Source organism: Zosterops lateralis (assembly GCF_965231275.1).
Source record: "Zosterops lateralis genome assembly, chromosome: 22".
NCBI lineage: Eukaryota > Metazoa > Chordata > Aves > Passeriformes > Zosteropidae > Zosterops > Zosterops lateralis.
The window spans coordinates 3,299,695-3,362,692 of NC_139782.1; the positions used below are offsets into that span (position 1 = coordinate 3,299,695).

Genomic DNA, 62,998 nt, shown 5'->3' on the forward strand with positions numbered 1-62,998 from the left:
GTTTTATTTATATGTTTATTGGATGTTATTTAAACCAAGCAGACAATTTAGGCATAATATATCAACTACTACCACTATGCCTAATTTTCTTTACTAAAAGCAGAAATAAAAAACTTATATCCTATACCCTTACCACAGTGTTATTGATCATACAGCACACAGCTTGCAAAAAGCCAATTTTATAATACACATTTATAACAAAGGGAAGAGGAAGAGAACATTAACTCCTTAACATCCAGTACTCAGCCTCTGGCTGAAGATGGGAGCAGAAAGCTCCTGTCTCTTCTGGGTAACCCCTTAAACATCAGAATTCTTGGCTGGGTAAAGTAGTGGCTTTTTTTTTTTTTTTCAACTTTGCTTGAGATCTCTGAAAATCTGCTTGTGTTGTCTTGATACCTTGGGAAGGCTGACCTGAAACAGAGACTGGACAGAGCTGGAGAATAAAGTAGATATTTATTGAAAGGCCTCCAGGATACAACTTGGGCAGGACAAGAGCCTGACCAGGGTTACACCCAAGGTGGACCCAAAATGGTCACACAATGACTGAATGGTCACTAGATCTTACATTTTTATCAGTTTTGGTCCATTTGCATGTTGGGGTTTAATTGTCCAGTTACAGATTCAGGTTGTGAGGTTCCATACTTCTTGTTTCTCTCTTTGGTCCATCATTGTTTGTGCTTTTGGGCCTGAAAGTTGTCCTTGGTCTTCAGCAGAAGGATTTGTTTTGTCTCCCTACTCTGTGAGGAGCTGAGTGACACTGACTGTGAGCTCAGAACTACACCCCTGGGCAGAACAGAATGTGAAAATATGAAAGCTCAGACTTTAAGCATCAGACTGTCATTCTACCAAGTGTGGCAACTGCTGATTTCTAACACCACAAGACAGACGTTTTGCCCAGTGCCCACAGGCTGTTAGCAGATCTTGACTGATTTTTCAGGTTTTAAAAATATATTAACTTTTTTTTTCTTTTTTTTCTTTTTTTTTTTTTTTTTTTTTTTTTTTGCTGTTTCATAGATGTTTTTGTAGTTTCTTCAGCTTTCCTGTTAAAATTGTCAGAGATTTTGAATTCCCAAACAGACCTTTATTTAAAGAAGCATTAGGTAACATCCTTTAAAAGGGGTTTTCACCTGTACTCACACGGCTGAGACTGTGCTCTTCTCAAAACTTTCTCCTGTAAAATCACACACTCAGCAAACCTTTCAGTCATTTCAGTGGTTGTGCCAGTGAAATCAGGGGAAAAAAAGAAACATCTTGGTGCTTAGTTTGACCAAAGCAACTTGAATGACAGAAACATGAATGATTTTTTACAGTGATGTGTCCTTTACTGTTGTGATTGATTTTAAAGATTGTCCAGAAGCCAATTTTTATTGATCAAAGAGAGAAAAAAATATTAGTCTGGTCATTCCATAAATTCTTGCAATAAGCATAAACTACCAGCTTAAAAACTGCAGGATTGCTTGGCCTCTGGATTAGATGGATTGGGCCTGAAGAGGATATATCTTGGTGGATAAAGCTTTAATTCTCATTGCAGTTCAAGGTATTTCTGCACAGAATGGGGAGGGAAAGGAAGAGGAAAAGGGACTCACTAAACCAGCACAATCCAAAGCCATTGTATTGGTAATGGTATCATGTCTCTGGTTGTGTTTTTAAACACTTTTCTCCACAGGAACTCAAATTGTACATGAGATCTGGCCCTCAGGTCAAGAGGTGATGTTAAACTAAAGATTTAGGATCTTTAAACACACTGAAGGTATTTGGGTGCCTCCAGTTTGTAGCATTTTCCAGGCAGGAGGGGAAAGCTCAGCATATTCAGGTCCCTTCCCTCAGGATGTCTCTGGCTGCACACTCAGAATGTGTCATTACTTTAGAAAGTGTTTGCTTAAGTCTTTTGGTTGTTTTAAAAATCGATTTTTTAAATTGTCTGAGACACTGATGCTTTGGGGGGACTTCCCTGTGACTGAATCAGCAAATTAAAATGATCAAATTAATGTCACGGTTTTGAGACTCAGTGGGGATGTCTCATCCAGTAATGAGTAACACTTTTTGTTTCATTTAAACCTCTCCAGGAAAATTCTAATTTCCTAGAGTGACTCTGAAAAAGAGACAATAAAGATTGTGTGAGCTAATGATTGCATCTCCTGGAACAGCTGCATAGCACATTGAGGTGTCCTTTGTTATTTACAGACCTTATTATTTATTATTATTATTATCTTATTTATTTACTGACTGAAACACCATCACAGTTTGGTCCCTGGAAGTCCCAAGCTGCTCTGCATTGTTTTGGAAAGAGCACAGCTGTGGTTTGAGGTCCTGAGATGGCACAGAGAAGAATCCATCCCATTGCCCCATCCCTGGCAGTGCCCAAGGCCAGGTTGGATGGGGTTTGGAGCATCCTGGGACAGTGGAAGGTGTCCCTGCCCATGGCAGGAGGTTGGAAGGGATGAGCTTTTAGGTCCCTCCCAGCCCAAATCCTTCCATGATTCTGTGATGAGGAAACCTCCTAAAACTACAGCTGCAGTCACTTCCCAGAGCAGAACTGCATGTCAGACACTCCCCCTGCACTACTGCAGAAATGAGCAGTAATTACAGGTAATTATTGGTAATTTGGGGGGAGGGGGGAATGGGGGTGTGCCTGCAAAGCACACAGAGTGTCAAATTTGCTTAAAACTTTTACTGAATACTGTAGCATATATTAGGCCATCTGAAATATAATTAATATAATGATTGAAATATAATTAATTGTTGGCTTCCACTTCCATTGGCTGTTAAATATAAGCAGTTATATTTTACCATTAACATAACTTCTGAAGGACTGAAGGACTTTATTAGTAAAATCTAGTGTTTTTATCACTGTTTTTGGAAGTGTTGGAGGGCATGGGCGGTAGAGGAATAACATGGAGAATAATAGCTGGTCATATTCCATGGACAATCAGCCTGAAATGTAACGCCAGGGCCCCGAGCAGAAATTATTCATACCCAGCTCCCACACAGGTGTATCATTACTGCCTCTCTCAGAGCCAGGAAATCTGTTGTGTCGCCTCTGGTCCACTTTGGTTGTTATAGAAATGCCTTCAACTACATTGTCCACTTCTTCTGCTCCTGGGGTTAAATTTATTCAAAAGGCTCTGGCCAGGAGAGAGGGCTGAGCCCGTGTCAACATGTCTTTAGAAATGCATTAACAAGTTGCTCCACATGCATAATTAATAGGGATGAAGGAACCCTAGACTGTCACAAAGTCTGGTCTCCATCCCAGTCCATCTCTTTTGCTTCTTGATACTTCCTTTCTTTTTTTTGTGTTGTTTCTAGAACATTGGTATAATTCACTGTGTATCACTCTTGGGACATAATATAAGCTATACAAGCATTAATACCATAATAAAACAATTTTTCTTCTCGGTGCATCTTTTATACAATGAGCTCCAAGTGTTTTGACAGAGCTTGATTAAAAATTAAGCCTCTGTCCAGCTGTGTCAGGCAGGTAAATAGGATCATATCCATTTTCCAGATGGTTAAACACACAATAGAGAGGTTAACTGCTGTGTCCGAGGCTGCTCACTGTGTTACCTGCACTGCTGGCAGTGAGAGCCCAGACCTAAATAGATCATCAGTTCTTGATTGGGCAGCTGATGCTCAAATCAGAGAAATGCTCTTTTTAGTTTCACTAAAAATAATTTTCTTCTAGTGACTCTTTCAACAAATAGGAGACACAAAAACTTTGGTCAGCTGAAAAATTCAATTTCATGTAGGAAGAAATCATATTGAACTCTTTTGGTAAACTTTATGTAAAGCCAAGGTCAGAGAGAAATGTGACACTTGGAAACCACAAGTTGTTTTCTGGGGTGACTCAGTTGGAAATAATTTGTTTCAGTGGTGAACTGGCTGGTACCTGGCAGTGCTTTGAACCACAGTGCTGAACTAAGAGTGAGCAGGGACAAGTTCTTCTCCAAGGTGGCAGCACTCATGAACTACATTTGACATGGTTCATATTCAATCCACCGTGAGACAGAAGTTCCTTTTATTTCTGAAGACAAGCAGCAGCTCAGCAGACAGAACTTCTGCCTTTGGAGCACTTTTCCAACATCTCCAGCACCCAAATCCCTGCTGGGGAGCTGGGAAGGGCAGAGGCAGCTGCAGGCAGGAAACAAAAGCTCCTACAGATGTTCGAGCCTGAATTCTTGTTCCTTCCTGCTTCTGGACCTTCAGGAAGTGTTGGAGGATGAATCGCCCTGGGCCAAATCCATACAGGCCCAGGAGTGCCCAGAAATGTGAGGGTTGCATTAGAACCTTCAGAGAAACTAAAATACACAAATCCACACAGACATGAGGTAGAAATGCAAGTTTAGTTTTAAATAAATAGAGGATTTTAAGTGCCTGTATAAGCTTGTAAGAGAAACCCTAAAGCTTAAAGTTCAAGTAGCATTGCCTTTTGCAAAGTTGGTTAAATTCTATTCATAACAAAAATAATGTACCCTTGATAGATAGAACAGATAGAGCTGTACATGTAGAATTGGTGTAAGAATTTGTGTTTGCCTTTGTACATCAAGTTTGGCTTAGGATGGGTCCAACTCTATTGTAAGAAAATTCATGTAAGTACCTAATTGGCTAAAAATAGATTAAAAAATGTACTACTGTGAGAACACAGACACACAGGACTCACAAAAACACTGATGGTGCTATTGCTGCTACTGTTGATAAGATGCTCACTGGACACAGACTATTGAGGCCTCTACTGCTGCTGAGGTTGCTGCCTTTTCTTGGGACTCAGAGACTTTATGTTACAAGGATTCTGCAAACTGCTGCAGACTCTGATAACTTTACCTTTGTGGGATTGATTTAACAATGCAATAAAGGACTTTGCTTTTACAGCTACCCAGCTTCTAGTCTTCAATGAGAACATGAGGAAATCTCGACAAGAAGCACATTGCAGGCAAGGCAGGCTGAGTGCAGAGTCTGTGCAGTGCTGAGAGCCCAGAGGGAGAAATCCCTCCCTGCAGGGCTCCAGCTGGGAGCATCCCCCTGTGGGAGTGAGCCCTGTGAGCATCCCCCATGGGAGTGTGCCGGGGGCTTGGGGAGAGGGCAGCAAGGCACAGAAAACAAGTGTAGGGCTGTGGGAAGTGGGATTTGGTGGAGTGATTAAGTCTACAGTCCAGCTGGCAGACACAGCAGCTGTTGCTATTACAGTCCTGATAGCATTTCATTTATTTTAAAATCCGATCTTAAGGCTTTAATATCCGATCCATTTTAAATCGCTTCGTTTGAAGGTGGCAGCAGGGGGGATCATCTAGTAAAGAACATGGAATAAAACAGACAAGTCTTAGACGTCACTTTATGAGACAAAGCTTCTTAAACTTTTCCATTTAAGATTGGATGTCCCTAATTTTCTAGTGCTGCAAGAGAAGGCAGACCAAAATCCTGGAGACTTGACAAAGGCTCCTTTTTGCCAACAGAAGGCAGGTGGAGAGCAATTTCATAACCCAAAAATGATTCCTATTAATGAAATGAGTGCCCTCACTGACACTTCCCCTTTCTGAGCCATCCTGTTAAATAGAAAAATGGACAGTTGCCACAAAAGTTTAAGAATGAAGTCTCAGGGATTTAAGATGATGGATACACAGAACAGTCAGGGAGAGAATTTCATCAGGAGCTGCAAAGGAAGGCTTGGGGAGGTTGGATAAGTGCTGGGTTTCCCCTGTTGCCTGTAGATGTGGGCCAGAGTCTTCACCCCATTCACATCCCTCAGGAGATTCCTGTGTCATCCCTCTATGATTCAGGGAAGCAAAACTGCTGAATTTTGGTGCCTGTGCTCAGCACACACAGCTCTGGAGCCAGCAGCGTGAGGGACTTCACTCACTGAGCTGGGTTACAATCCTGCTGCAGCCTGGTGGGAGGAGATGACTCACTGTTTGTTCTGTAAGGCTACAAGGAGACACCTTGAAGCAGAAAATGGCTTTGGAGTGCCAGCTTGCTTCCCAGAGCAGATGGCTGGGCTAGGCTGAGGTTAAAGATGTTCATTATAAATCCATCATCAAACTAGGCCAGCGATGGGCAGTGATTTCCAGGCAGTGACACCTTCTGTGCCACAAAAGGCTGCAGGCGAGTTTTGGGGGGTGGATCAGGACCTTTCACAGAGCAGAGAGCCCTGGATCCAGAGCACAGCTGGAAAAGATCTCTGGCTTCTGCAATCTCCAAATAATGCTGCCAACACTCTAAATAAAGTGAGGATTCATCCCCCAGTGCAGACCCCACAATCCCAGGTAACTCCCATGCACTCAGATCACCAGGACAAAGGGCCCACAGGGAGTTATTTTCCTTCTTTTTGTATGAGAATGCAGAGAATAAACCCCCCCCACTCCCAGGATTGCAGAGTTCCCACTGCAGTTCCCTCATCAGGTAAACCAGGGTACAACAGCAGTGAAGGGGATGGAGCTGCACCACTCTTTACCAGATGGGACCCAAAATGATTTACCAGTGAAATCAGGATTGAGGCCAAGTGCAATTTCTCTTTTCACAGCACACTCAGGTCAAGCAGGAAGCAGTTGCCCACTTTGATGCACTCACAGTCTCACAACCCCCCTGGTGCTCTGTGGTGGATAATCTGCATCCCATACCCCAGACCTGAAGGAATCAGCCTGCCTGGGATATTTTCCTCAAAAACAATAATCAGTTTCTCAGCCTAATGGCTTCTGTTCCCTCTAGGAATATCATAAATTAAATATCAGGTCTGTAGTCACTTCCCTGCCATACAGTGTAATATTAATGAATTTATGGTTCAAACACTTTCTGCTTTCATTTAAAAGCCTGCATTGTGGGCTTTATTTTAATTTGATTGTTTAAAAAAAAGCCATTCTGGACTGAAAAATCCCTAAAGCATCTTTTTCTTCCTTTTTTTTTTTTTTTTAAGATAATTTTTTTATGGGAACAATTTGCACTTACAACATGATACTACTCTCAGAAACAAAACTTAGAATTAGATTTTGAGGCTTTCCTACCTCAAGTTGGAAAAAAATACATGATAATATATTTCTATTATGCTTTCCTGTCAACTTTTACCAAACTCATGAGATCAGTAAATATAATGACATTTAGGAATTGCCATAGGAAGAAATCAGTGAAACTACTCACAGAATATTCCATTTTCTTATGAAGATGACACTAGTTGGGTTTGGTTTGGGTTTTTTGTTTGCTTGTTTATTCTGGTGCTTGTTTTGTTTTTAAATAATACAATCATAAGACAACTGAATTATTTTGGACAGGCAGCTTTTGCAGGTTATTGGTCAAGACACTGCAAGTCTAAACTCACAACCTGTGTTATTTTATAGCCAATATTCCACACTTTCCTGCCAGTCTGTAGATTTTATCATCACCATGTGAAAATTAGGTAAGTACTCAACAAACAACCGCAAAATAATGTTATTCTATGAAAATACAAATCAATCTAATTATGCCTCCTTTTCCTTTTTTGATGATATTTACATCCATCTCTCTCATCCTTCTGGTTGTCCCTGTGTTTTTAAATCTATCAAATGCTGTGCTTTTATGGAATCTTTTGGAGCTCAGGGAAATGTTTTCCCATTTTCATGTGTCCAGTTCATAGAGATGAAAAGGGCATCTCAATGCATTGGCCAAACTGACCAAGTGACCTCGAGGTCATATTTTGGTAATTTCCTCCCTTGATCCAAATTCACCTTTGAAACCAGGTTTTCAAAAGCTAAAGAGTGATGACAATTGGTGAGAGGCATCACCAGGAGAGGAAAAAAGGAGTCCAAACCTAATCTCTGACATTCCAGTGATGATAATTCAGCTTGGAGAAATGACCTCACACTGAAGCAAAACCTGCCAGGATCATTGGTCTGGATGGACTTTCTTGACTTTCTCATTTCTGAGCTGATAAGAGATTTTTGTACCGCACAGTACACAGTGACATCTCACATTTCACATTCAGATGGAAGCTTTTGAACAGGCAAATGGTGCTTTGGTTGGGAGCACTAAACTTTGAAACTTCACCTGGGATGGATTTCTGCTGGAAACAGACAACACTATGTACCTGGATATGAACTGGCCAACCTTCAGAGCTCATCACTGCTTCCAAGAAACTGCTGCAAAAGCAGCTTGAGATGAAAACAAAGCAGCTTTGAAGCAGACTTGGCTCTGCTGAACACCCCTGACCCAAGCTGGTTCACTCCTTCCTCACTGCCCACCTCCCTGCAAGCCTTTCACACCCCACAAAACCAGCAGCAGGAGCCTGCTCCCAAGTATTTACTGGTAGGGGTTTTGACAAGCCCCAAAAAACCACACTGTGTGCTGCTAACCCAGAGTTACACAATTTCACATGGCTGCAGAGAGCTGTGGGTGGGGTGTGAGAGCTGCTGGGAACTGGAGAGACACAGCAGAATTCAAGTCCTGCTTTGTGACAGAGGGGCTGCTGTTGCTGTCTCTCTCTCTGTCAGCTCAAAATTCAGCAGGTTTTTTTCCCTACTAACTCTTTACAATAGTAGTTGGGTGGTTGGGTAGATAGTCCCACCTGTGGTTTTCCTGGTTTGGTTATTTCTGTGCTGATTTGTGTTGCTGAACTGCTCAGAGGAAGCACCAAACTGGGATGTTATTTTAGATACAAATGTGATATGAAGATAGAGAAACCAACACATAAAGGGGGAAGATGATGTCAATGTGATGTTATTTTATATATAATGTTATGTTATTTTATATATAATGTTATATATGTATAATGTTATTTTATATATAATTGTGATATGAAGATAGAGAAACCAACACATAAAGGGGAAGATGATGTCAATGTGATGTTATTTTATATATAATGTTATATAATGTTACATATATATAATGTTATTTTATATAGAATTGCGATATGAAGATAGAGAAACCAGCACATAAAGGGGAAGATGGTGTCAATGTGAGAGTGTGAATCTGATCACAAAACCAGGGGGTTTTGTGACAAAGCTTCACATATTACTAATAATGTGTTTGTGGTTTTCTATAGTTTCCTACACTTCTATGACAAGGCTGTATTGCTCCAAAGGTGACAGGGAGGATGTGAAATAATAAAAGGTTCTGGTGGCTTGTGTGTGGCAGATCTTACTCCCCAAGAAATTTAATTTCCTGATGTATATTTCTGGTTTCTCCTTGGAAAGACTACGCAAGGATTGAGCGTTCCACCATCTACTTCACCATGATGAATGTGAGTCACAAGGAATTTCTCTACAGTCAAGTATCTCAGTACCACAGGAGGTCAGTGAAACAGGTTAAACCACGGATGATCAAAGCTTGTCCTCTCAGAGGAATGGTTGGATTTGGACACTATCAAAGCCCTGCTCCTTTATTTTGGGGGATGTGAGCTGAACTTAGACATGGAAATAAAGTTATTTACTTTACTGAGATTTACTTTACAGTGATTTACTTTCATTGATTTACTATATTTACAATATTCCAGCCCAGGAAATAAAGTGCTTTACTCATGGAGCAGGTTGGCAGCAAATGCTGGGCCAGAGTCAGGTCCTGCCCTGGGTCTGCAGTTACCATGGGGGGACCTGGGGGTGAAGGACAGGACCCAGCTCAGGTGTCCCCCACCTGCAGCCCCTTTTGGGGCTTTGAGTTACAGGAAACACCAGTATCGTCACACACCTCCTCTGCCCACACAGGTGAGTGCACACAGTTCTTCCCACAGCTGAAAGACAAGCCCAGTGTTTGTCATTTCTGTGTGTGCCAGGCTGAAATTGAGCTGTCAGTGTGCAATGGGTCACTCTGTGCTCCCTGGCTAAGGCAGGCAAATACTGTGGTTCTGGTGCCTCGGGAAAGCTGACTCTGGACAGAACTGGAGAATAAAGCAGATATCAGGCCCTTAGGGTAGAGCTTGGGCAGGACAGAGCCTGGCCAGGGCTACACCCAAGATGGACTAAAAATGGGCACAAAAAATGAAAAACTGGTCACGAGGTCTCACACTTTTTAAAGTTTTGGTCCATTTGCATATTGGGGTTTAATTGTCCAGTTCCAGCTTCAGGTTGTGACGTCCCATCCTTCTTGTTCCTCCCTCCAGCCACCCTTGTTTGTGCTTTTGGGCCTGAAAGTTGTCCTTGGTGTGCAGCAGGAAAAGGATTTGTTTTGTCTCCCTGCTCTGTGAAGGGAACTCACCAGCACTGACTGTGAGCTCAGAGCTGCACCCCTGGGCAGCACAGAATGTGAAATACATGAAAGCTCAAACTTAAGGCATCAGTTCTCTGTAGGAGCTTCCAGAGCCACCCCTTTGATGTATCCCAGTGCATTTTTATGCTGCTGTAAAAGCTGACCTATTAATGTTCATGTCTGAGCAAGAGACACAGCAGGAGCTGCCTCAGAAAGATGGTGGCTCACTGGGGAGGAAATACTGGGTTTGGACAGTTGCTTGAGGTGATCTTTATTTTAATATTTCGTGGATCAGGGCTTTTTAAGGGTGCACACTTCTAAAAGTCAGCCTGTCTCAATGACATCATGCAGATTTGCTTTTTTTTTTTTTTTTTTTTTTTTTTTTTTTTTTTTGCACAGGTTTTGGATCCTCACACATACCAAGCTCTAGCATTTCATCAAGGAGACATATCTGCAGGCAATGTGGCAGCTGCTTCCTGGCTCCTGGAGCCTGCAACGCTTTATTTGGGTCATGCAGAGTATCTTTCCTTCCCCTTGAAGCAGGTAAAATGTCTGCTGGGTTCTGACAGTAAGAGAGAGCACCACAAGAGTGAAGCTATTTTAGAAGGGAAATTGTAAATGAAGAACTTTGCACAGTACATTTCTAATCACCTACAGGCAGTGGAGTGAAGGGAAGCTAAATTCAGCTCTCACTTGGCACCACTGTAACTCCTCTGATCCCAATGTGGGTCACTGCAGCCTGAGCAGGGAGTGCAGGCTCACCACACCCCAGCCAGGGAAATATCCCCACACAGGAACACTCCCCATGGCCAAAAACCTGGGGAGGGGATCAGCTCTTGTTACACCTCTGTGGAGCTACAGCTGCAATAGTAATGCAGCCCTCAGGCCTCTCTCTATTGATGATGATGAAATTGGCTTTCAAAGTTTTGCAGGGGATTATTGTGGTGATCACTAGTTCTGGCAATATTCCAACAGGAGAGCGTTTTGCTCCCAAGATTCTATAAAATTAGAAAAATCTCAGTTAGAACTAAATGCAAGTTCTGTCTCACCAGCAATTAAGAGCTATGCAAAATCAATTTAATAGCTGGCAACTGCTAGTGCTTACAATGAATCGATATTACTGACTGGAGGTGTTCAGCAGTTCTGAAATGTGCATTACTTTTAGGGAAAAATAGAGTTTAAAAATATCATTATGGTTTCTGATCCAGAAAAAAAACCCCCTACTTTGCAAAATCACTTTGGTGCTGTGGAGTATCCAGAATAGCAGCTTCCCAAATAAAGCTTTGCCAAGCCTGGCTCTCCAGCTTGTGCTGTGCTGTGTGGGTGTCAGCTCGGTGTGCTCCTCACTGTGCTCAGGGTGCTGTGCTCCAAACAGAACCAGAGCTCTCAGGGCTCTGCCTTGGGTTGAACAAAAAGCTACAAATTGTAAACAAATCCACATCTTCCTCCTGGAGCACCACAGTGGGGTGAACCTGCAAGTGAGAGCAGAGCCCAGTCACAATATTTGAGTTTGGTACATGACCTCTGCAAAATCACTGACCCCTCCAGGCTGATGACACAAAGCCATGAATTCATTTCCAAGGGCAGGGCAGGTGTTTGCTGAAATGTCCACTGGTGACTCCCTGGGAAGTTTGGTGGGACAAATCAAATTTTGCTAACGGGTTGTGAGTTTTGAGTCCATAAAAAGTGTGACCCAGTTTCCTATTCCATGACTGAACAATTTGCACAGCTCTAAATATAAAACTGTTGATAACAGATCCGTATTTGTGGGAAAGGAGGTGCCTCAGGAGCTGCACTGGGCAGTGTGTTTCCAACCACCCCACAAAACTTCCCTTGTGAAAGGTGAATCAGGCACGGTGTTTGTCTTTTTTCATTCCCATGTGCAAATAAACATCAAAACCCGGGTTGAAATTATAAATATATTTGTGTTGTTTATAATCATGGCACTACACAGTGAAAATCATTTCATTTCTCTGGAAGGAATTGCAATAGAATAAGACAGTATCAATACAGAATAGCCTCTCACCGTCCTGCTTAATTCTGTCTCGGTGTGTTTTCAGCAGTAATACCCCTAACAAATGGAAGCAGTGAGTGCACTGAATACAGAAATAAACTCTCTCCTCCTGGCTGTGACCTCAGCACACTCAGCAAAGCCGTGTCAGCCAAGGGAGCAGCTCCAGAGCTGGGCCAGGTGGGCAGAGATCCCCAGGGACAGCCCCGGGCACAGCCCTGCCCTGCAGCCCCAAAGCACTTGGGAGGGATAAACTCGCTGTGGTGCTCACTCTGCAGGTCCTGGAATGAGGCACGGACAGACTGGGGTTTGCTGAAGGCCCCCCAGCTGATCCCTGCTGGGGGAGGATCACAGGAGGTCCTGATGGAAGGTGTCTGTCTGCTGGACCCTGTCACCTCCTGTCACCCCCTGTCACCCTCGGGTTCCCTCCTACTGAGCAAGGCAGTATTTTAACCAAAAAGTGCTTTTTAAAAAAGAAATAATAGCATTTACAGTTGTTAAACAAATGCTACTTTTTATCAGCTCTAATTACTTTATATTAGCATACAGTCCTTAGCTTGTTTATTACTATTGTGTTCATTGCTTTAAGCCCTCACAGCTACTCTAGATAACAATTTAAATACACAGAGCTTTTAAAAAAATATTTCCATTACAAATAGTTTAAAAATATACTTATCCTAAAAAGCTGTCCAGCACTATTCCAAAAATCTCTTGTAATAAATGTCTTTTTAAATTTTAACAAAAATATCTACCATCATATAGAAGAGCTCAAGTTTTGACCAATGTATGATACAGTCAGAAATATGTTGGGCCAGATTTCACTTTTGTCTCTACAGTTGCCAATTTGGATCATGGTGTTCATCTCATTTGAGTTATTCCAGTATAACCAGGAGCAGAATATAGCCCTTAGTGCTTTAAAATAGCTAAATGGACTGGATGCTGCAAGTTACTGGTGCTGAGCACTACAGGGAGGGAAATCCTTTACTTCACTGCATCTAAAAATGCAAAAGGATGTTATATTTAGTATTTGTGCCATGACCAAAGAAGTGCCAGGCATCTGCAGTGGATGACTCAGATCCAGAATCATATTCACTTACAGAAATATTTTTTTTTCTTTTGCTGAATGGTGCCTGCAATTGCTGTCATTAAATGGAGGGTGAATGTTTCTGGAGAATTTTAGAGGGGGAAAATGCCAACCTTCCTCTCATGCTTTCTACAATCCTAGGAATCATTTTAATTGCATTTTGTGTGAATTTTAACAGAATCTCCCAGTACTTAGATCTAGGAAAGACACTATTTTGAATTGCTTCTGTATTTTCTACCTGAAACATTTCCATTCACCCCGTCCTGTTCAAAGCGTATCTAGAACAAGCTTCAAGCTCTTGTAAGAATCTGCATCTCATCAGGACAATATGGAAACTCATCTTTTAAAACACAGGAAACTTTTTTTTTTTTGCTTTCCCCCCCTTTTTCCTTCAATCTTCAAGTTTAAATGCAGTGTTTGATTAAGGACCATGGAAATCACCCCAGCCTGGTTGCAGCAGGGTAGATGTGCAGGCAGAGGTGACAGTCTCAGCTCTGCCATTCCTGCCTGGGACCATCAGTGCCTAGAAGGGATCCTTACACATTGTGGGTTTAAGTCATGTTTAAAGCTTTTTGCTCTACTTTTTTTTTTTTTTCTCATAGACTTTGGCTGATGATCTGGTAACTGATAAACCAAGGAAACTTAAGGGTTTTGACTGAATTCAGTCCTCACTGTCGTCCTCATCATCATCATCATCCTTGCTGGGAGCACATCTTTGGAAGCAGTGCACCAGGGTGGCCAGGAAGAAGCTGGAGAGGATTGCAGCAATGGACACAGCAACTCCAGAGAAGATGATGATAAAAAGGTCTGTCAATGACAAGCTGAATTTGCATTCACTAAAGCTGACCTCAGATAACTCATTCAGGAAGATCCTTCTGTTCTCCACGGGCAGGGAGCACTGGATTTCATGGAGACCTGCAAGGAAGAGGAAAGGGGAACAAATCAGCAGACTGTTGATGAATTCTTCTGTTTGTTCTGGGTCAGAGATTGAATGGCTGAAGAAAAGTTTTAGGGTTAACTCCAGGTTTACGAAATTGTACAATATTCAGGGAAAAAGGGAACAAAACCTGTCACTATCCAAAAGGCATGACATAGTCCCTTTGAGCATCTCCTGGAAATTAAGTTATTTCACCTTGAGCCTTCCAGGGATCAGGTGTGATCTAGGACCATGATTTGGAGGAATTAAAAAAGTGAATGTTGAACCCTGGATGCATCTAAACCTGGAGACCTGAAGGCAATTCCCAACTGCTCCATCTGAACACAAACTCGGACTCCAAAACAGGGTAAGAGGGATACTGAAGTTCCCTCCACACCCTTCTACATCACTTTTTTCTGTGTAGTTACAAATTAGAGTTGGGTTTTTTTCTGGTCAAACAACAGTTTGGGTTTAATGGATGTGTGTTTATCTGTGTCCTGCTTCCACCTTTTCTCTCTGGCTGTCCTGAGGCCCTGCAGGCTGACAGATACTGTTCCTCCCTGCATTACTGGAGAGTGCCCTGAGCTGGGCTCTTTGCAGTGAAAGCAAAAACCCCCAGATTTCAGAAGTGCTGAGGACACATTTGGATCCTGGGCAGTAAAGGCACACAGTTCACTGCATGTGCCCAGCTCCCTCTTCATTCAGGGCAATATCAGGAGGGGGTTATTACCAGGACTAGAATGGAACCAGCACTGATGTGAATTAAGTCTGTAGAGCTGCTGGCAAGGCAGCCTTTGTCTCACTGTTAAGGACGTGAATGTAAAGGGGAAATGTAAGAATTGTGTGATAATGACATGAGAATTGCTGCTGAGTTACTTATTCACTTTCCCTCTGCTGCTGATCCCGGGGTGCTGTCCCTGCTCTGGGCTCTGCCTTGCTGTGCACACACACAGTACACGGCATTTCTGTCCATGGTGTCACATCAAACAAGGGGTGGTGATGACAAGATTCCCTCTGCATTCGTGAGCCCTGGTTTTCCCGTGGCTGGAGGACTGTGGAATGGGATGTTTTACTGCTACACCCGGGCCCCTGGGGTTAATGGTGCTGCTCTGACTGATGTCTGGATCCAGCCCAGCCCAGCTGTTGTGTTGATTTGAGAAGGAGTTCTAGTTAATTCCACTGTGGAACCAATTATCACCCTGACCGTCTTGACCTTGTAATGACGACTGTATTAAATTTTGATCTCTAAAAGCCATCTTGTGCCGTATTTTCCTAAAGTTCTGTGGCTTTTCTCCTTCTCAAGCTCCTCTGGGAGCTGACTGGGGATGTCCTGAGAGCTGCCCAGCAGTGTCAGCAGCCAGCCTGCCCAAAGCCACACTGGTTTTCCTGAGCTCAGGGTGCCCTGGCCCAGCACAGCAGATGATGAACAAGCACAATTTGCTCTGGAGGTCTGTGAAACCTCCTGTCCTCAGAACTGACCTGCAAGAGAAAGGAGCTATATGGTTTTAAACATCCTCTGAGATTTCTGGAAATGTGGCCCTGCAATGTTCCTGTCTCCTGCAGGAGCTGATGCCCTGGAGCACCTGAGCACACAGAGCCTGAAGAGATGCAAACCTGCCCTCTCCAAACCTTCCTGCTGAAACTACTGAGAGCTGGCCACCAAATAAATCATGTTTTCATTTCAGTAAGTCTTGGAAGTAGCAGCTCCAGGCATTAATCAGAGTAAGGAAAATGGGGGACAGATGGATATCCCTCCGTACTCAAAACCACGAGAAATGAGGGAAGAGTGAAAAGCCATAGGCTGGAATTTCAAGACCTATGTCTTTTAAAGCAGATTTTAAAAAAATAAAGAATTTTTTTTTATCAAATAAATATAATCCGGATAGTAATCAAAGGAGTTGCATGACTGCAACATACTGCAAATTCATTTGGAGAGGAAATTCCTTGCTAATAGGAAAAGATCAGTGCAGCATTTTGGCAGGAGAACCTGCACCAAGTGAACACAGCACCTACACAAATTCCATTTCACTTGTAGCAAGCACAAGAAAAAACAAGTTTCTGTTCAACTGTGTTTCTGTAAAAGAAATCAGTCTAACAGAGGTTGAGACCTCCTGAGAGCTGCTGTTTTCAGAGCATATGAGTCAAGCTCCTCAAAAGAAAGAGGGCACAGGTGACCATAAACAGCTCTACCTTTTAAAATTTCTGTCCAACTGCAAAAGAAATTCTCAACTGGCAGCATTTAAAATACCTCTGTGCTGGAGTGATGGGATGGAATATCAGATCTGGATTACAGAGGAAGTAGAAAAAAATATAGTGGGGAAAAAAAAAAAAAAAAGAGAGCAAAGAAAACTCTTGTCCTGAGCAGTTCTACACACTGCAGCCCTTGGCTCTGGAGATAACTCACCATGGTAGATTTGCCCAGGACCCCAGACATGGAGAGGAGCTCACTCCATTCCCAGCACCAGCTCTGCCATGGATCAAAGCTGACCCTGTGCACTCTGAGCTCTGTTCCTATTTCCCTGAAGCTTTCCCTTCACATCACAACACACAGAATGCAGAGGATCTGCAACACACCAAGACACTTGGAGAGTATTTCTTGTTATGAGAATCATTGTACTGCAAGGATTTTGGGACTCATTATAAAGTAAGGAGAAATAAAGGTGCTCCTCTCCATGTAGCCATGAGTACTGGTATCTAGGTCATGTTCTCAAACCAAATAGATCAAATGGGAATTTACTCCTCGCTTTATTGTGTGACAGCCCAACAGGCTTCTGTGGCCTCAAGTTTTTAGAGAATTCTTAGTTATTGGGAATAACAGATGCCAGTAGGTGAAATACAGCACCCCAGACCAGGGGCCAGTGCAGGGCCCCTCTGTACCTTCAGCCACGCTGTGTTTGCTCCACCTTTTCCAAAAGACAGCAATGAGCTGAGCTCTCCTGTGCACACACAGGGCAGCCTCCTAAAGCTGTGCTGGCAGCAGCCTGGGCAGGGCATAGAGCTCAGGGGAAGCACAGGGCAATGACTGAGGGAAAGGAGCATTGATCAGTCCGTCCTGTTGGGTGGATGCTTCTCTGACACTGAGTTAAGAATTTAAAGAGTTAAGATTTTTAGTTAAGGGGTAGAAGCAATTTGTATTGATTAGGATTTAAGTTAGAAGAGTAGGGATGAGTTAATAATTATTAGATGCTCAAGCCAGAGCGTGTGTTTGCTTGTTTTGCTTGTTTTAGTTTTGTTTGTAGAAGGAAATGAGATAAATGGATTATTGGAATAATTGAAACTGTGACAGCACCTGGACACAGAAACTGCTGGAACCAACCAAGAGATGATTGGACTATGCCAAAAGGTCACATCAGCCTGCCAGCATTTACAAAGGTAGAAAGGTCACTGCAAGGAAGAGTCTCTGACTTCATCTTTCAAGATCACTGACTCATTTCAAAGACCACTCACCCAGTTCTAGAGAAGAATTGGACAGACATGAAGGACTCTGGGCTCATTTCAATACAAAATGAGGGAGGGGCTGAGATTATGCATATGTATAAGCATTTTGAGTATGTAAGACTTTTGTAAACAAATAGAGGGCTGGAGTTTTGTGAATCACACCCATATATTTAGGAGATTACTCCTGTGCTGCCCGACATTGCAATCAAACACAAATGTACCACTTTCTAACTTTTAACTACTTAGAGGGTCTTTGTCTGTGATTTTATCAATTTAATTTGAGTCAACACTGTTTAAAAACCCAGCACAGCCAAAGAGAAGCTTTTCTTTGGACTCCAAAGAGAATTTGGAACAGGCTGTTCATTTGGAACAGTCAGGAGTAAGAGCAGCAGTTCTGTCTCTGGTGGCACAAGGAATTTCTTCTTCCAAAGCTGATGCAGTGGTTGTTGCACCAGAGCTTCACCTGAAAATACCATCACTTGCAGGTCACACACCTGGAAAAAATGGACAAACGTATTTCATCTGCTTCCCTCCATAGGAACACAGCCCTGGATTTCCATTATTTACAGGTAGGTTGTTATGACATGACAGCCCAGAGAACTGATGGTCTGTACCCCACCTGTCCTGTTCCTCTGGTGCTCAGCAATGGATCCATCTTTGTTCTTTCCCTGGGCAGGAAGGAATTCCAGGGCATTAAACACCCTCTGCATGAACAATGAACTAAAGAATGGTTTGTAGAAAGTTATCAGTATTAATTACAGGGTGTAGGTTTTTCCTTTGTGTGATGCTGTTGCATCTAGACTGGCTCAGTCAAATCCCTGTCCCCACAGAGAACCTACAGAGGACAGAAGATGCCATTTAACCTCAGAGCTCTGCTTTCACACACTTTTACTTGAATGGTATTAATTTTTATAGTTTGTTTGGGGATGGGTTTCTGTATATTTTTATTATTTATTTATTCTGTAGAATTTATTCTTTCAAAAGACCAGCCAGGACTCTTGTAAAGGGCATCTCAAAGCAGTTTGGTATTTAGTGCTTGGCTGCAGCAAAAGAGAGCCTTTGATGACAGTTATATATATCTACCTCATTGCTCCCACAACATATTCAAGGAGTTGCTTCTTCATACCAAACAAAACTGTAAATGAAATAACAAGTGTGAGTGTGCTATAAATACACAGCCTGGGTTATTTTGGTCAGGGCCATCCCATTATCTGTAATGACTCCAGCTGTCCCAAGGACAATGTCACACACCCTGTATCCTCCTGCTATGCCATCAGAAGGAGCAGATGCATTGCTCTGGTGCTGATTGAAGTGCCAGGCAAGGCTCTCACCAGACTTGTCTCAACTCTGGGAAAATGAAGATGAAAATACAGGTCTGTGCCCTGGGGACTGGATTGTCTAAGTAACATGGGAAGTGAAAAATGCTGGAATTCCAGAACCACAATGTTAAAAGGAGAGGTGGGTTTTTAAAAAGAAGAAGAAAGTGTGTTCATAAAGAAGTGATGCAGGAGGGTTCCAGGTAGAGTTATTTCAATGAAATTATCAGAACAATATGACTTTGAATGCCTTATATTGGAGGAGTACAACTCCACCAATCCAGCACTTCAACCCTGCCAGGAAATCACAGGCACTTGGGCTGCTGCAAGATCCCAGAAACCACTCTGAGTTTGTTTCTGTTCAGGACTACACCCAGGATGAAATCTTTCCCTGTAAAACTGAACCTTCTAGAAAACAGAATCAGCCCAAAATCAGTCTGCATGCAAATAATGAATAATTTCCTTGCGAATTACTGAAAAGAGACTAGCAATGTTTTAATGCCTCAGAGTTATAACTGAACTGATCTCACCATCTCAAAACTCCCACAAAAACCCAGAGGTTCTGTTTCATCTGAACCCTGATGGGGTTTTGTAGCTATAATCCAGCTACGTTTCTCACAGCTTCTTGTGGTCAGGAATTTTTAACCCATGGAGTGCAGTGACATTGCTGCTCCTGGCTGTGCCAGGGGTTTTCCCTGGATGTACTGACTGCTGCCCTACTGCACTGTGGGTTTTGGTTTATACTCCTCTATACAGCTAAAGACAGGCACCAAGGGTATCACTTTCTCCAGGTCCACTTGACTCTGTTATGAAGGACTCCTTGGGTCTTTCTGTTTCTCTGCTTATTTCTAATCCCTATGATAAATAAATCTTTGATTGGATAACCTCTGGAATTCATTACCATTTCAATGCTATGGTCTGTCTGTTAGCAGACAGAGATTTCCCAGCTATAATTTTGGAGGAGAAGAAGGAGAAGGAGAAGGAGAAGGAGAAGGAGAAGGAGAAGGAGAAGGAGAAGGAGAAGGAGAAGGAGAAGGAGAAGGAGAAGGAGAAGAGAAGAGAAAAGAAAAGAAAAGAAAAGAAAAGAAAAGAAAAGAAAAGGCCTATTTTTGAGTCTTTTAGAGTTCAAAAAAGCAGGTACCAGGACAAAGAGCTTCCTACCATTCAGCAATGGACAGCAGGATGAGATAATGCAAAGGCACACTGGGACATGCACTAGGATGGAAATACATCCACAGAAATATCTGAAACCATAAATGTCTGAATGAGCTGCATGCACACATGTCCCCTACTACAGATACAGTAAATATAAGAGCACTACAATAGGCTTTTTTTTTTTTTTTTTTTTTTTTTTTTTTTTTTTTTTTTTTTTAAAGAGTAAAATTGGTATTTGCCCTTTCGGCTGGAATTTAGCTGTTGCCTCATGTTGCTGAATGTAGTTGACACAGATCTGCAATGTTTAAATGTGGCATGTTGTTTCTTGTGTGGTATTTTGCTCCCAGCTATGGTTTGCCTTAGTCTCCTTAAACACTGTCACAAATGTCTGAGATGTATTAATAAGCCATGAGAGAGGCATTGCCTCTGAAGTGAGATTGCATTGAAAATAGCCTTGAGCAATGAGAACAGTAAAGCTTAAAAAACCTGAAGCCTAGATTTAGGTCCCTAAGTAAAACTTGTATGGCCAAGTGCCCTAAAGATGTGCAGAACAGCTTCAGAGGATACTTAGCAGTTTATCTCAATGCCTAAATATAAAGTTCAACATCAGGTGTTCACATCTGCAAGTGCTGTCCTCCCATCTTCTAATAACCTTAGGATGGAAGAAACACAGTGAAAAGCCAGTGGCAGTCAGATCATTTTACTGAAAATGTCTGGGAGATCAAATTATATATTTATATATGTGTATATATAGAAACAGATTTGATGCGCTTGTTAAGGAGTGTAATTTCTGTGAGGAGTTTCTGCTCGGGCGGGATAAAAGCTGCTGAATGTGTGAAATGTCTTGGGGCTTTTCATTCCTCTCCAGACACACAGATCTTCTGTTCTGGCCTGGTGATGTGGGAGCATGTGCAGGATACTGGGGGAGAGCTGATGGCTGCAATGGACAGAACAGCCTGTCCTCTCTGGCTGCTGCTGCTCGGCTTCTATATTGGTACACGAAGTTAAGGAGCCTTCTCTCCACAGCAGATGAACAAATAAGTGCTAATAAAGAGTGATAAGTCAAGAGGACTCGTGGAAGGCTCAGTTTCTTTGCTGGATGTTGGTTCAAGTGTTAAACAAAACCCGTGTTCTCGTGTCGTTGTTGTGCTTTGTTTTGAAGAAGGTATTTAATGTTTTCTGTAAAACCCATTGAAGGCCTGGATTAGTGAAATGAGAGATTGTTTAATTTATGGGATAAGTTATACAATAGAGCTCAGATTGGAATGGGATGGTAGGAAGAGCCAAGAAGCAAGAGATGGGAACCTCATGGCATGGAATGTCTGAACAGGCTTAGGAAAACCATCCCATTCTCCTGGGTCTAGAAGGGTCTGCAGGGCAACTCCTGTGAGGGGCAGCTGTGGGAGCTGGGAAAGGGGCTCAGGGATCTGGGGGGACTCAATCTGGAGAAAAGGAGGCTCAGGGGGGACCTTGTGGCTCTGCACAAGTCCCTGACAGGAGGGGACAGCCGGGGGGATCGGGCTCTGCTCCAGGGAACAGGAGGAGAAGGAATGGCCTCAGGCTGGGCCAGGGGAGGCTCAGAGTGTACAGCAGCAGGAATTTCCCCATGGAAAGGGGGCTCAGGCCTTGGAACTGCCCAAGGAGGTTTGGATCCCCATCCCTGGAGGTGTCCAAGGAACACCTGGATGTGGCACCCAGAGCTCTGGGCTGGGGACAGGGTGGGCATCGGGCACAGGCTGGACTCGATGGCCTTGGGGGTATTTTCCAATCTAAATGATTCTATTTATGATTCTCACTGCACTGACTCACTTCTGAATTTCTCTTTTAGGGCTGAGTTCAGTCTGAATTTCCTGCTTACAGCCTCACTGTCACCTGCTCTTGGTTTTTTTCCTACCCCCTCTCACTGCCATCCTTTTCCCCTGTTTTTTGCACAGACAGGCTTTATCTGAAAATATGCCACTTTACCAGAATTTACTTCTCCATCCATCCTGAAGGGGGCTTGAAAGCTACAGAAACCTTTCAAATAGCTAAACAACATCTGTGTCAGTACTGACACTAAAACCCTCTTGGAATATCTTAGAAACTTTCCAACTTCCACAACTTTCCAAACTGGAGCAACAATTGATCAAATGAGCCCTGAGCACCAGTTCTCACCTGAGCTTTGGCAACTTCAATTTCAGACATTCAGAACATCTATTTTGTTTATCACAGCACAAATCTATATGGAATTCTGTGTCTGGCCACTCCTGGATGAGTTTTTTCCAACGTTCCTGGAAATAAAAATGTACAAAGGCTACCCAGAAAAATACTCAGTCTAAACCTTTGCTGAAAATACTGTACTAGTACTTTCAGTACTTTCTAGTACTGTTTTTATAGAGAGCAGCAAAATTTTTAATTCTTGCAAAGGGCAGTGGGGATCTTAACTAAACAAATAAACTAATTAATCCCAGAAACTGCCCACAGCTTCCCAAAGATAAGGGGAATAAAGGAAATAAAAAGCAAAATGAGGGCAAGATGACAGAAAGGAGACACTACAGTCACACTCCCAGGAATACTTAAGCTCTAATTAAAAGTAATGTTAAAAATGCATTAGTCATTAGCAAACAAGGTCACAGGCTCAGCTGCCCAAAACATGTTCACAGAAAACAAAAATCAGCAACGGGAATGTCAACAAAGCCCTTCAATGTGGCCATTGCAGATTATTTGCATTGCTTTGTTACAGACATTTATCTGAATCCAGTCCCCTCATCCTGAAGGGATCCTCAGAGGGATTCAAGAAATGTCTTTTGCACTAATTTTAAACAAGATCTTTCAGCAAAAATTTATTCCATCAAAGCCCTTTGTATTTAAACACTGAAATTGAAGGTCCATAACCCTCTGCTCTGTAGGTCACTTGCACCAGTGACAATCTTTTGCTGAGTTTCAAACAGTATTACTAACAGAACTTGGTTGAGAGATGAGAAAAAAAAGAAAAGTGCATTTTTAGCCAAGATAAATGTGATGAACAACAAGCTCTGAAAGCAGCAGAAAGCCTGGTCAATACGAGAACTTGCTGAGTGGATTTTTGTAGATCAACTTAGGCATTGGTTCTTTTAAGGTATTTGTTTTGTTCTATGAGTTTTCATGGCCCCAGGGAATAAAATCTTCCATTAAAGTTTTTGTATTTGTCTTTTTAGGGATAAAGATCTAACAGCAATTCTTCTGTTAAAAAAAAAAAAAAATCTATATTCTTAATATCCATATTCCTCCTGATGGGAAGGCTTTAATATTAATATAACCATTTGCCACCAGGTGCCATTTAGGTATAACAAATGTCTACAAACCCAAACATCCTTCTACAGAAAATCTTTTTAACCATTGTGACCAACAGCAAACACTGACTTCTCCAGGAAAAAGATCTTTTCATTTTTTTTTTCACTTAGCACCATCCCACTTCTCTTCACATTTCTTTTGCCTTCTTTGCACTTTGCTCACTAACTTGTTTTTAATCAATTACTAACATAATCAGAGGGGAAATTTGTAATTTTGTTTTGCAGCATGAAGAAAATGCTGGGTTTAATATCTCTTTATGGTAAAAAAAAAAAAAGAAAGTGTTTGCTGTTTTCAAGTGCTAGGTTCAATCCCAAAATTTTAGTGCAGTTTTTTAATGTCTGCCTGCAAATTTGCCAGGATGAGGGGATCATCTGGGGAGGGTATTTACCTAATGCAAATTAAGCCCTTATTTAAATTTTAAGCTAAATGAATAAATGCTGAAATCTGTAAAATTATTGAAATCCCAGCTGTTTGTGGGAAGCCACAAGTTGGATGAGCAGAGGCAGCTCAGCTGGGCAGAGCCTTTCCAGGCAGCTGGGCAGGCAGGTCAGCAGAAGTCAGAACTTTACAAGCCATTTCTGGGACTGTGCCAGGAGGAAAATGGACCTGACTCCTGCAAAACTAATGAGTTGAAGCACAGCTTTTATTTCAGATCACTGAGCCCTCCAGAAACCTTAATTACAGAGGGACTGAGCTTCAGGATCAATTATCCAGATTGCAGTTCACAGAGACAAAACTCCCCTTTTTAAATCAACTTGGGTGTTTCTTTTGCCAAAGCCAAGGGCAGCTTGGGCTGCTGAGCTCCCTGAGTGCTGCAGTGAGAGGTGGAGCAGTGGCTTGGGGGATATTTCAGTTACTGAGGGGCTGCCCTCAGACAGGCACATCCAACTTCTCTAAGTGTCATTCAAAGTGAGGAACCCAAATGAATTCCCAGTCCCTAAATCTGTCTGTAAATGTCCTTCTCCCAGCCCTGTGCACACAAACCCTTGGGCTGCTGCAGAGTTCCAAAGCAGAGGCAGCCAAGATCTTTTCTTGGGCCCTGGAAATGCATCCTTATCTTTCCTCCTGTGTTTCCAGACAGAAAACCTGCTGCCCTACTTCTCCTGGTGTGTTTGCTGCTAGAATCCTTCATCTCCAGCTTTACAGAACTCTCAGGAGCAGGCAGGGAGTCTGAATGCTCAGTGGTTATTGAGCTGCCCTTCCCACTATTCCCAGGAAAGGCCAGGCAAGTGTGGCCTTGGATAAGTCAAATCAGACAAGTAACACTAATGTAATCAGTTCCTAATGGGAATCATGTTGGGACATCATTAAAAACTGGAAACTGGGTGCAAAATGCAATCAAATCATAATTCTAATATTTTAAATTCGACTTTCCAAAAGTTGTTTTGCAAGGTACACAACTGTGGCCACGTATTTCAAAAAGTCATTGAGACAGACTTTCCTTTTTGGGGTTAGTTTTGCAGCCACCTTCATGAGGAATGTTTTGGTGCTTTATTGAAGGAGACAGGGAGTGTTTTTGTGGCAGCAGCTCACAAGAAGCCCTGGTGATGCTTTTCTGCATCTGTGCACATCTCTCCCTGGCATGGCTGGGTGTGAAGAGAGCAAGGAACTCACTCCAAGCAACAAAATCCAAATCCTTAGAGGATTTGATCAAATCCAGCTCTGATCAAATCAACCACTTGAATATTTGCTCCTTTCCCTCTTTGCCTTCCCAGCCCAAGTCTTACCTAAAGTTTGGAAGATCTGGATAAGCTACAGTCATTTTTCAGCTATTTGGCCAAAATACAGCTATGGATGAGAGGAAACACTGTGGGAAAGCAACTTTGAGCTTGGAAGACACTGGGGAGCTGGCAGGGCTGTGGGAAAGCTCACTGACTTGGGATGTCCATATATAAGTTGAGCTCCACTTTAAAACACTGAGGGGGCAGCAGAGAAAGAGGTGGGACAGACTCAAACTGAACAGACTCAGTCAGGATCAGGGGGAACAACCTGGAAGTTCAATAAAAGCCTGGGGAAAGTGAACTGCTGTGTGGACTCATGTTTAGCACTAGAGACAGGCAAATACTTGATTGAAATTGAGCAAACTTTAGCTATAGCATCAGGAAAGGTGGGATAACAGGTTTGGTTTAGAAAGAATCCAGATTAAAGTTTCACTGAGACAGAGAGGAAAAAAAAAACAACACTTTTCCCTCAGATCACTTCTTCCTTAAAAGAGCTGACCTACAACTAAGAATATTCAGGACAATGTAGAGGAGTGTATTAGAAAGATGCTACCCAAGGTCACAAGTGTGGGAAGAACCTGAATAACTGACTGCAGAGTCTGAGCCTGGAGTGCCAGGACACAGGAGAACAGCTCCAGACTGACAGGGAGCAGGTTTAGATGGGATGTGAGGAAAAAATCCTTCCCTGTGAGGGTGGGGAAGCCCTGGCACAGGGTGCCCAGAGAAGCTGTGGCTGCCCCATCCCTGGAAGTGCCCAAGGCCAGGCTGGATGGGGCTTGGAGCAGCCTGGGGTGGTGGAAGGTGTCCCCTCTGGGCCCTCCTGAAGTTTCCCTGCTCGCAGCAATCTGCCTTTGGGAGCAGCTGGTGCTGCTCAGTGGCAGGAGTTTATTCCCTGGTGCTTGTTGGGAGACATGAAGTATGAGATGATCTCCTGCTAAAGCTGGATTAAGAGAGGCTTTGGGGTCTGGGGGGACATGTGGAGCAAGAGTCTGGATTCCCTAGACATGGCAGTCTTAACATTTTTATTTCTCCCCCCTCTGTGCCTTTCTAAAAATTACTGGCTCAAACACCAGGATTATGTATCTTGTATTTTGGGGGGTTCTAAAGCCACTTCAGTTTATTTCTCCTATTGGAAGCAGTGCTTTTTCAATGAGAAGAGCCCAAATGGAGATGCTGGAGTGTTTCAAACACAGACCATCACAACAAAACACTTCCAGGAAGGGGCTGACAATCACAGTTGAATAAAATGGGGATTTAACTCTTTTGTAGCAGCTTCTGAACTGATCAGTAAAATGAGAGGAAAATCAGTTTTCCTAAGGAGCTGCCACAGAATATTCAGCTGCTCAAAGGGCTTATTGTAGAAAATATATTTACCAGAGAGAAAATGAAATCTGGAAGGGAACCAGCTCTGGGCTGAATGAATTTGAAAAGGCTCTTTCACTGCCTATGCAAGTTTAGTCCATAAATCAAAATTATTAGGGCTTAACTCTTAAATTTTATTTCTTAAGTGGGAGGAGCTGCTGCTAAAAGAAGCCAACAGGAATTTAACGGGCTGGTTTTGCTGAAAACATGCAATTGCAGCCTGAGCAAACTGCGGGCAGCACACAGACAATGGGAGCAGCCACACACAGACACACAGACTGCACACAGAGCTTTACCTTTCTGCAGCTTGGATGCATTGTCCTGTATCCAGCTGAAGAGGTTGGCAAAGTCACAGTCACAGACCCAAGGGTTGCCCTCCAGGCGGATGGTCCTCAGGGAGGGCAGAGCCTCCAGGGCTGCCACGTTCAGGCTCTGCAAGTTATTGTCATTCAGTTCTAACACTTGGAGCTGGTCCAGGTTCTCAAAAGCAGCCTCGTCCACATCCACCAGGTTATTGTTCCCCAGGCTCAGTTTTATCAGTTTCTCTGCTGATTTGAACGTCCCAGCATCGAGCTGTGTTAAATTGTTGTAGCTTAAGTCTAAATACACCAGTTTGGTAGAACTGCTAAAAGTGCCCTCTTCTAAAGAGGTGAGGGAGTTATTCCTGAAGTCCAAATAGACCAGGTCTCCATAAAATATAAAGAAGTCAGCTGGTATCTCCTGAATGTTGTTATCAGCTATAAGAAGTTTCCGTACGTCCAATGGAAAGGGGTTGGGAACACTTGGGAGTCCTTGATCCCGGCAGTCTATGGTGTGGTAGTCCATACAGCTACAGACAGCAGGGCAAAGATGACCCCCGGGCAGGAAAAGCAGGCAGGCAAAGCCAGCAAAAGGCAGGAGGCAGGAAGGAAAGCATGGCAACATCGTCAAGGCTCTGGAGGCTGTGATGAGCACCACTTCTAGGAGAAAGACATTTTGCTCAGCTGAGCAGGAGTGCCTGGTACTTGTGTGTGTGCCTGATTGTATCCAGGAGATCACATATCATCACAGATCCGATAGCAGCAGGCTGGAGGGGGAGGGAGGAGAGAGGGAGGGAGGCAAATGTGAGGATTTACACTGTCAGAATATTGTGATGCTGCACAGGGTGAGGAAAGCGATGATTGGGCACACGGAGGATCTTTCAAAGGACTCCCTTGCTTTTGTGAGCTAAAAAAAGCCCCGAGCCTGTTTGAATATTTGCTGTATATTCCAGCGAAGGGGAAATCACACCTGATCCTGTGACTCTGACAGCAACAGCTTCTGCTTAAAAAGCCCTTCAGGTAAAAATCCCTGGTGAGATCACTTACTGTGTTCCTCAGCAGGAGCCTCCACCAAGGTGACCAACAGCGATGGAAGTGCCAGCGAGGGTCAGGCAGCTCCTGGATGCCTGCTAAGGACAGCTCTCCCTTTCATTCCTGAAACACAGAGCAGAAGGGGGGAGCCCAAAGACAAGCAACTCTGCTTTGTGCTGTTTCTGGATTCCTCAGCTCTCAGAGCAAGCCTGTTCGCATTATCTAAATTCAGTGTCTTTTAACCAAGAATAACCTACAGCAGCAAGAAGGAATACAGTCTGCAAAGTGAGGGGTTTTTCCTTTCTGCTTTCATGACCCAAAAAACTACTTTCTACTACAGCACCGGCAATGTCTGTGGGGCCACATAAAAGTGCAAAATGCGGATCAAATCTTTAGCTGGTTAAAATCTAACTGGTTTTCTTCATTTGCAGGGGGTTGAAGGATTTGACAGTCGATCTGTCTGTCTCCTGTGGGGCAGCAGAAATGATTTTAAGACAAGGCATCTGTGCCTTGGTGACATCCTCAAACCCACACCCACAAAGGCAAGTCCTCAGGCAGTGCACACTGAGCTCTGAGCTCCATCCTCCCCTCGTCCTGCAGGGTGTGTGAGCAGAGAGGCTGCAGAGCTGGGCTCACACCTGTGTGCTGAGGTGGAAGGTTTTTCTGGAGACAGATGGTATTTGGGTGCAGTGGTGGAAGGCTTTTCTGGAGACAGATGGTGTTTGGGTGCCTGTATCCTGATGAGAAGAGCACAAAGTCAAACACCTTTGGCAAGCTCGTTCTTAGGCCCAAGAGAGGCCAGAAATTTCTATTTAAGATCATATTTTATAACTGGATTCGGAATATCTTTCATCCAAAACAGGGGACAAACATTTCCTTCTCAGAAAGCCTTTCCTCCAGGATACCTGAGCTCAAACAACGGAAGCAGGATCCCTCACCTCTCCTTAGTGCCTGCCTAGAAACACTGAACAAAGGGAGGGAACAAAGAGGGAGCCAGACTGTTCTCAGCAGCACCACTGACAGAAAGAGATGAAATGGGCACAGATTGAAAACCATCTGAACACAAGGAAACACTTCTCTCGCTGTGAGGGTGGCCAGGCTTCCCAGAAAGGTTGAATATCACCACAAAACCCAGCTGGGGACAGCCCTGGGCAAACTGCTCTGACTCTGCTTGAGCTGGGGACCAGAGGACCCTTCCAACCTCAGCATTTCCCTGCACTGCTCCTGGGAAAGGAACATGTCAGGGGTTATTTGAGCACCCCTCTCACATTTTGCAGCACACCTTGTTTGTAATTCATAGGTCTTTTAGCTAAACCACCTTGAGACAGCCTCTAGATCCCTCCCATAAAGACACATCCTGCTCCAGGTGCCTCTCATGTCTTAAATTACTCTGAAAACACCACCCAGAAAGAAATGGGCACAGCTGCCTCCATAAACCACCAGGGCAAAGCCCAAATAAATTCCTGAGGTGATTATTTAAAATATTTACCTTTAAATTACAGAGGAAGTGGCAGTTGGACAGGCTACCCCCGATTAGAAAAACCCAAACATGCAAAATAACTCTTGGGGTCAGGATTCATTGAATTGGCATCAAGAATTAACTGCAACTGGTATTTCTCATGCAGAAACTGATGCTTTTTAAACTCTTAGGGCTGTATCTTGCAAACAATGGCTCCTGCTGCAATCTGCTGCTTTTCTGCCCCTGATTTACACAAGGCTTTAGGTCAGAGATAAAGATGTTTTTAACACAGGAAAGCAGAACTGATTTGATGTTTTTAGCAGTGTAATTTTATATACAGAGATTCGGCTCTCTATTAAGAGCAGGTATTTATTCACAGGATTTAAGGAGCTCTGTGGCTCCTCCTCTGCAGACCCCCACTTTTCCTATCAAGTGCACAGAATCAGGATGTGACATTTTCATTTCCAAGACGCCTCAGCCTTCACAGATGGGAGACTAGAGACAATAAGGCATAATTTGTGAAAGTTCCAAGAACATGCTGGTGGCAGGGATGGAAGAGGACTCAGCTTCCCTAAGAATTCCAGCAGCCCTTGCTAAAGCTGCCACTCCTTTCTGTACAGAGCAGACCTTCCTTTTGCTGAGCTGCTCACCTGCATCCCTCCCCTGTCACCCCTGGCTCCCACCCCACCCTCACAGAGTGTTCTGCACCTCCTGTGCAGCTCCCAGCGTCTGCACAGAGCTGTGAACTTCCCCTGCCTGAGATCTTTGGCAGGGGCTTGGCAGGAGATGAGGGATTCCTACCAGGCTCTGGATATTTTGGGACAGGTATCCCATAGGTTTGTGGAGCACCAGCCCTGCTCCCACAGCAGCCAAGGAAACAGAATTTCTCTGCCAGAGTGTGACAGCTCTGATCCTGTGCTGTACAATCCCAGCTGCAGTGTCTGCCATGGGCTGGTGCCTTTCTCTGCTGGCTTTGATTTCAGAGACTTTCTTCCTGACCCATCTTTCTCTGTGCAACATTTCCTGTTTAATTTTATCTTTTCTGCCTCCTGCTTATTTCTGTTTCTCAGCTGTTTCCCTTGCAGCACAGAAATTCTTTTGAATCTTTTTGAAGCTTCCTTCACTTGCCAAAGGTTTTGTGCAGTTTTGACTAGCAGGAAGAAAGCAAAGCTTTCTACCTAATAAATAAATAAATATTAAAGCTTTACTTTTTAAAATGGTTTATTTGCATCCATGAGTGACAGTAACCGGGGGTTTGGCTGTGATGTGTTGAGTGCACAGCACCCTCTTGTGCCTTGGACACTGGGCACCCACAACTGCTCTGCTCCTTCTGGTGAATTATTAAACAAGTTTTTTTACCATATTTCTGCAGTTTTCTTCTCTCTCAGGCTCCCTTCTTGCTCTTCCTATTGAAGAAACTCCAATCACTCTGTATGAGAAAATAAAAGACATAAATCAAGGCGGGCTCTTTTGTGCTTCAGCTGTCACTGTGGAAAAACACAAAATTGCTTCAGTGAGTAGTCTCAGAAATAAAAGGGGTTTTTAAATCTGTGTTTCTTCAGTGCTCCCAAGCAAAAGCTCACAGCTTTTCCATCATTGTCATACTTCCAGTGCTACATTTTAGTTCATACAGATTTGAAAAAGCACAAACATCCCAACTGGAAATCAATGCCAAACAAAAACCCCAAATATTCTTCTTCCACACAGGTGGGATCCCACATTGATCAGATTTTCACTGTCAGCTGATTTATCTGTCATTCCAGGCTCCCCTAAAGGGACAGAATGGGTTTGAAAAACATATTTTTAAATCAGGGTAACAATTCCAGTTCCAGTTCTAACTGTGGAGGAATTTGTTTTGATCCCTCTGTGGAGAACAAAGAAGGAAAACCATTTTCTCTCCACACCTGCCAGCAGCAGGAGTTGGATAAGCACAACAGTAGGCAGGCTTTGGACTAAAAATAATGATGTGTATTTCCATTCTTTAATTTTTTATTCAGGATACTACCAGGAGAAACCTTGAAAATGAAGGCAGTGATGAGGCAGACACTCCTGGATCCAGTGCTCTATCAGGCCAAGCAGTAAGAAACTAAGAGAAAAATAATTTCTGACAAAATTTCCATCTTTCTGTTGGAATCTTCCAGCACACCCCTTAAAAGTGCTCAGAACTTCCCCAAATAATTGGAGAAAAGGAGTTAAAAAGAAAGAGCAATCTCTGTGCAGACACACGTGAAGGATTCAGGTCTCAGCCAGTAAATCCTTCCTCACCAGAGACTGAAAACTGTCCATCCTCGTGCACATTTCTGAGCAGGTAATTGAGCATGTTTTTCCATGAAGGAAGTTATTATTCCAGGCTCATGCTCCATTGAGTTAAGGCCCATGTCAGGGCCAGGCTGCAGTACCAGGTGCACAGAATGGCCACACAGGGTTTTTCTCCTCATTATCAGACACCACAAAGTGTCCTGGGCACCACTGCTGGAGCCTGAGTCACCCAAAGGATGTTAATCAATTCAGTGAGCACTGAACCCAAGTGCTGAGCAGCATCTCTGAACAGAAATATCATTTTTATTCACGTCTTTATCATTTTGGCTTTAGTGATGTTGTTTTTTTTTTTCTCTTGAGAAAAAATTTCCCCCTGCTCTGACTGGGCAGTTTTATGAATGCAGCCAAGGGGCACCTCTGGGCAGTTTCCCATCTGATCTTACATCTAAAAATGGTCTGAAAAAGCAAAAGTCTTAACATTTATGAGAAGGTAGAAGCTGTGAGCTGAAGCTTTGTTTACACCTTGCCCAGTCCTTCTCTACCGCTGCTGCTGCTGCTGCTGTGCCACTGGGGGGGAAATTGCATCAAAATTAATCAACAGCAGCAGCAGTGATTGAATTTGAAAACTTCAGACAGTGCAGTTCAGCAGCCAAACGAGACCAGCCTAAACCCATCAAAAGTCTTCCATCATCTGCCCCAGGCAGGGAGGCTCACACAGACCTGGTCACTCCCTTATTGCAAAGCATTTAGAGCCACTAAATGCAGCCACAAGGGATTGAAGAATGTGAATTGTATTTCCTTTCCCCCCAGGAATGGGTTTGTATCCAGCTTCTGCTTGCCCTCTATGCAGTTCATGCACTGGTCCAGAATTATCAGAGCTTTAAGCAAATTAAATAAAGTCCTCCTAAGATACTGACAGAGATATGCTCATGATTTATCCACTGCTACTGATGTATGCAATGAAAGGAGGGGTGGTATCAGGACTCCTCTCAAATCACAGAATCATCTCAGTTGGAAAAGACCTTTGAGATAATATTTCTTTGGTCAGATTTACCAGTGGGTCTGTTGAGATCTGAAAAACCTCACGGAGATCAGAGATCCAAGATTTTCTAACAGCTCAAGAGCTTTTATAATAAAAATTATGTAAGAAATCCAACACAGGATTTCTTGAGGAAAATTTATGAAAGTCAGAGGCTTTAAAGCAGGAGGTTGAGCTGAACACAATGTTCATATCTGAAACTTGTTCCAACCTGCACCTTTTTCAAGCAGTGAAGCTGAAGAGAGAAGGAAGTTTGAACAAATTCTCAATGCCTCGAGGTACCACAACACTGATGCAAAGTTTAATACACTGGATTTTTTAACCCATGATCACCATTATAAACATGGTCTATTTGCTTCAAAAGACGGGAAACTATAAACCCTTGAGAATTGCTTCCTTGTGATCCTTGTCTCCAGGCTCCCAGCAGAGCACAGGAGGCTGAGCAGAGCATCACCAAGGCAAGTTCTCCTTTGCTGCAAGGAAGGAAAAACAGAAATTACCTTGAAATATCTGCAAGCCAAGTTTGTGTTCTCTCAGGAGGAAGTGTAGAGGTTTAATTTGTCCTCTGTGCCCCCTAGGGAACCTTTTGGGGAGTTTGCTCTGTTCTAAGGAACAGCAAATGGGTTTACAGCAATTAAAGCAGTTGAGTAATGTTTATAAAAATGCCACATGAGAATTGTCTGAGTATAAAGCCCCTCCAGATCATGAGGTCTGCATGGTACACCAGAGACTGTAAAAAACCACAAAACCCCCAAAACCTGCAAACAAACCCCTCAACTACTAAAAGAGCCCCAAAACAAACAAACAAAAAACGAACTCAAATTAATTTTTTGATTAACACTGTAACATTGATGGGCTAAATTTTTGACCAAAAAGGATGGTGCAGGATTTTATATTTGAGAAGATTTTATGCAAATTAACCCTAAACATACACACCCAGCAATAAAAGCTCCATTTACAAAGGTGCTGATTTATTGGAGGTCAAGGTCCTTTAGTGACTCCTCAGTCTGCTTTGATAGGGGAATTTCACAAAGACATTCTGTGAAGTGTCTTCTGTGGCTGCATTTATTTCAGTTATATGTGGTACAAACTATTCACAACAGGAGTTTAAAAACAGGCTGCATCTTCCAAATCTTGTTTGTGATGCAGAGAAAACAATCCCAGGACAGTCATTAGTACTTCCTTCCCTTCTCCCTTATTGATTGTTGCTGCTTGCACTCCCTGGATTTAAATATGCAGAAACCATGTTTGTGTCAGTGGGAATTCCAAACATCAGCCCAGAGGCAGAAATAATGGAAATAATTATTACACCCTTCTCTGTTGCCCTTTACCATATAAAATACTTCATGAAAAATAAAATTAAGTTCTTAAAAGATCAGGCTACCTTCAAAATAGGACTTGAAAATTGCCCTTCAATGTGCATCTCACACTCATTAAATTATGTGCTCCGTTCCCAGAAGTGCACAATTCCAGATTTCACGGGTTAATCCTGGACAAACAGATTTCTGCAAAATAATTACTGCACCAAAATGCATCAGTGGAGCACTCCAGAATACAAAGGGACAAGCAACAGTAGATTAGGACTTGAGGCAAGATGGGGAAGATGAGATTTTGCACCATGTTCAAACAGCAGTAAACGGGCAGGATGAGGGTGTGCAAATGTGTGTTTGTGTGTGTGGCCATGGGCCCTTACACTTGAACTTCTTTCTGTGGGCGCATCTGTCATCCTTTTCAATCCCGCATTAAATTAAGCAAATTCCCACTCTAAAGTCAAGAATTCCCATGTTCTTTTATGCCACATGAAGAACAAACCCAAACAAAGCAGTGACAGAGACCCCTGAAACGATGGGATGAAATCCTGTGGTGCAAAGCACTTGTTCCTACCTTTGAAGTATAAAGCACATGTTGAAAACACCCCCTGCACTTTACTGTATGCAAAAAAAGTCTTCAAAGTGACAAAAACTCGTTATAATTTTTATAATTTATATATAAACTTTTATATGTAAACTTTTATAGTTTATGTATAACTGAGGCATCCACAGCCCTGTCCATGGCCGACAATCGCGTTGTTCACTTTTCTTCACTCTAAAGGCATCTCTCCATCCTCTTAAAAGTTTCCGTGGCTGTGCAGAAGTTGAGTGTCCCTCGGGGAAGGCAGCAGGCTTTGACTTGATGCCTTCTGACATGTCCCTGGCTCTGTTAATAAGCTGGGTGAGATGTCAGGGCCGATCTCATCAGCAGGAGCAGCGCTGCCCAAGGAGGAGCCGCTCCCCATAGATGGATTGAGAACCAACGTTAATTATTACAATGAGCAGATCTGCTAATTGCCTCAGAAACCTCTCACCTCACTGCCAACAGCTGGGGGTGACGCCTTATGTTTTGGGTTTTGTGTTTTTCACATTCTGTGCTGCCCAGGAGTGGAGTTTTGAGACTCACGTTATGTTATAAATGTATATTATAAAATTGGCTTTTCTCAAGATGTGTGCTATATGAGTAATAATGTTGTGGTGAGGATATAGGATATAAGTCTTTTATTTCTGCTTTTAGTAATGAGAATTAGGCATAGTGGTAGTAGTTGATACATTATGTGTAAACTGTCTGTTTGGTTGAAATAACATCCAATAAACACATAAAGAAGACTCTGCTATTGATACACCAACTATCAGCATCTCCCATCTGAAGAAAGTGTGGCCCAAGGCCTGAGCTGGAGGGGATAATGAAGACACAGCCAAGAAACACAAATGCTCTAAAAAGGCAGACCCAAGGAGGGACCATGCAAAACAATTCCTGGAATATGGAAACGAGTTTATGGAAGAATATGAATATGCAACAAACTGATGCAATAGAAAGGGTATTTAACAAGTGTCTCTGATATGGCAGGGTGTGGACTTGGCTGAGTGCCGAATTTACCAAGAAAGTGAACCTCATTTTTCACACATTCAGTGCTGGTGAGCTCTCCTCACAGAGCAGGGAGACAAAACAAATCCTTTTCCTGCTGCACACCAAGGACAACTTTCAGGCCCAAAAGCACAAACAAGGGTGGCTGAAGGGAGGAACAACCTCACAGCCTGGAGCTGGAATTGGACAATTAAACCCCAATATTCAAATGGACCAAAACTTATGAAAATGTAAGACTTTGTGACCAGTCAGTCATTGTGTGACCATTCTAATTCTACCTGGTCAGGCTCCTGTCCTGCCCAAGGTGTATCCTGGAGGCTTTTCAATAAATCCCTACTTTATTCTCCAGCTCTGTCCAGTCTCTGTTTCAGGTCAGGGGCTTCAGAGGGACCTCTTGGTACTCAGTGATGTAAAAAAATAACCTCCTGAATTTTATTTCAGTCCCGCCTGGAGTGGTGCAAGCTGCTCTAACACAGGATTTCTCAGCCTGTGTGTGGTACTACAGTGGTATAAAGTAGTTGGAATATTGGAACTTCAGCAGGAGCCTTGGCGTGGGGAGGTGGAGGAACCTCAGCACCCAGGAGCTGTCCCACACCAAAACCTGCTGTTCCTGTGCAAGCAGGAGTAACTCAGTGCCTGTTTTATATTTGTAATTTATTTTAATTTTATATTTGTAATTTTATTTGTAATTGTATTGTATTGTATTGTAATTGTATTGTACAAATATTTTATTTGTAATTTGTATTTATTTTATATTTGTGATTTATTTTATATTTGTAATTTTAGTCTGGATAAATCCTTCTTGTGTCTGCTTATACTGCCTTCTACAGTTCTGGAGTTTGCCTCATTTCAAAGACATTAAAGCTGAGTAACATCACAAAAAAAAAATATGAAAACCCCAGAATTTCCTCCCTGAGGAATGTTAGTGAGGTTAATGGGCAGTGTTGTTCTCAGGCATCACAACCTGAGATGGTTCTGCTTATTATTTTTTTTCTTTTTTTTTTTCTTTAGTAACATCAAAAATAAATCCATCTTTAAGTGAAGTCTCTTAATCTCGAATTTGAAGGGAACACAGAAGAGAAAGTAAGTTTGCTTCAGGCTCTTGTAAATTTTTCAGAAAGTTAATGGCACAAAAAAGGGAATGTGGTAAAAATATTGTCCACGTGGTAACATGTGGAATGCGCTGTCCATTTTCTCAGGCAGTGCTACAAGCAAAAAGACATTTTTAGGGATTGTGGAATGGCTGCAGACTAAAAATAGACAAACCAAAAATGTCTAACAAAGCTTGTTCTATAAAAAAATAAAATTGAAAATTACTTTTTGTTGTATTGTTGTTCTTGGGTCCCTAAAGGTAGGACCTTTCCTTTCACCAAGATGACAAAAGAAGTCACGTATTATCCAGAAGATCAACTTTCCTCTGGCTACTCCCCCAGCCAGGTGTTCCAGGTGTTCCATGCTGTTCCATGGGGTGGTCAGAGGAACAGGATTAAAAATTGTACCAATAAAAAGTGTTTGATGTCCAGATTTTTGAGTAAGATGAATCAGTGACTTTTTATGCTAAAAAAAATTCCATCCACTAAAGGAATAGCCAATGCAAATATTCAAGAAATTCTTAATTATTTTTAGTTTGTTTTTAGACTTGTCATTTTTCAGAAAATCCAGTTTACTGCGATATTGTCACTGATAAGGTGGCACCAGGTGTCACTCAGAGCAGAACCCTTATTGTTCCTTTCCAGATCCCTGCCTGCTGCTGTGACACATCATCACCATCATCCTCATCCTCATCCTCATCCTCATCCTCATCCTCATCCTCATCCTCATCCTCATCATCATCCTCATCATCATCATCACCATCAGTCCTCATCCCCTGCCCTGCCAGGGGCCAAAGCAGGAGCAGCAGAGGCACAAAGAGCCAAGAATTCCTGGGGAGCTCCTGAGAAGATTTATGTGCTCACAGCTTTATGCAACATAAACGTTCTCTACAGTGATGGAGTGCAAAGTCAAACTCCATGGATACACATTCTGAGGTTAAAAAATCCATCTCAAAGCCAGAGTTTGCCTTAATTTACACTTGGAGTGTAATACCTTGGGGGCTCAGTTTCCCCTTTGTTTAAAAGGGAAAGGGTAAAACTGCTCTCAGACTTATGGGCTGTAATGCAAGAGACTTAGATCTAAGTCACCCATTTTAGGAGTAATTTTGTTTTAGATGAAAAATACTGAATTGTCTGTAGTGCTTGCAGGCGATTAAAACTGTTAATATTCTTTGTACTTGGTGTACAGCTGTCTACGCCCACAAATCCATGAATCACGGTCCTCTAATTCAGTTTCCTGCAGTGAAAGCAAGATATTATTAACATTGCAATGAAGAAAAACCTTCTTAATTCGCTGCTTCTGTTTAATGAATTGATTTATAGAATAGAGACAGTATTGGCACTGGAGAGAGAATCTGCAATACTTATTTCCACTCCTATCTACTGTACAACCTTGGGAAAGTCACCAGAGTGCTCGGCACCTCAGTGTCCCCCCCATTTCATATGGAAATAACTCAAGGCAGCAACAGGAAGGAGCTTTAAAGTTAAATGATGCTCACTGCAAAAGCTTTCAGCATTTCCATGTTAAAACGCTCTGGCTTTTAAATATTTATTTTTTAACAACACAATAGTGCCTTGATCTGAAGATGTGTGTAGATGGCTTGGGGCTATTAAAGTGCTGAGCAGACCTCCAGGAGTGCAGCTATCTCCCTCTCCTTTGTGTCCCAGGATTAGTTTATGCAAGACAGGTCTTGCAAATACAGAGCAAAGCATAAAACATTCATTCCCTAATTTAAAGCATGAATTAACTCACCCCTTCGGTAGGAAAATCCTGCATTTAAACTGCCTTCCCTTGTCTCCCTGGACTGAGAAGCTGCTGTCACACAGAGAGATCCCAGGCAGGGGTTTGAGTAATGCAAAGATAAAAATCCATCTTTGTGAACTCCTTTTAATCCTGTTCCTCGAGGTCCTTCCCCTCACAGGGTGGCACTACCCACTCTCAAGCCATCATTTCATTTCATCCAGAAATAAATGATTTATGGTGTAGTCCAGACAAAAATCAAACTCTGAATCTGATCATTGTTTCAACTACGATGAAGATTCATTAAATATTTTGGTGTCCTCTGTTGCCCTCGTTCCCTTTGCCATGATACTTGTTCACTTTATTTTTCAGAAAAACAATGCAGTATTATAAACACTTGGCAGAGATGTTTGTAAAGCCGCGCTCTTGGTCTAGTATTTCTCCTGGACAAAGCATTTGCAGAGGCAGCTGAGACCTTTTGTTAAAGTCACTGGTATAAAATTTCATTTTAAGAGATTGCAGAGCGTGATTCAGCGACACGTCAGCGCAATAAGAAGTGAATGAATCCAGATTTTGCTCAACAGCTGAAACACCCATGATCTCTGCCCTGATTTCAATGCTTGGATTCATTTTCAGTCGAGGTGTGCTTTTCTCCTTAATAAAATCCTCTGCATTGCTGCTCCCTGTTAATGTGGTTGCCAGTCAGGAGGTGACTTGGGGTCACCACGACTGTCACTGGAGACAAGCCCTGGTTTCTCTGCCTTGTTTCTCTCACCAAACCATGAATTTCCATCCCCATCCGGACATGGGGATGGGGTGGAAACTCATGAATTTCCATCTCCATCTGGACATGGGGATGGGGTGGAAACCCATGAATTTCCATCCCCATCTGGACATGGGGATAGGGTGGAAAAACATGCTGCTTCTTGAAGGTGTGGCAAAAAACCAAACCAAACCAAACCAAACCAAACCAAAAAACCCAAAAAAAACCACCAAAAAACTTTAGTTCAAACCTTTCTTGTCTGGAGTGTATTTCTAGGCTCAAATTCCTGACTGGGATTAGGGAAGCGGGGGAATCCAGCCCTGCAGTGCAGGAATTTCATCCCAACCAGGACCTGTGAACGTCTCACTCCCTCTCGTGGCCGCAGGACTGTGGAAATGGGCTCTTTGTGTTTATTCACTTTCATCGTTTGCAGATAAACTCCAGTTACAGCCAGTAAGGGCAACTGGGAATCACCACTCTGCACTCACTCCTTCCCCACATTCCTGAGCCTTCATCCCCTCATGGACCTGCTTTTCTGTCCCTCCCCTTCCGAAATAAAACTATTCTTTCCACCAGCCTTTGTTCATTTGTGCTCTTCCTCCACAAAGCTGCTGATTCTTGGGAATGTGCTTTGTATGCAAAAAGGCAGCAAAGAAACCACATTATTTTATGTGTGATTCCTCCCTGAAATCAAAGTGGGAGTTTTTAAATAGAACTTAATGGGAGTAGTATTTGTTATTTATTCATCCATGTGCATTTTTCATTTCTTCTCAAAGACTCACAAGTTCATTCAGAGAGACAATTAGTGAATTAATGAGGAGCTGTCTGTGCTCTTGCCCAGTGTGTGGCTTGGTCCCTCTCCCTGGAAACCCAGGCAAGTCCTGCTATACCTTGATGGTGCCCAGACAGTTCCTGGCTGGCTGTCAGGACAAAGCTTGGTTTCAAATAGTCCAGGGACTGCCCCAGGTCTGCTGAAATTCCCAGCAGGTGTGATCTCACTCACCTTGTCAGGATTTCAATGTCTTCTCTTGCTGAATTTCCAGCACACTATCGCAATGTGTATTTAATAAAAAATTAGGGCATGTAAATTCCTCCTGACAGGCATTTGCTTTATCTGTATAAGCTCACTCTCCAAGCAGTGAAAGCCTCTGAAAGTATTAACAAACTCACAGGACCACTCTGCAATAAATGAGGCTGAGTACACAGGCTGTGTGTTTGCCCCTTCTGGCTCCATTGCTCTGTTGCTTTCCTTATATAACTGTTCCAGTTAAAAAACACTCCTGACCTAAGAAAACCTACGTCAACCTTATAATTTTTTGTTAAATACACGGTGGTCAGTGACAGGTTTAAAAGTAGTAAAGAGTGGGCATTCCATATTTAACTCTGAGTCACTCCATTGTGTCTCACGTAGAGACAGCTGCTGGCAGACCTTGAGAAGACTTTTTGTAGATAAAGTCCTCACTGACAGAAATCCCAAACTCCAGGGTGTCCTGAGGAGTGTGTCCACCCCTTACAATCAGCTCTTAACCTGTTGAACTCCATCAAACTTTTTTCCAGGACTGTGTCCCCTGGGAATTTCTCTGTCTCTGGAGAAAGCCTCATTGAGGCAGCAGCTGAAAGTTCTGCTCCAGGGTCTTTATAAACAATCAATACTCACATCCTCCTGAGAAAGGCACTGCAGAGCATCTACCAAATGTTTCCTCCTCCCTTCACACCTGTGTTTCCCTTCAGGTGGGCAATGGTGTTATCTTACATAAAAAATATAATTCAAGCTTTTGTGTTAAATGGCCTCAATTCATCTGCTTCTAATGAAAAACCTTAAAATATGAACAAAATCCAGTTTCAACTTTGAAACTTCAACAACAAAGGACAGACTTTGAAATATCATGGAGAAATCTTGCCCTTTTCCATAGACCAACTTGCTCTACACGAAACTACTCTGCAGCCCCCTGTGCCCTTTCCCTCTCTCAGCATATCTGAATCAGCTCTTTTCAGAACTGACTAAAATGCCATCATGGAGAACAGCAATCTGCACAAAGAACATCTCAAATGAACCCATTTAAAGTGTAGAGACTTGCTTCTTTCTCTTTAAATGTATTTATTTTGAGAGTCAGTTGAATACACCTAGATTTCCTGGCCAGGATGGCACCTGGCTGCCCCAGAATTTCTCTCTCCATCAGCCTCCTGTACAGCCTGGAGGCACTGACTCTGTGTGTGCCCATTTCTCAGATCCTAAAATATTTTTGGTTTCCTCTCTGCTCTGTAGATTGGAGGGCTGGTTTGTGAACACTGGTACATAGGGATTTCAGTAAAACTGATTTATATCAGCCGAAAATGCAGCCCCATCTCTAAAACTGACTGACAAATAACAATGTTGTAGCTTAAGCACTCCAACCTCAAGCATTGTTGCAGTTTTCTCATTCACAGTCTCTCCTCTCCCCATCTGACAGCTTGGGCTGCTCACTGCTCTGTGCATTTATTACCCTGTCGGGAGCACAGATGGTCAAGGAACAGGCTTTGATTTATAGCTGCTTATCTTTAAAAAGCTGCATGATATGTATATTTGAGTTTGTCAATACTGAAACCAAAACATGTCCCTTCCTATAGGACATATTTTACTTTTAATTCTTTATTAACAAGTCTGGCTCCACATCACACGTGGGGTGAGGAAATGCTGCCTGAAACACAGAGAGGGTGAGAGCAGCACCTCCCATTCCCCATTCCCTGGCACCTGCCCAGTGAAAAACTCCAGGATTCCCATTTGGGCACCAGGGGCTTCCAGGTGTTCCCATCTCCTGCACTCCAAAAATCAGAAACTGAACCCACAGTGACTCAAACCCAAAAGCTACAACCAGGTGACACATCTTTATGAGTCCTTAGGGCAAATCAGTGAGGAGATATAATGGATTTGAACTCCAACAGTTTGGGAATAAGGGAAGGTAAAAGCCATTCCTGAAGACAAGGATCTGGAGTTCTGCAAAAGCTGTCTGCAATCCCACACTGCTGGAAGATCACCCCACAGTAAAGCAAAATTCCCTCATGGAAAGCAGATAACAAAAATTGGAGCTGTCACCTGGGAGGCTCCTCCTCTTTCAAGTAATTGGACTTTTTTTCAGACTGAATCAGTATTTCTGTGTTTCAGTACTAAAAGGGGTGGGTTTGGCTGCAAAGGGAAAACAGGAAATGGCTTGAAAATTAATAAAGCTTGCAGAAAGCAGCTTTTATGCTTCTGACCAAATATTGCAGGCCCCACAGCTGCCCCCAGGGTGCAGAAACAGGAAATTTGGCAACAGAAAGAGACAGCTTTTTTTTAGTTGCAGAGCAGATTTGTAAAGGATGACATCAAATGGAATGCTTAATTTACACTTTTACAGTGTTTTTACTGAAAGAATAGGAGGAGAAAATATGGATTTGCTTTCTATGGGTTGGAGATGTTGTCAGCCAGGATTTCACTGGTGATGATGGGTGAGATGGTTCCATGGAAAGAGAAATTTTAGCAGCATGGACAGTTGCACATTCACAAAAAAAATTGTATAAGTCAGGCAGAAGGCAGGACATTCAAATGTGTCCCCATGCCACAATCCCAACCCACTTGTGACACTGTGGGGCTGTGGAGGGGTAGTTGGGATATTCCTCTGTGGAGAGACTTTTGTGTCCCTTCCTGGAGTGTTTTATCTTTTGCCAGAGTCAGGATTAAATGCTCGAGATGGTATTTCTTGTTTGGACTCGGATGTTTATTAGTTCTTATCTCTATTACAGTCTCACAAACCACGAGTCCTACAGCACTTGGAGCTAACAAAGGAAAAATGGAGCCGTATTTCTCTCTCTCCAAGGCCTTTTAAGGATAAATTGTCCAATTAAGAAATGACACCTAAAGTCCAACATTTTCCTCGCATGTGTTTAGAGAGAATTTATCCTCGGGTGTAACTTGGTAACAGGGTGGGTGTTAAACTGAGTGTGGATGGTTTTGTGCTCATCTTCTGGGTTATTCACACAAAGTCAAAGCCTTTTGTGATGGGGGATCTCTGACCGAGCTCAACCCCTGGGTTCATCCAGTGACACCGACTGAGTCAGGGGAAACATCCTCCCACTCAGCTCTGCCTGTGGCAGAACAGGCTGCAGGTTACACTCACCACTTCTCTGCTCCTCCAGCTCTGGTTCATTCCTTGCTCTCACTGAACCAGAGACAGCCTAAGCCTCCCACAAGACTCTGCAAACCACTGATACAATGAGACGGAAAGGAGGGATTATGGAATGAAAACACAAGTGCTGAGTGCACTCAAGACCCTTTTCCACCTCCTCCCCTAAACCACGAGGATTAAAAACACAGACCTGCCTGGCAAAAAAAGGAGAGAGAGTGACCCATGCACTCATATCCTGGCAATTTGTGGGAATTGTCATAACACACCCAGAGCAAATTACAACATCCCTGTGTGATCCTGAGGTGCATTTCATGAGAGCATTTGAGCACAAGTGCAGATCCACTGCAGGCAGCACAAACACACTGGGGTTTGTGCTCACTCCTCTTCTGACACAGGCACAGGACTAGGTGCTGCTTTAAGTGCAGATCAATTGTTAAATCAGGAGCTGTGGGTAACTCCTTTCCTGTCACAGAACCAATTGGCTTAACAGAATCTCAAACCAGTGAACCACAGATTCATTAAACCCCCTTACCCTGGTACAGCCCAGATCTCCCTCATCTCCCCAGATCCATCCCCTCTCCCAAGGGCATATTGGTTCCTCTGAAAGGATTTTTTTGGTGTTTTCAATCAGAGGGCTCAGCAGTGTCTCCCAGTTCTAATCTCCTTGCACAGGAGCATGTTGTCCCCACAAAGGGAAGTTCTTGCCCTGCTGTCCTTCAGAAACAATTCCATCCCCAGATGGATCACAATCACTAAGACACTTCTAGCTTTTGCCCTAACTTCTTTTGCATCTGTGGGCACATTTCTTGCCCTTTGTTGCACTATGACACCATGATAGAAGATGATTTTATTAAATTCTTCATAGTTCAGTAAATTTATCTAAGGAGTTTCCCTTTCAGGAACAGGGTGAAGCAGGAGAAATAGGCTGGTATAGAAGAAACTCTTCCTTATTAGGAAGAATAATAAAAGTATTAAAAAGTGTTGGAGTGGCCACTGGAACTTGGATATCTCCATTTCCTGAAAGCTCAAGAACTCTATACCCTGAATACACCACAATTTAAAATGACAATTTAAATAATTCAGCAAAAAGCTTCTCCTTTAGAAAGACTTATTCCTAAACATGAGACAAATTTGTTTATATGAATAGTCATAAAAGTAAAAGGTCTTCTCAATACTTTTGAAAATGGAATGGAATTCTAAAAATCCCTTTTTACTCTTGTTGAGAATTTGTTAACATTTAAAAGTAACTGTTTGTTCTGGTTTATCTTTCATAGGGTACTGCATTAATTTTTTCTCCTGAAGATACATACAGAATTCCAAGCATTCCATCCTGATAAGGTAAAAAAGAATTTGTTTCAGTCTTTCAAAATAAGTTCCATTAAAACTGACATACTCCCCTAGCAAGCTTCAGTTTCCTCTGAGGAACATTTCCCCAACAAGCAAACATTCTTTTAAAGAAATGCGAAGCAGAGTTATCAAGAAATAATTAATCCCAGACTCTAAGATGCTGAAACACTGCAATATTTATTTTGCTGTTTTCCCGAAGACAATCAGCCAATATTTCCTGTTGTTTCTTTGCATTGGCACCAACTGTTCCCATCCTACACTTTTCATCACAAATACCACAATTATAGCACCATAACTGATAGCTAACAATTTCCTTTGACACCTATCACTTCCAGAAGGAAAGAAAATCCCTATGGAAGGTGTTGCATTCCCCTTTTAACATCACTGCTTATGTTTAGACTTGTTTGGGGCCTTCTTAGCACCAAGTGTTGTGGGGTCTTTAATGACAGCCCTGACTCACATTCCCTGAGCAAAACAATTCAGCCCTGGTTTAGGGATTTCTTTTTTTGGTTGGTTTGGTTGAGGTGGGGTGTTGTGTGTGTGTGTATGTATTTAGAAAAAGACAAAACCTCTGCCACAAGTCTGCCCCACTCCTCTGGCAGAGGTTATTCTACAGCTGTGAGCAGAAAGGAAATAAATCTGGAGCCTGGTGTGCTGGGACTGCAGAGCTCAGGGAGAAGGTCCCACATTTCCTCACCCAGCTCTGTCACTGGGACACTGTTCACACAGGAGTTCACACGTGAGCCCAGGTTAAAACTCACTGCACTCTTCAATAGATGGAACTCAGCAGATCATCCCTTGCCCAAGGTGAGGCAAGGTTCAGAAAAGGATTGACGTGAGTCATTGCTCCCCAAGTCCTGTTCAGCCCCAGCTGATGTCCCACAGCCATTCTCAGTCAGCAAAGTCTCTCTCACACAGGGTGGGGGATCCCACCTCCCAGCCCTGCCCTGCAAAGCCCAGAAACACAGACCAGGAGAAAACAAGGAGCCTTGCACAGGCTGTTGTAGCAGCTGCACTCCCAACCTTACACACAAAAAGGAAAAATCCTCCCTCTGCAGGGTGGTATCACCTCCCTGAGGCCACCGAGCAGAGGGGAATGGGCAGGCACAGCCAGGATGTCACTTGAGGACACAAGCTGAGAGACACAGACACACAGGAAAATTCAGACAGTATTTACTGCAGAATTAAATAGCGCATCCCAAAAAACTATTTCAGTACCCCTAAATGCACACCCAGTACCACAGCTGCTTAGATAAACATGGGGGCTCACTTTGCAATGAAAAAAACATCAGTTCACTTCTGCAAATAACAAGAAAAGTGTCCTTAGTGTTGTTTCTGAAGGATTTTTTAAAGACAGTTTGCAGAAGGGAGGGAGCACTTCGCTTTGCCTAAATTCCTTTTGCCCCTTTGCTAAATAAAAGTCTTCTGAAAGCCACAACAGGTCCTGTAACTTTAAACCTGGGCTGAGATCATAATTTAGGTCCTGACCAAACAGCGTAGGGAGGGCGGGCCTGGCTGCTAATTGAGGACCACTCCAGCCTGCTCCCATCCCTTGGCTAAAGAAAATAGCTCTGCCTGCACTCAGTTTTCATTTACTGTCCAGTTATCATCTGAGAACACCTCCCCTCTTCACGCTACAGCAGCTCAAGGAATATTCGGAATACCAGAGTGTTTTTTTGCAGTGATTTCTTTTATCATCTCAATTCTCAACTGCCTCTAAAAAGAAAAAAAATCTGATTTTGGATCCATCTGGTTTCAGGATTGGAAAGCGACTCTTTAAGCAGATCCAACATGTTTATAAAAGTTCCATTCTTCATCTTGGTCCTCGGGAGCGTGCCTTTTGCAGCACTTGCTCAAGAAGGTAAGGAGAAAGTTTGGTTACAATTATTTCCAGACATTTCCTGTAATTTAACAGTTTCTGTGCTCTCTTGTGGGTTATGTAGTTACTCTGATCAGTTTTGTTAAAACTTGCCTTGAAATTCTGCAACTGGGCATCTGCTACAGCTGTGATCTGCAAAGAAACACAGCAAAGGTTTTCGATGGGCTGAGTTTGACTCGATTAGGAAAGAATTTTCTGTGTGTCTGTAAGAGGGAGGGAGAGGGGTCCAGGCAGGCAGGGGAGGAATTCCCTCCACAGCCCTTGGAAATGGCTCCAGAATCACTGGAACACTCACAATGGGCTCTGCAGGCAGTGAATTAGTTTAACTGACATTTTAGTTGAACTAAATGTTTAGTTTAACTGACATTTAGGGGTAGAACTCCGTGAAAGTAACTTGTAAATCTGTTCATTCAGGAGTTTAACTTCTCTGCTTAGAGACACTGCAGACTCTTAGAATCTGAGCCTTATTCAAGGCTTTACTATGTTTGACTCAGCCAAAAGCTATATATATATACACTATATATATATATATATATGTACAATACATTGCAATGAGGGAAACTAACCCAGAGGAAATTATTGCCAAAAGTGTTGTGTACCAAAAAGATTAATTTGGAGAGTTACGTATTTTGAATTTCATAAGAAAGATGCAATATACACTTGTAGGTAAAACAGATGTTTCAGCCTCTCCACAGCTAAAGGAGTCTGATTTGATAACAGTAAATCAGAATTACCCTTGACCAGTACTTGATTCCAGGAATGCCACTTGGAAACTGAGTCTTTCTGAGAAGTATTTGACTCATGGTGAATGAATTGGCCACGAGGCAACGTGATTTACAGCTGCCATGGCCATGGAGCACGTCCCAAGCAGCAGCACAACAGTTTCAAGTACCAGTGCTCTGAATACAGTAAATTTAAACTCAGCCCCCTGCTCTTCCAATAGATCTTCTCATCAGGTTTAGATTTGGGGACCTAAATTGAAAAAAATTTACCTGATGTTGGCCTGATAATGATCAGTATCATCCTGCTGGAAAGAATGGAGCTAACTTGATATACACTGTGTGTGGATGTTGGCTTGAAACTTCTAATGGTTCTGTGTGTCAGAATATGAGGCTGAAATTTGGAGATATGGTTCAAAATTTCACAGATCAACAGATATTAGGCAAGTCACAAAAGTCGTTTTCTAGGCTCACGCAGCCACCTTGTTCTTGAAAAGCATCTATATTAAATATACCAAAAAAAGCATCTATATTAAATGTACCGAAGTTTAAAGCCATTAGAAATGAAGCTAAACCACCACTATTTTACAGAATTACCTTAAGCAATCCAAGATATCAGAATTGCAGGTTAAAAGGTGTGGCATTTTCATCTTTAGGCTTTTGAGAAGTTTTTAAGCATGTTTCCTCTCAACTCTGAGAGGAGTCCAGCAATGATCAGGCTGAAACCCTACTAGTGATAAAAAATATAATATTTCCTGGTTCCAAAATCCTACCTCTGCTTTATTACCTGTACAGTTTGCATTGAACTCCAGCTGGATCAATAGTGTGATTTGCAGTATTTAAGGCTTTCTGTGTCTGTTTAGGGTTTGTGACTTTTTCTCCACATGGAGTAAGTCATTTAGGACAACTTCCAAAGGACACACCAGGAAAATAGACTCCAGATAAAATAAGTCTGGAGTATTTAGTGTCTATCACTGCTGTTTACTGATAACCATCAGCAATTACAAGTTAGAACAGACACGAAATGACGATGCCACCCTCAGCAATCCCTGCTGGCTGACAGGGAGCGGGGAAAAGCCTTGACTTGTACAGGGTTTGGTGGAGTGGCTTTATCCAGACACAGGAACCTCTGGGGAACACAGTGTGGCCTGAAAGTTTCAGAGGAAAAAAAGTCTCCTTCTGATACCTCTTAACCTGGAAAAGGCCATAAATAAACCTGCAGCTACTCCTTGGACACTCCAGGGTTATGGATTGAGACCAAATAGAGAAAAACAGCTTTGTTTCCATCAGGAAGCATATTTCCAATTTACAAAAGGATCATTATTATTACTATTATTAATGATGATCTTCATTGTCATTATCACATTGGCAGATACATTTTGGCCCTGCTGATCTCATTCAGCTCAGGCAAATCCTCACACACAGAATCAAAGCAAAGGATCTGAGGTGGAAGTTGGCCTGAACAAGCATCCAAAGCTGTATTTTGCAGAGGCAAAGCATTTCCTGATTCCAGACCTTTCCCATGTGCTGGGCCATTGCAGGGAAGGAGGTTGCTCTGTTGGCTGTCACATAACATGAACAAAAATTAACGTGATTGTTTAACAAGATACCACATGTCATTTGAGCTGTATCAAGTGTCCATGTGCCTGATCTCACCTGGAGGCAAATGTTAGATTATATTTCCTTATGCAAGGCAGGTTTATACTAGGTCATGTTACGTTTGGTTACTGAAAATAAGAATGTGGAAAGGATAATTCAGATAAAAAATGTTTATATCGTAAGAAAGGAAATTGAAGTTTACAGTCAGCTATGAAAGAGTAAAATGTTTTCTGTTTTTCAAAATCACAAGAAAAGATTGTTTCAAAAGAGTCCTGATTTACCCAAACCCTGTCATTTGTTCAGTGGCAAAACTAAACAATAAAATCAGGCAACTCTAAAGCCTTTTGAAAATCCAACTCTGTAACTGCTGGTTGTAAACAAAATGTACAAACAAATGGAACAGTCACATTTGACTCAAAAGGAACCCAGTTTTTTATTAAATAAACACTGCACAACCTTTCATCCTGCATGAGGAATGATGAGGAATGATGAGTACTCTTACTCATGTCCCATCTATGCCTCTTCACGATATGAGTCTAACTCTACATATCCAGTCCCAAGATAATTATCACAGAAAGGAGAAAATCATCTTGCTGAATCTCAATTAGTGGGTCTGCACATTAGTGTATCTGAATTTTTTAGTGTCTTTGTGGGAGACCAGCAGAGAAGAAATAAAATTTGATTTCTCCTCAGCTGGGCAAGCAGAGAGGTTTGCACATCTGTATCCCAACAGTTAGTTTTTGAATCTGTAGCTTCACAAACAAAGCAAAGAGTCATATTTAAGGGCTTACAAGTGGACCTTTCATTAACTTGGGCTGCACACTAAAACTGGAATCAGAGAGGCCAGATTCTCAGCTCCTGCAATTCACCAGTTCCTACTGAATCTCTGCATTCACCTCACACCAAGGACTTGTAAATCATCTGCAAAAAAAGAAAAATAAAATCAAAGCAGCAAAGAACCTGGAGAGCGTTTAGGTAGATAATGAGGCAGTGCAGGGAGGATTTCAGGCTGTGAGGCTCCAGCAGGACCGTGTGGTGTTTCTCCATGTGTCACTTGAGGTGAGCCACACAAGGACCACAGAAATGCCCACTGCTGCTGCTGGCCCAGCTCAGGCACACGGCCTGGCTCAGTGGCACATTTAATTTGTTGGTTTGTTTGCTTTTTGTCTGGATGTGGTCAGGGACTACAGGATGGACCCCAAATGCTGCCAGATCCTACCACTCACAGCCTCCCAATCCTCTCAAAGGGCCCCTCTGATTTGTGTGTGCACAGACCATCCTCTCCATGGGGATTAAACCCACAGCAAAGCTCAGAGCTCTGCAGTGCACAGTCTGTTACACAGTTTCAGGAAAAGATGTGGGATTGGGAGTATAGGTATGCTGGGATATGCTAAAGAGAAACAAATGAGGAAAAATACGAGACAAATGCACTATTGATTTCCAACTCTCCATCTCAGAAGCCTGGCCAAAAACTCTCAGAGGACATAGAAGCTGATGCTGAGCACATTCTCATGTTGCTTTATGACTTCCTCATGTTTTTTCCATCTTTTTATTTGTTGATTACAAACACTACAACATCCAGCACAAACTGCGTCAGAATGATCCTTTGTGAGGGCACAATTTAGCTGTTACACCATCACCATTTTCAGGCAACATCAACTCCGTTAGGAGAGCTTGAGACTCCATTAAATCTGTAACAGGGACACACTTAACTCCAAACCCACGTTAAAATGTTTTTATGGCTATGAAACCCATCCAAACATTAGCTGGTCTATTGTTAGTGGAGTATAAAAGTCAGACTAAATGCATTTGAAGAGAACTTGCCTGCTGCCTGGCAATATAAAGTAGGTAGCCAAAAATCACTGTGTGAACAGAATTAACACCTCAGAGTTTCCAGTTCAGTGTCTGGCATGAGTATTTCAAACAAAATGAGTTGAGGGACCTGCAAAGTGTTCTGCTTGCAGATACAAGGGGTTAGTAACCTCCAAGTAATCTACAATCAACAAGGCAGTTGTGAAAGGGCACACAGCTGTAACCTCAGAGTCCAGGGAAGGAAGTCATTTAGGGGAAAGATTAGTTTATTACTGTAGTAGAGGTCATTTCTTAATTCCTTTTGTTTGCATTTACATATCCCAGTGTCTGTATGGTGATGTCTGCTCTGTGCTGCACATCTGCCCAGTTTGGTGATCCCTTACTCCAAGTTTTGTATTTGTGTTTGTCTTGGCTGCAACTCTCCTGCCTAGTCAGCCATGCAGTAGAAGACTGAAAATTCTGTGATTCTGCCACCTTACAGCAAGATATAAAAGACATCTACACCTTGGTCACAATCCAACCTTGTTGTTCCATCCCCTCTCTGCTCAGAGGAAACAATTAGATTGTCAGTAAAACTGCAAACAGGGAAACAGGGTCACGGGGCAGCAAACCTCAATAGGAAAGTAATTTTATCCCAAATTCATGGGATAGCAAGTCTGAGATCAGTGCACTTAGTAGACAAGAAAGCAGAGGTTGACATAGCAACATTCTTTAAAACATAAATTTGGAAAACTCATCTTAGTTCTGCAAGGAATATTTTAAAGGAATGTCCTGTAATGGAATTTGTCATTTCCTTCCTGATGCCCACAGCTCTGGGGCTGATTTTACCATGCAGAAGACAAAGCTTGGAAGTTTCCAGCTTTTCCTCCCCTGGCTTTGTTTTGTCACTCTGGCTGGGGCTCATCACACACACCAAGCACTTGAAGAGCAGTTGCTCCTCTGCATCTTCCCAGTTTTAGTGCATTTTGGTTTGCTTTTCTGTCAGTGGAATACTGTAACGTTCAGAAGAGATGTGATCCGCTTGGGAAGCAGCCCAGTGGTTCTCTGCCACTTGGCACTGTCGATTTAAACTCTGTTCCTTTGGCTAAGCCAGCACCAGCAATAAAACCCATCTGTGGCAGGGTGTGGTGACCAAAGGAAATGTTTCTGACAATTCAGCAAAGCATTGTCATCACGAGCTACATGCAATACCTGACCAAAGTCAGTCATACTCTAAATAAGGCTGAGCTAAATCCTTCCTTGTGCTTCATGACCATTTTCCAGCTGGCAGATCCTTTCCAAAGTTTCTGGTATTTTGTCGTGCAGCTTCCTTCGTTAAATATAGCAAAGCTGTCAGTCTTTGTCTAAGGGAACTGCAGAAAGCACTTCAGGATTTAGACAGTACATACTTTCTCCTGAACAACAGTCTAGACACTCAAATACACGCCAGGGGATTTTTAATGGCATGACAGATTACTGCAGCTTCCAGAAAGAATTAACTGAGAATGGAAATGCCAATGTTGTGGCCCCAAACAGGCCAAGGACACAGAGCTCCCTGGATACTGCAGATAGGATTTTGCAGGAGCCCCAGGTACAAATGAGAATTTCAGTTCTCATTAACAATCTTCTCTATTTTTCTGGAGTCTGAAAATTTTAAATGTCCAAAGATTCAAGTTGCAAAATTCAAACCCCAGAATCCACTGTATTATACTCTTCACACCCTTGTGTTTTCAAAGTACAAAAGATCTTGTGGCTTGGGTTTGGCAATGTTGAACAATTTCACAACAAAAGAGACACCTGTATACTTGAAAAAAATATCCTAAAGCATAAAAAGAATGGAAAACTATTCTGACACAAAATAAAGCTAATGTGGTAGGTTTTGGACATGACTCTGGAATATGCTTAAACTGAGGATGAAGCCAAATCACAGACAAAATTTGAAAATTACAGAGCTGCTGTATTTAAAAGGCAGATCCTTTGCAAATCATTCATTTTTGTTAAACCTCCACCATCATGAACAGAAGTTTTTACTGAACTACAACAGAACCAATTCCAATAATGAGATATTGACTAAGACTCAGTTTGCTCACAATTAAATTAATGTCTCTAAATGAAGAATACTTCCACAGAAAGGCAATTCCTGTATCAGGACATAAATGCTGAATAAAATGCAGTCAAAACAGGATGGCCAACACACACATCCATACACAGCCCTTCAAACAACACCACTTGGGCTGTAACAATTCCGGAAGCAGACACTGAAAACCATCAGTCAGCTCCAGATGTTTGCTCAGTTACATCTCCAGAATAAAAAAGTGATATGTCCCAAGTGAGCCATCCTGCTAAACTCTCTGCTAGCTAATATTTTTAGCTGTTACAAATAACTGAAGCTCATTTTATTTTTTAATTTTTTTTTTTTTTTCATGTAGAAGCAGAGGGCAATGAGGAAAGGATTATTGTAGTTCTTGCTAGAGGGAATAATTTAACATTTGCCATTTTTATCTCCTGGTCTCTTCTCAGGAATGGAAACATTCTATTTTGAGGGCTTCCTATTTCAAGGACTAAGCTAAAATATATACTTACAACTGCCTCTACCCACTAGTGTTTGGGTTTATTCAAGTTTATGCAAGGAAAGAAACAAGATCCTACAACATTTTTCATCCTCAGAAGTATCTTTGTTGGTTTTGGAGATACCTGAAAGAAATGCTAATGAACAACAGTTTTACAACTCCCTCTCCTTTCCAACACAACCACTGTGCTTTGAAAGCAGCCCTAAGGTCTCTCCAGTGAACTGTCACTGTGCACAGGAGTAGTGAGCTCAGCTTCCCCTAAGTGAATCATGGCATGCTTAAGCATGGGAGGTTTTCATAGCAATATTAAACTTTTAACGACATCAAATTTTGTCCTGGTGTGAGGAGCTGCAGCCTGAGAGCAGCTGGGACTTTGAACTGAGAGGCTCCCAGCTGGAACTTTGGCAGGAAGGGATGCAATGATTAATTCACATCTGCAGCAACGTATAGCTGCAAACAGAGGAGGTTCCTTGGAGACAGCCCCAGCACTGTGAGGTAATGTTTTTATTTACACCCTCCTCGAAGATAATATTAAGAACACATGCAGAAGCACCACTTAACCCTGACTCTTGCTATATTTGACCTACATCAGATGAAACCAAGAAATGACACCAGCACACAACCCTTAAATCCCATTTACATTCCCCTTGATGTCAGTGGGGCAGAGCCTTGTCCTGGGTACAGTGAGAGAACCTGAAAGTCCAGTAGTGTCCCCTAATTTCATTCCAATATTTAACTGCTTGATGATGTTCTCTGACAAAGAGCTGTCCAGTATCCAGTGTTCCTTCCTACAAATGCAGATAATAAATTCTCTCCCAGTCTTTCTCTGGGTAGTAGTTTGGTAGTGTCCAACCACCACCCAGCCAGCAGCACTGTCAGTCTGAAATGAACCTGGAAATAGAGTCCAGGCACAATTCTGCACCAAACACAGAACCTCAGCCTGAGCAGGGCTGGGGCAAGACCTTCAGACTGACAGAAACCAGCTCAGTCTGAGCTTTGGGCAGCTCATAGGGAAGCCACAGTCCAGTTTCCCTTTGCAGTTAAGGAAAGGCAGCACTACCAAGGATGACCCAAATCTCAGGTGAGCTGAATTATCTTCTAGAGGTATTTATTTTTCCCTACAGACTACAAAAGAAGATAATGGCAAGTAGACACTTTATTTAGATGCCTCTATTAAGAGCCTAAAATTAGTCAAGATTAATCTGGGCCACCTCCTTCTGTCAGTCACAGCACTGAGAGGGCAAAGGCACTGGAACAGTTTTTCTACCTGCCCCTCATGGCCAAGCCGCTGCAACAAGTATCACACAAATAAAAAATATTTTATGTTTCTTTGTGACATTCACTAATTTTCTACACCTTTGCTTTCCTTTCCTGCTTTCACTATCAGCCAATTTTCAGGGCTGAAAGCTACTGCCATGTCAGGAGCATAAGCAGCTTCTCCCAATAAGCTGCTTGTTGTTAACATACAAAATTTATTTCACCTTCTACTGGGGGATTTTTCCTCTAGTATTTGGTTTTCTCCATCTGTGCTTATTTTCAACTAGTGAGTAAAGGATGTTTCTGCAGTTCTGACTGGGATGACAAGGTGAACTGGTCCATACACATTTGTGATGATGAGTTTTGTTGATATTTCTTTGTTCACATATATCATTTCCATAGCCATGATTGTACATCACAATATTGTATTTTAAAGATATTCTTTTATAAGGAAAAATAAGGATTATAAAACTGTGCTATATCTTAAATCACACTGATATTTAGAGTGTCTAAATACACAACAAAACCTCAGCCCCCTTTATGTTACTTCAACAATACCTGGGCTATTTCAATCAGAAATTACCAAACCATTATTTTTACCATCTAATTTGGAACTTTGATTTACCCTGTTCTAGTCTTTCCATGGATTATAAAGTAATTTCTGGGAGACTGACTGGCTTAATTAGCCACTATATTTGGCCTCATGGATATAGTTTTTTCATCTACTCCTGCCTAAAGTAATACCTGCACACCCTTTTAGCTCCTAAATAGAAACTGCATCTGTATTCAGGCTTATAAGGATACAGAAATATAAAATTCTATTTACTTCAGTACAAATGGAATTAGAAATCTAAGTTTAGTTCAGTGTTTGGTCTCTTGGCAAAGGGACAAAGCTCTCAGTCTTACATTGGTGGAAATGGATAAAAATTTTCTAATTTTTTTCAGAAAGAATTTTGGGAGCAAAGGAAAAATATTTGCAAGTTTCCAGTAGAATTCAAATGAGAGTTTTAAACAAAACCAGGGTTTTTTTCCCTCAATGGCAAATTATTCATCCTCTGCATGAAAAATTTCCTTAAAGCTGCCAGTACATTTTTTACCAATTTTAAAATTAAATATTGGCGCTTTTTTTATTTGAAATAACATTTTTCTATTAAAAAGGGCAGGTAAAAATGTACAAAATTTAAATGGAACTCACAATTCAAGAAAAAATACTTTCTGAGTGGTACCTGCACAGCTGATCCAAAGAGATTCTGCCTTTTTTTTTTTCATTTTTGACTGTTATCAGGCAAAATGCCCATCCTTTCTAATTCCAGTCACAGAACAACAGCTGTTTACTTGCCTCTAGATCATATAGAAAATGAGTAGGGTGCATTTAGGAGTAGTAATGTTTTCCATAAAAAGTACTTGGAACCAATCTAACAATTCAGAAATTGTCTAACTCCATATGCAGAGGAGATGAGAATGTTTTTAGGTCACTAAATAAAAAGTTTAATTAGTAGAAACAGTGTTACAATTTAATAAGACAAAGATGTTGAGGATATTTATCATACCTAAGATACTCAAACGGTACAGGAATTTTCATTTTTTAAAAGAACTGCTGTGAAGATCTGCCCTTCTTCTGATCTGGTTGCTTTGATAAATGGTAGATGCAAAATTTGAATCCAGGAAAGAAATTTTTGGTGCTTTTTTTACCTCAAGTACTTGCTCAGGACATCTGCTATGAACTCTTTGCTTAAGTTTCAGCACTGGGATCTGGAATTAGCAGGACCTTTGTGCCCCAGGCAGAGCAGGACAAGCAGCCTCACCTGCCTTTGTAATCACCAGGAATTACAAACTCCCAGGAGCTCTCACAGCACATTAACATCACACTCTGCCTGAAACAGGTTTATGAATCAGCACGAAATTGAATTAAATGATACTTGGGTTTTCAGCACATTCTTGGTACTGCCAGTTATCCCCAAACAGCTGTGTCTGTCCTGTCCTGCCTCATTCCAGCTCATTTCCCTACTGGGGAATTGTGTAAATTTGTAAATTAACAGCACTTTGTGTGGGCCAAAATCTAAATATCCATTTTATCAAAGAGCACAGAGGAACTGGGCATCTAGAATTAAAAACCAAAAAAACCCAAAAAAACCCAAAACCAACCAACCAAAACAAAACAAAACAAAACATCCCAAACCAACCAAAAAACCCCTCACCTACATTGTTATCTAAAAATTGAAGTTATGGCAACTAAGGTTTGCAGTTTTAGGAAAGCCTCAGGACTGATTTGTGTAGAAATATTTCCAAGCTGTAGCTGCACCCACAAGCATTGATGGCAGCTCTAAAAATAAAGGTTGCAGCTGGGGCTGAGCTGAAATATGGGAGGAAGTTTTACTATTTTAGAAAATGGAAGATGCTTGAAGTAGTCTATCCCAATCCATAAACTAATGCTTAGCTTGAAATCTGGAATCATCACATCTACTTTGGTGAAACTTTTCTTAATAAAAAAAGGAAATCTTTTTTTGGACAAAATGTTAGTAACCAGTAGGTTTCAAGGTCATACCAGAGTTAAGTGATGGGTACTTTGGCTTTTTGTCCTACTGCTTTGGACGAGAGTATGACAGAATTCAAGCTTATTCCAAATCATTTCCCTGTGGGCAAGGTCAAAGGGACAGAACACTGTACAGGGGCCACGTTTAACAAAGTTTATGTGTCAGAGGAGCCAGAACATGCGACTACCAAGTAAAATCCTGACTCATTTTCTAAAATTTTATTCAGCAAGCTCAGTTCTAGAAGGAGAAGAAAGTGCAACGATTGATTTCAGAGACAGAAATGACACCGAATTTGAAGAATTACCAACAATGGTGAGTATATAATGCTAAATAAAAGATCCTTTATGCTGACTTCATATTCCCTGCCACCTCCCACCTCTTCCAATTCAGTATCACTCACACAGTTTCAGTGAAACTAAACTTAAATACTTCTTTACAAACTCAAAAACTGCTTTACAAAAACCCACTTAAAGAAGTCAGGTCTGCAAAATTCTGCAGCCTCCTACACCTTTTGCAGTCCCACCAAGGGATCTGATGCAGAAAGCCTCTAGCTGGGAAGACAAATCAGCTTCTCTTGGTCTGTTTTGGTCACTGTGTGCACATCAAACATGAGAGGTGACAGCTAAAACAGCATCCACACCTGGCAGACCAAGAAATTTAAATGCTACTTATACATGTAGGCTGAATGTACTGAGGTTTTCTTTTCCCTCTTTTCCCCTCAATGCTTGTCATTGCCTACAAGACTCCACAATGTAACAAATCTCTTGCAGTTTGGAGAGCTGAAGACCACAGAAAGTACCGTTGTCGTGGATGGAGAAAGTGAGAATGCTACTGCTTATGAGGTTAACACAGAAAGAGTTGATGGTAAAAATCCCTTTCATTTCTATTTTTAAGTTCTACTGCCATCTGCTAAACAATATCTGGAAATCACAAATACTCTCTCGAGCTTCATTTGCTCCCTTTCTATCAAAAGAACAACCTCAAACCATTGTGACAAAAATCAATGAAAGTTTTCCTTGGATAAAGCCTTTCAATTAGGAAGGCAATGCTCTGTCCAGAGCAGAGTGAGTAATTATTGTCTTTCTGGCTTTGCAGGTGAACGGAGCGGGGAAACAGAGAAAACTGATGAAGGTACTAAAGTGAAGTTTTGCTTATAAAGACAAGGGGGGACAATATTGCCAGGCAATTCCCTTTCCAGCAGCCCTTCCTGTGCCCGTGCCATTCAGTAAAATTTCAGGGGAGGCACAGCCTGCTCCCTTGGCTGCCTTCCCTGGTTCCCCTGATCCCTGTCTCCATATCCACATGCGCATGGAGCCCTTCAGCTCAAAGGCTGCTGAACATCCAAACCTACTTCAGAATTCACAAAATAATAAGAAATTCCCCAAGGACTGGGATGCAGCAGAACAGCACCAGGTCTATCTGGTCTTTTCAATGGTCTCCATGAAATGCATAGTAACCTTCCCAATTTCTTCTTTCAGGTGGTCTGGGAACTATTGCACTGGTTGGAATAATTGTTGGAATCATTGTTGCAGTTGCAATCCTTGCAGGAATCATAATTGCAGTTGTAAGGAAGATGTCAGGCAGGTACTCGTAAGTAAATTGCTCATCAGGCTTTTTTCTTCAAGCATTTTCCTCTGAGCAGGGTCACAGGAACTGCTTGGGAAATTTCCAAGGTTTCTATTTTGACAAAAGAACTTATTTCCTGTTATCCAGTGCCTTAGAGAGACTCAGCAAGAGCTGCCAGTGTGGTGTGGGCTCTGCATGTCCTCATGTGCTTCAGGACAATTTCCCAGATAGTGTGTACATGCTGTTATAACATCAGGTGCTTGGTTCACCCTGGTGAACTGAGTAATTCACTAGGAAGTACTACAGGACTAAGTTCCAGGAGTAGTGGATGACATGTGAATGTTGGGGAATGATCCCTACCTTATTTTTTGGTGACATGCAAATCTAAAGTTTTACAAACTCTGAAGGGGTAAGAGAACCCCAGAAAAGTGAACAGATACTGTGCACGAGGAGGAAGCAAAATAGGAACTAGGAAGAGAAATAAAGCGGTGATAGGAAAGACAAAGAGAAGGAGGAAAAAAAAATCATGGAACTTACATTTGGGTAATGATGAGCAATAAAATGTCTATGCTTTGTTTTCCAGGCCCTAAACACAGTTGAAACAAACAACCATGCCATTCCATGCTGGGAAATACAAGTGCTTCTCATTTTAAACAAACTAAAGACTATTTCTCTATTTGTGTGAGAAGATGATCCATGGAAAATATAGTCAAAGAATTTCAGATCTATGGGGATACCACACAACTCTAAGGACCACCCTCACCCTTCCCCTTGCACAGAGCATGGAACATTTCATAGGATTTTTTTACTAACCAGAATTTTACTAGAAGAAAATAATTTTTGCAGTAAAAAAAAACAACCCTGCAGCAGAGATGTACATCTAAAATATGATTTGCAGGTATTATATGCTTGGGTTTTAAATGCTACCAAAGATTATTTCACATTACATTATATGTATTCTTCTAAAACAAACAAACAAACAAACAAAAAAAGTGGGTTTGGCTGGTTAAGTGCTCCTGGTATGTTTATCTACCACATGATGTATCAAAAAGGAGCAACTGGTTCAGTGAGAACTGGTTATTTACAAAGCAGGAAAATACTGGATATTGGAAGCTAAAATCCTTCCACTACTGATACAGATTTTCTGCTCTTGATACTTACATTATTTTGTGGCAAAATATGGTAGGTCTGGCTGGAACTGATCTACCGACTGAAAGCTTGCTCGGCTGACTGTGGCATCAGGAATTTCCTGCCTTCTCTTGCTGCAGAGACAGGCGGGAATGGAAATACACATCCTGAATTAAGGGGTGCTTGGCAAATACCCAGTTTTGATGGGTCACTTTAGAGCTGACATGTAGAAGCTTTTGGTTTTGCTTTATGCCTGTCCCATTTTCTAACTGTACAGTTGGTTTGTTTGACAACGTGTGCAATGCCAGGTCAGAGTGTGCCACTGAGGGGTGATGCAGCTTTGGAGTCTGCAGCTTTTCTGGGGCGTATTTAGAGCAGCACAACCTGGATGCACAGAGCTCAGAGCAAAGGCTTTGCACATCAAGGGGCTGCAGTGCATTAGGTCTCCTAAATTTTATGGCATTTCAGTGTTTGGTGTAAAAATCATGATAATCAATATCGTCATCCATTGCTAAATTTGTCAGCTTATCTGTGTTTGCTTTTCTGTTTCTTTCATGTGCCTTGAACTATCATATCAATACAAGCTTTGGAAATAAAAATCATAATATAAACGGTATTATTTTACAATAATTCTTCTTGGTTTTCTTTTAAAAAAAGTAAAATGTCTTAAACTTCCTTCTGTTTTCCCGATTTATTTTGCTACTTGTCTTATCAATGCAATGTCTACAACCAACTCATTTGACACCAATAAATGAAACTATAATTGAAAACTAAACATATGAGAGAAAATTAATATGACAAAAAACTAATTCAGAAGTCTTTAGTTGGTTCTGGAGCTGATGTGATGAGACCCTCAGTCTGTGGCCAAGGACTAATCTTTATCTCTGTGTAAATTCATATGAAAGCAGGAAAATTACAGTTTTTTTCTTCTTTCAGCAAAAGAATACTAATTCTGTCAGCCTCAATTTAACAATTTCTTATCTGTACTGGGAAATACCCCATAAGGTGCTCTGATGGCTGCTCAAATGCATGGCATATGGAATTATGAATTATTCACCCATTGGAGGGAAGAGCACAGATGTCACCAGTTTCTTCTGCATCAGCTCAGTCACTGCTAATTTGCAAATACCAAAATGAGGAAACTTTTCTTATGCCACCAATAGTAACAAGCCCCCCCGTTTGAAAAATATATAGCAGAGAAGGTTTCTGGGCAGTTCTGAGTTTCCCTGGATCATGGACAGAACAATTGAATAGTCACTGTTCTCTCAAGGACAACTGTGCTTTGTTCCTACTCCAGAAGCCATTTTAATTTTGTATCACAACTACTTAATTTTTCTGGTTTTACTTGTGCCTTCATAGCCCACGCCCTTGTTTAAGGTAAAGGTTTTTTTAATTTTAGATTAAAAAATGAACCTTGACCAAATGAAACATTTAGGGGGCTTCCAGCACTGGACACTCACTACTAAATATTGTGCTGTACTAAATCTGACCAACAGAAACATGAAGACAATTTCCTTCTGACTGGAGTCCAGGATACTCAGTTATGGCTAAAGAACACAAGGACTCCGAAGAACCAGAACATGTCTCTTATTTTGAAAATCCAGCAACTGCTTCTGCACTGCTAGATTCAATATTCTGATGATTCATACACCTTGCTGCCTAGAAATCTCAAGTGCAGAACATTCTGATCAGCTTCAAGCAAACCTCACGAAAAAATGGGAAATTCATTAAAATCTTGCACATTTGTTACATATCTACGTGTTACTGAATCCTTAATTTAATTAATCTGTAATTTCATGAGACAAACGTTTTGGCAGTGCAGACTAAAGAGGCACACAGAAGTTTGTATTTCACATGAATCTACAGTTCTGTGACTGAGCTGTCATTGCCTTGCATTTTCCAGCTTCCTGTAACCAGTTCAGGATTTCAAAGGTGGGTGGAACACAAGCTATGGGGGGTTTTGGTAGAATTTCTGTGGAAGATGGGAGTTTTCTGCTTTGTGAGAAGTCAAACAGCACATTGTCCTGGGGCATATCCTCCTGTGAACTGAAATGAGTGATCCACGCCTGTTCAACCAAGGCCAAGGTCAGGAGGCTTCCTATGCATGAGAACACACGAGGAAACAACAGCTCCACACTTGCACCAGCTGGCCAAGCTTGACTTTTTTTCATAGGGAACAACACTCAATAAATCAACACTTGCTTTTAACTTCAAGTCCTCACTCCTGATCATATTCATTCCTTTAGAGTTAGTAACAATAATGTTCCCTTTCGCAGCTTGGCTTTGAGTCATGAATGTGGCTCCCCCGAACAGACAAGCAGGCACCAGGCTTCCTGTGAGAATGCCAGATGTCACTAAAAAATATCATAAACAGCGTTGTCCCCTTGCATTTGTGTCTGTGGGGAAGATACACAGCAGTGGTAGCTATGAAAGCAGTGACTTGATACATCAATATTTATAATAGTTCTGGACATCAATACAGAAATTCTTACAGGAGTTTGTTTAAGGTATGTTTTTCCTGTAAGAACACAAAATGTCAGAAGAATTAATTCAATGAAACCAGCACTAAAACAGTGTGCACCAGAAGAATTATGGAGATCGACTTACTCCTATAAATTTAAGAAGTGTTCATTTATAGTTAAATACTAATTAAAACATGCAGCAATTGCCATTTTAGGAGCACTGCAGTATGCCATTGTAATTATCTTAATCACATCTTATTTTATTAAAGATTAAGGACAGCCTGGACATTAACCTCTGTAAAGAGTTCAAACTCAAAAGGCATTGATGCATTGTTCACAGGAGGATGGCAAGTACTGCCAGATGCAGTGACTTGCCAAAGGTTATAACACAGGTAAGAGAAAAGCCACCAACCCAGGAAACTTTAAAACATTAAAACATTAGTCCTGTAACAGCTTCATATTAGTTCCAATGAAGTGATGTTCAACTACATTTTATAGTAACACCATCCTTAATATTCTTTACTATAAGATAGGAACAAATGATACAGAGCAAAAAAAGCACCTTACTGAATCTCCAAGACCACTCAGATCAGAAGTGTGCTGGGAATGCTTTTGATGAGCAACAGTCTAAAATTAATTTCTCTGGCACCAGCTGAAGTTCTGCAGCTTTGATGCTGCTGAACCATTCTAATGCTTAAGTCTTATCTGGCCTGCACTGTGCCTGAAGACATTACTACACCTATTTGTACCCACCTACATCACCAGCTGAAATATCAGATTGGCCATACCCATCCCTCTGCAGATAGCTTTTTTAAGATAAAGCATTAATCATACTGAAATTCCCAGCATTTCTTTTTGTTTGACAGCTCCTGATGGATGCAGAAGGTAACAGGGGATCTGTAACTTGACACCAGGTGCCATAATGAGAAGGCTGAATTAATGCTTTGTACACTTCACACAGCTGCAGTGAG

At 42.1% G+C, this 62,998-nt stretch overlaps 2 protein-coding genes across 4 annotated transcripts; one reads left to right on the plus strand and one right to left on the minus strand.

The window, feature by feature from the left end:
• Positions 1-13,365: 13,365 nt before the first annotated feature.
• Positions 13,366-27,391, minus strand: LRRC38 (leucine rich repeat containing 38). The gene is made up of 2 exons (XM_083876589.1): positions 26,749-27,391; positions 13,366-14,147 (listed from the first exon to the last, which is right to left on the minus strand). Exons 1-2 carry the CDS (start codon positions 27,374-27,376, stop codon positions 13,894-13,896), a joined length of 882 nt encoding a protein of 293 aa, XP_083732715.1. The 5' UTR covers positions 27,377-27,391; the 3' UTR covers positions 13,366-13,893.
• Positions 27,392-46,034: 18,643 nt separating this feature from the next.
• PDPN (podoplanin) lies at positions 46,035-60,193 on the plus strand. 3 transcript variants are annotated; one of them, XM_083876930.1, is made up of 6 exons: positions 46,035-46,383; positions 57,098-57,183; positions 57,642-57,735; positions 57,967-58,002; positions 58,350-58,451; positions 59,021-60,193. In XM_083876930.1, exons 1-6 carry the CDS (start codon positions 46,314-46,316, stop codon positions 59,035-59,037), a joined length of 405 nt encoding a protein of 134 aa, XP_083733056.1. In that variant the 5' UTR covers positions 46,035-46,313; the 3' UTR covers positions 59,038-60,193. The 3 variants fall into 3 exon arrangements, with proteins under 3 accessions (XP_083733056.1, XP_083733055.1, XP_083733057.1); XM_083876929.1 differs by having other exon boundaries at positions 58,350-58,461; positions 59,021-60,192; XM_083876931.1 differs by having other exon boundaries at positions 58,350-58,455; positions 59,021-60,192.
• The last annotated feature ends 2,805 nt before the right edge of the window (positions 60,194-62,998 follow it).

Excerpts from the sequence above, each read along its gene's own strand:
- LRRC38 (XM_083876589.1), bottom strand. The coding sequence starts at position 27,376 with ATGTTGCCATGCTTTCCTTCCTGCCTCCTGCCTTTTGCTGGCTTTGCC. Across the intron at positions 14,148-26,748 it reads TGCATCCAAGCTGCAGAAAG|GTCTCCATGAAATCCAGTGC; the intron begins GTAAAGCTCTGT and ends TCTTCCTTGCAG.
- PDPN (XM_083876930.1), top strand. The coding sequence starts at position 46,314 with ATGTTTATAAAAGTTCCATTCTTCATCTTGGTCCTCGGGAGCGTGCCT. Across the intron at positions 46,384-57,097 it reads TGCAGCACTTGCTCAAGAAG|CAAGCTCAGTTCTAGAAGGA; the intron begins GTAAGGAGAAAG and ends AATTTTATTCAG. Across the intron at positions 58,003-58,349 it reads AACAGAGAAAACTGATGAAG|GTGGTCTGGGAACTATTGCA; the intron begins GTACTAAAGTGA and ends TTCTTCTTTCAG.